Below are 72089 nucleotides of genomic sequence, written 5' to 3'. Positions count from 1 at the left end.
GGGGTAGGTTCCTCTGAATGGAATGAGATACCGCCAAATTCTTTGGGTTTAAAGACCTTAACTAATAGTACCCTGGTAAATATAATTAACATTTAAAATAATAGGGTATCTAATCCTAGTTTATTATTTAAATTTCACAGATTCCTAAAAAGGGCCACAAATAAATTTTAACATTTCACCTTACAAATTTATATTTCAACCCTAATAATATAAACAACTGTTTTAACCAATAATATTCACTTGTATCAATCGTATAACCGCGGCTGCTGGCACGAATTATGCCGATACTAAATCAATTGCTAAATCCAAAATCACTTGATAATTAAATCAAATTACTGCAAAAAGAACATTTAGTCTAACAAAACTTACATATAATACAAAGAAAAAGTGAATAAACAAGCAAGAATAAAACTTTTAAAAATAAAAAATAAGAAAATTTTAAATCTATTAATTCAGGAAAAAATAAAAGATTCAAATATTTAAAGAAAAAAAAAGAAAAAAACCACAAACATTAACAAAAAAAAAGAAACGCCCCTATGTATGACCACAACAACTTCTCTATTATATATAATTAAAGATTAATATGGAACATGTATAGCAATAAATGTATTATATTCTTTCTTATTTAATCTTTCTTTTCACTAATAAATAAAGAAAGATTAAATAAAATAATAAATATATTTTATACAATTATGTAATTTAATATAATATGTTATTAATATGAATTCTTTTTTTATATTAAGTTAACTTTCATATATATTAGTTAAATAATCTAATTATAGATAATTTACATAATTATATTATTATAATTAATATAATTATTTATATTAATTAGAATATTTTATATTTAAATTAATAATTTTATTTATTATATCCAATTATAATAATATTAAATATTAAATTACATATTATTATATATCTTATATTATAATAACCTATTTTAAGCTAAAAACATAAGTAGCTATAATCCTAGGTAAATAATTGCATTAAAATAATCAATTGATAATGGTAAGATGAACTTATAATACTTTAATTTCAATTAAATGTAATATATTAATATAAATTGTTTATTATATATATATATATATATATATATATATATATATATATATAAATAAAATGAGCAGGATAAATTAATCCTAATTAAACAAAATAATACATAAAAGAATTTCAAAAAAAAACTTTCGATTTATATATTAAATAAATGAAGTGCCTGATTAAAGGGTTACCTTGATAGGGTAAATAAAGTAAATAAAATTACCATCATTAAAATTACATAAGATGGAATTAAACTACCTCCTTTAGTATCAAAAACTAACGTGCATCATACACCTTAATGTAAAAAGGTAAGCTAAACAAGCTAATGGGTTCATACCCCATTTATAGAGGTATCAATCCTCTCCTTTTTAATGACCAACAACTCTACAAAACTTCTCTTCCTATCAACATTAATGATAGGAACGATCCTGTCCATTTCATCAAATTCCTGATTTGGGGTTTGAATAGGACTTGAGATCAACTTACTTTCATTTATTCCGCTCCTAACAAGAAATAAAAATATAATAATAAATGAATCATCAATTAAATATTTTATTGTCCAAGCAATAGCATCGACAATATTATTATTTTCAATTTTGCTGATTCAAATAAAATATCCCATGGGATGGGAAACAGAATTTATCCCATCAATAATAATTAGTTCTAGACTATTATTAAAGATTGGAGCTGCACCTTTCCATTTCTGATTTCCAGAAGTTATAGGAGCATCAAGATGAAATAATTGTTTAACATTAATAACATGACAAAAAATCGCCCCAATAATGGTCTTATCTTATTGTATTCAATTAAGAACTTTTATTTGAACAATTATTATCTTAAGAATTATTATTGGGGCAATAGGAGGTTTAAATCAAACATCCTTACGACAACTTTTAGCATATTCATCAATCAGACATCTAGGTTGAATAATTAGATCATTAACAGTCAGAGAAAACATCTGAGAACAATACTTCATTATTTACTCACTATTAAGATTAATTATAGTTTTATTATTTAAGCAAATAAATTTATTTTTCATAAATCAAATTTATTCAGCCAGAAATATAAAAACCGAAATTAAATTTATAATATTCTTATCTTTATTATCTTTAGGTGGACTACCACCATTCCTTGGATTCTTACCAAAATGAATTGTAATACAATCATTAATAGAAAACAATATAACAACTATTATAACTATTATACTTGTATTAACTACAATTACACTCTACTACTATATACGTATTAGATTCTCAGCTCTAATTATATCATACACAGAAAATTCGTGATCTATAAAGATAAAGTCCCAAAAATCAAGAATCATTCTTCCTATAACAGTAATAATTTCAACAATAGGATTGATTTCAACATCAACCTTAATTTCATTATATTAAGGACTTTAGACGTAGAATTTGACACTTATATAACACCAGAACAAGACCTAGAAAATGATGGATTCCGACTACTAGATGTAGATAACCGAACAATCCTACCAATAAATACAGAAGTACGAGTATTAACAAGAGCATCAGATGTTCTACACTCATGAGCAGTTCCTGCATTAGGGGTTAAAATTGATGCAACGCCAGGTCGGTTAAATCAAGGAACATTCACAATAAATCGACCTGGATTATTCTTTGGACAATGCTCAGAAATCTGTGGAGCAAACCACAGATTTATACCAATTGTAATTGAAAGAACTTCAGTAAATTTATTTATTAAGTGATTATCTAAGATAATTTAAGGAGTTAGTTAAAATAAATAACATTAGAGTGTCAATCTAAAGTAACTAAAAAAAATTAGTACACCTTGAAATTCATCAGATGACTGAAAGTAAGTAATGGTCTCTTAAACCAAATAATAGTAAATTAAAGACTACTTCTGATGGGGAAATTATATCCAAATCCCTCAAATATCCCCTCTTATATGATTCTCACTATTCATTACATTTTCAGCTACATTAACCTTGTTTAATCAAATAAACTTCTTCTCATTTAAACCTAACCTTATTAAAAGAGCAGAAAAAGGAACAATTGAAATAAAAAACTTAAATTGAAAATGATAACAAATCTATTCTCAACATTTGACCCATCAACTAACATCTTTAATTTATCATTAAATTGAACTAGAACATTTCTAGGACTATTATTAATCCCATCACTATTTTGACTTACACCATCACGAATTAACATTATCTGAAATAAACTAAATTTAACCTTACATAATGAATTTAAAACACTTCTTGGACCAAAATCATTTAATGGAACAACATTCATTTTCATCTCAATTTTTATTATAATATTATTTAACAATTTCATAGGATTATTCCCTTATATTTTTACTAGAACAAGACATTTAGCATTAACATTTGCAATTGCCCTACCTATATGGCTAAGATTTATATTATTTGGATGAATTAACCATACTAATCATATATTTACACACCTTGTACCACAAGGTACACCGCCTGCATTAATATCATTTATAGTACTAATTGAAACAATTAGTAATGTTATTCGACCAGGTACATTAGCAGTACGGTTGGCAGCAAATATAATTGCAGGACACTTATTATTAACCTTATTAGGAAACACAGGACCATCTATAGCAATAAACTTAATCTCATTACTAATTATTGGACAAATACTTCTATTAATTCTAGAATCAGCAGTAGCAATAATTCAAGCCTATGTTTTCTCAATTCTAAGAACTCTATATTCTAGAGAAGTATATTAAACCTATGTTAACAACTCACTCAAACCACCCATTCCACTTAGTAGACTATAGACCTTGACCATTAACAGGAGCAATTGGAGCAATAGTCCTAGTATCAGGACTAGCAAAATGATTCCACCTATTTAATATTAACTTATTCATAATTGGATTTGGAATTACCCTACTAACTATAATTCAATGATGACGAGATGTAGTACGAGAAGGAACATATCAAGGATTACATACAGGATTTGTATTTGTATCAATTGGATTACGATGAGGAATAATTTTATTTATTGCATCAGAGGTATTATTTTTCGTTTCTTTTTTTTGAGCATTCTTTAGAAGAAGATTAGCACCAACAATTGAACTAGGAATACTATGACCTCCAATAGGAATTCAACCCTTTAACCCTATACAAATTCCATTACTTAATACAGCTATTCTTTTAGCATCAGGAGTAACAGTAACATGAGCACATCATAGTTTAATGGAATCTAATCATACTCAAGCACTACAAGGATTATTCTTCACAGTGTTATTAGAACTATACTTTACAATACTTCAAGCATATGAATATTGAGAAGCACCTTTTACCATTGCAGATGCAGTTTATGGATCAACATTCTTTGTTGCAACAGGATTCCATGGTTTACACGTAATTATTGGAACAATCTTTTTATCAACATGTCTACTTCGACACTCAATAAATCAATTTTCACCAAGACATCACTTTGGATTTGAAGCAGCAGCATGATACTGACACTTCGTAGACGTAGTATGATTATTCTTATATATCTCTATTTATTGATGAGGTAGATAATTGTTTTTCTAGTATAGATAGTACATTTGACTTCCAATCAGAAAGCTTGATATAAATCAAGAAAAACAATTCTAATTCTATCAACAAGAGTTTTCATTAGATTTATTATTCCAATAATTGTTATAATCCTGGCAACAACACTATCAAAAAAATTAATTAATGATCGAGAAAAAAGATCACCATTTGAATGTGGGTTTGATCCAAAAAGATCAGCACGAATACCATTCTCAATACGATTCTTCCTAATCGCAGTAATCTTTTTAATTTTTGATGTAGAAATTGGACTAATTCTACCAATTGTAATTATTTTTAAAACTTCAGACATTATAATCTGAACAGTATCAACAATATTTTTTATTCTAGTTCTATTAGGAGGACTATACCATGAATGAAACCAAGGAGCATTACAATGAGCAGAATAAAGGGTTGTAGTTAAATATAACATTTGGGTTGCATTCAAAAAGTATTGATATTATCAATCAACCTTAAATAGAATAAGAAGCGAAATATTGCAGTCAGTTTCGACCTGGAAGATTGGTATGTACTACCCTTATTCTTATTAATTGAAGCCAAAAAGAGGCGTATTACTGCTAATAATATAATTGAACTATAATAGTTCCAATTAAGGAAATGTAAAGCCAATATGAAAGCTGCTAACTTTTTATATTAGCGGTTAAACTCCGTTAACATTTCTAAAATTTATATAGTTTAAATAAAACATTACATTTTCACTGTAAAAATAATATATCTATATTTATAAATACTTAAAAGTAAAAATACTTCCTTAACATCTTCAGTGTCACGCTCTAATTATAAGCTATTTAAGTAAACGAAAAACAATATTACCAAAATAAATATTCAAAAAATAAAAGTTAAAAGATAAATCTTGAAATTAGAATCATATCAACCTTGAATATAACCAATTAAATAAATAAATAATCTATATAAACCTTGACCACAAAGTAATTCACCTCAACCATAATCAAATGACTTAGATGAATAATAACCTATTTTTAAAGGAATATATCTAATAAACTTAGTTGAAAGAAAAGGTATAAATCATATAGAACCAACAAATCTAACAAAAGAAAGTATACTTAAAGAAAATAAATTATGAGAAAAATCAAAATTAGAAATAAGATAACCTAAATAAGCACCTAAAATAACAACTGTACTAGTTAAAAACTTTAATTAATAAGGTAAAGCAATCACATGAGGAATAGGAAAAATTAATCAAGATAAAAGACTACCACCAAAAACAGCAACAAACAATAGACCAATTATTCCAAATGAAATATAATAACCCTTATCATCAAAAGAAAATCTAGAATAAAAATTATTATCACCAGATATTGAATAATAAAACAAACGAAAAGAATAAGAAGCAGTTAAACCAGTAGAAAAAAAATAAAGAAAAAAAATTAAACAATTAATTCATCTTAAACAAACCATCTCAAGAATTAAATCCTTTGAATAAAATCCCGCTAAAAAAGGTATTCCACACAAAGATAAACTAGAAACATTAAAACAAACTGAAGTTAAAGGTATGAAATTAACAATTGATCCTATAAAACGAATATCCTGAGAATCCTTCAAATTATGAATTATTGAACCTGCACATATAAATAATAATGCCTTAAATAAAGCATGAGCCAATAAATGAAAAAATGCAAGCTTTGGATAACCTATAGCCAAAATTCTTATTATTAAACCAAGTTGTCTTAAAGTAGAAAGAGCAATAATCTTCTTTAAATCAAACTCAAAATTAGCGCCCAATCCAGCCATAAATATAGTTATACAACCAATTAAAAGTAAAAATCAACCACAATTATAAGTATCCAATATTGGTCTAAAACGAATTAATAAATAAACACCAGCAGTAACAAGAGTAGAAGAATGAACTAAAGCAGAAACAGGAGTAGGAGCTGCTATAGCAGCAGGAAGTCATGAAGAGAAAGGAATCTGAGCTCTCTTAGTTATAGCTGCTAAAACAATTAATATAGTAATGAGCTTTATTTCAAAAGAATTAGAAATAAAATCATAATAATAAATATAATTTCAACCACCAAAATTTAACATTCATGCAATAGAAATTAAAATAGCAACATCACCAATACGATTAGAAAGTGCAGTTAATATACCAGCACTATAAGATTTTACATTTTGATAATAAATAACTAAACAATAAGAAACTAAACCTAAACCATCTCAACCTAATAAAATTCTAATTAAGTTAGGACTAATAATTAAAAAACCTATAGAAAGAATAAATATTAAAACAATAATAATAAAACGATTTATATTCTTTTCACCAGATATATAATCCTCTCTATAATAAATAACCAAAGAAGAAATATATATAACAAAAGATATAAAAATAAGAGATATTCAATCCAAAATTAAAGTTATAACAACTATAGAACCATTTAAATTGAAAAGCTCTCACTCAACAAAAACTCTATAATCAATTATTAAATAATAAATACCTAAAATAAAAATTATAGTTCTCGAAATAAACAAAGAAAAAAAACTCAAAGAACAAATAGAAAATAAATTCACGGCCTAAGATGAAAAACTTCATATCATTGATTCCACAAAACAATATTTTTAATTAAAATACTTAAGCAAACTAAACAAAGAAATATTCACCCTTTAAACAGAGAATATTTAAAGGCAATCAATGTAAAAGTAAAAGATGATATTCACGAAAATAACCAAGAGAACAAGTATAAACACCAGAATAATAATTCCCATGCTGAGAATAAGAATATATATACAAAGTATAAACAGCTCTAAAAAAAGATAAAAAAAATCAAAGCAAAGAATCTAAAAGAAGATCAAGATATAATTCTTTTTAATAATCTAATTTCACCTTCCAAATTTAAAGAAGGAGGAGCAGCCATATTTGATGATCTTAAAAGAAATCATCATAAAGCCATTCTTGGCATCAAATTAATTATACCCTTGTTAATTAATAATCTTCGTCTACCTGAACGTTCATAAATAATATTAGATAAACAAAAGAAACCAGAAGAACATAAACCATGACCAACCATTAGAGAAAGAGAACCTACACAACCTCATCAATTCATAGTCATCAATCAACCAATAACCATTCTTATATGAGCAACAGAAGAATATGCAATTAAAGACTTTAAATCAACCTGACGAAAACAAATAAATCTTACAATAACACCCCCAGATAAACCTAAAGACAATCAAAAATAATTAAACTTTAAACCCAAATAAGAAATAACCTTTATAACACGAAAAATACCATAACCACCTAACTTTAATAAAACACCAGCAAGAATTATTCTACCTGAAATAGGGGCCTCTACATGAGCCTTAGGAAGTCATAAATGAACCAAAAACATAGGTATCTTAACTAAAAAAGCCAAAATTATAAATACATAAAACATAAAATAATAAGAACCAAAATCAACCAATAAAGGAAAATATAAAGTATTAGAAAAATCATAAACCTTAAATAAAACTAATAATAAAGGTAATCTAGCAACCAAAGTATAAAAAATTAAATAAACACCAGCCTGCAAACGCTGAGGTTGATAACCCCAACCCAAAATTAAAAGTAAAGTAGGAACTAATCTAGCCTCAAAAAAAATATAAAAAGAAAGAAGACTTAATCTAGCAAATGAACAATAAAGCATAATTATTAAAATCAAAACCATAAAAACAAAAAAATTAGAATGATATGAACTTAAATAAACTGAACCTCTAGCAGTGATTATTAAAGAACAAATCGAAAAACTAAGTAAAATTAAACTAAAAGAAAAATAATCAATACCAAAATAATATCTAATTATATTCAAATCAGCATATGAATAAACACAAATTATAAAAACAAAACCCGACAGAAACATTAAAGAATGAACCAACCATCAACAATTATTTAATAAACAAAGAGGGATCAAAAAAATAGTTATAAATAAATACTTTAACATAAAGATAAACCAAAAGAATTAAAAAAATCATTACCATGAGAACGAATTATTGAAACTAAAATAGAAAGACCTAAAGCACCCTCACAAACAGAAAAAACTAAAAAAATAACAGGAAAAAAATAATCATAATCAAACTCAATAAGAAAAACAATAACTAACATAAATAAAGAAAGAACAATATATTCTAATCTCAAAAGAACCATTAATAAATGTTTACGTTTAGAAGAAAAAACATAAACACCAGCAAAATAAATCAATAAAGAAGTAAAAATAGAGAATATAAACATTAGTTTTAATAGTTTAAAAAAAACGCCGGTCTTGTAAACCGGAAATAAGTCCAGCCCCCACTTTTAAAACTTCAGAGGTGGAAAAGCTTCCATCATCGGTCCCCAAAACCGGTATTTTAAATAAACTAACCCCTGAAATGATCAAAATAATAATTATATCATTATCAAATGTAATAAATATTAATTTTATTAAATTAAGACACCCAATATCAATAATGCTTTTTATTATCCTTCAAACCTTCCTAGTTGGATTAATAACAGGAACAATAATAGAAAGATATTGATTATCATATATTTTATTTTTAACATTTCTTGGTGGTATACTAGTATTATTTATTTACATTACAAGAATTGCATCAAACGAAATATTTCAGCCTAAATCAATCACTATAATTATTACATTAATAATGTGAGTATTTATCATATTAATATTAATTATTCTAGATATATCTATATTTATAGACTTTTTCAAAAACACCGAAACTATAAATATTGATAATTCTATCAATTATCAAGAAATAACAATATCTTTAGAAAAATTATATAATAGACCAACATTCATTATTACAATAATAATAATAATTTATTTATTTTTAGCACTACTAGCAGTTGTTAAAATCACCAATATTAATCAGGGACCTATTCGTAAAATAAGATAATTACTAATGAATAAACCCTTACGATTAAGACATCCTTCAATTAAAATTATTAATAACTCTTTAATTGACTTACCTGCCCCAACAAATATTTCATTTTGATGAAACTTTGGATCCCTATTAGGGTTATGTTTGGTAATTCAAATCGTAACTGGAATATTTTTAGCTATACATTATACATCAAATATTGAAATAGCATTCAGTAGTGTAGTACACATCTGAAGAGACGTAAATAATGGTTGAATTATAAGAACCTTACACGCAAATGGAGCATCTATATTTTTTATTTGTATTTACTTACATGTAGGACGGGGAATTTACTATGGATCTTATATATATATACATACCTGAATAATTGGTACAGTGATTTTATTTTTTGTTATAGCAACTGCATTTATAGGATATGTCTTACCCTGAGGCCAAATATCTTTTTGAGGTGCAACAGTAATTACAAATTTATTATCAGCAATCCCATACTTAGGAACAGATTTAGTCCAATGAGTATGAGGAGGATTCGCTGTTGATAATGCAACATTAAATCGATTCTTCACATTCCATTTTGTATTACCATTTATTATTGCTGCTATAGCAGCAATTCATTTATTTTTTCTTCACCAAACAGGATCTAATAATCCTCTTGGACTAAATGGAGATATTGAAAAAATTCCATTCCATCCATACTTTACCTTTAAGGATTCTATTACATTTGTAATAATAACATCATTATTAATTATACTATGTTTAATTAATCCTTACCTATTAGGAGATCCAGATAACTTTGTACCTGCCAACCCATTAGTAACACCAGTTCACATTCAACCAGAATGATATTTCCTATTTGCATATGCAATTCTACGATCTATCCCTAATAAGTTAGGAGGTGTTATTGCATTATTTTTATCAATTAGAATCTTAATAATTTTACCATTTTATAATAAAACACCATTCCGAGGCATTCAATTTTACCCTATTAATCAAATTTTATTCTGAATTATAGTAGTTGTTGTATGCTTACTAACGTGAATTGGTAAACGACCTGTTGAAGAACCTTATATTATAACAGGTCAAATCTTAACAATTATTTACTTCACATATTTCTTAATTAATGTCCATGTCGCAAACGCATGAGATAAATTAATTAAGGAATAAAGTTAATTAGCTTAGGAAAAGCATATGTTTTGAAAACATAAAATTAGAAGTTTAACTCTTCTATTAACTTTTCTCAAAAAATTTCACTAAACAAATGAGATAAATAAAATCTTTAAACCAACAAAGAAAATAAAAAAATTCAAAGATAAAGGTAAAAAACTTTTTCAAGCTAAGTACATTAATTTATCATAACGGAACCGTGGTAATATTCCACGAACCCAAATAAAACCAAAAGATATAATAGCAAGCTTAATAAAAAATATAAAAGAATAAAAATCACCGCCCAAAAAAATTAAAGCCAATAACATTCTTATGAAGACAATTCTAGTATATTCAGCTAAAAAAATTAAAGTAAAACCACCCGCACCATACTCAATATTAAATCCTGAAACTAACTCAGATTCCCCTTCAGCAAAATCAAAAGGAGTACGATTAGTTTCAGCTAAGCAAGAAGCAAAACAAGCTAAAGCTAAAGGAAAAGAAATAATAATAAATCAACAATAAAGCTGATAGTTTATAAAATCAAACATATTAAAACTACCAATTAAAATAATTAAAGACAATAAAATTAAAGCTAAACTAACTTCATAAGAAATTGTTTGAGCAACAGAACGAAGAGAACCTAATAATGAATAATTTGAATTAGAAGATCAACCAGCAATTATAACAGTATAAACACCTAATCTAGTACAACATAAAAAAAATAAAAATCCATAAGAAAAAGAACACATATAAGTTAAATAAGGAAAAATTACTCAAACGGCTAAAGAAATCATTAAATTAAAAACAGGGGAAAAATAATAAAGTAGGTAATTAGATATAATAGGAATTGGCTGCTCCTTACAAATTAACTTAATAGCATCTCTAAATGGCTGAGGAATTCCAACAAAACCTACCTTATTTGGACCCTTTCGAATCTGAATATAACCTAAAACCTTACGCTCTAATAAAGTTAAAAAGGCAACACTAATTAAAACACAAATAACCAATAAAAGAAAATTCAAAATAAATATAAATAAATCATAAAGTATCAATACTATTTGTAGAAAAAATCTACATAAATGAATTCTAAATTCAACACATTAATCTGTCAAAATAGTAAATAAATTAATATTAATCAATATAACAGAAAATAATTTAACCATATGGTCCTTTCGTACTAATATGGATTAACAATCTTAGGATAGAAACCGACCTGGCTCACGCCGGTCTGAACTCAGATCATGTAAGAATTAAAAGGTCGAACAGACCTAATCATTGGGCTCCTGCACCCAAAATTTTTCTTAATCCAACATCGAGGTCGCAATCTGCTTTGTCGATATGAGCTCTCAAAAACAATTACGCTGTTATCCCTAAGGTAACTTAATCTTATGATCATAAATTATGGATCAAAATAACAAACATAAATAAATGATATAATAATGAAGAGTTTATCTATTCTTCATGTCACCCCAACAAAACATCATCATTAAATATAGAAAGACAAACAAAAAACTATATAAAAGTAAAATGTCAAGCTCTATAGGGTCTTCTCGTCCTAAAGAAGAATTTAAGCCTTTTGACTCAAAAGTTAAATTCAAAAATTTATTAAGAGACAGTTGATTTCTCGTCAAGCCATTCATTCCAGCCACTAATTAAGAGACTAATGATTATGCTACCTTTGCACGGTCAAAATACCGCGGCTCTTTAAAAATACGCTCAGTACGATTAACATCTCATTTCTATAAATAATTTAATAATAATTATGATACATTAACTATAAATTATTTATAAATCAACCCAAATCGAGACAAGTAAAATAAATACCAAAATTTTGATAAACCCTGATACAAAAGGTACAATAAATAAAATCTACTTAAAAAAATTTAAAATAATATTTCATAAAACACTTACATTACCAATAAACTATAATTTAAAAAATCAATTCTATAAAATATACTAAGACAAAAATACAATAAAATTATTTATATTAAATAATTAAATAAAAAAAATAAATATAATAAAATAAATAATCAAGATATCCTGATTTGCACAGAAAAATTTTCAGTGTAAATGAAACACTTTACTAATAAGTTATATCTTGAAACTCTTCCTAGATACACTTTCCAGTACATCTACTATGTTACGACTTATCTCATCTAAATTGAAGCTACTTTAAAATAAAATAGAATAATCAATAATGAGAGCGACGGGCGATGTGTACACATCTCAGAGCCAATATCAGTTAAATTAAATAAATTAAATTACTATCAAATCCACCTTCATTAACAGTATTTCACTATCAAATCCGTTATAAACAAAAATCAATTGTAACCCACCTCCTCTTAACTATAAGCTGCACCTTGACCTGAAATATTTTATAATTATAAATCTTGAGAATTATAACTCTAAAAAGATTCTCTGATAACGGAGATATACAAACAAATAAATTAAGTAGAGTAAATCGTGTATTATCAATCATGGGGTAGGTTCCTCTGAATGGAATGAGATACCGCCAAATTCTTTGGGTTTAAAGACCTTAACTAATAGTACCCTGGTAAATATAATTAACATTTAAAATAATAGGGTATCTAATCCTAGTTTATTATTTAAATTTCACAGATTCATAAAAAGGGCCACAAATAAATTTTAACATTTCACCTTACAAATTTATATTTCAACCCTAATAATATAAACAACTGCTTTAACCAATAATATTCACTTGTATCAATCGTATAACCGTGGCTGCTGGCACGAATTATGCCGATACTAAATCAATTGCTAAATCCAAAATCACTTGATAATTAAATCAAATTACTGCAAAAAGAACATTTAGTCTAACAAAACTTACATATAATACAAAGAAAAAGTGAATAAACAAGCAAGAATAAAACTTTTAAAAATAAAAAATAAGAAAATTTTAAATCTATTAATTCAGGAAAAAATAAAAGATTCAAATATTTAAAGAAAAAAAAAGAAAAAAACCACAAACATTAACAAAAAAAAAGAAACGCCCCTATGTATGACCACAACAACTTCTCTATTATATATAATTAAAGATTAATATGGAACATGTATAGCAATAAATGTATTATATTCTTTGTTATTTAATCTTTCTTTTCACTAATAAATAAAGAAAGATTAAATAATATAATAAATATATTTTATACAATTATGTAATTTAATATAATATGTTATTAATATGAATTCTTTCTTTTATATTAAGTTAAATTTCATATATATTAGTTAAATAATCTAATTATAGATAATTTACATAATTATATTATTATAATTAATATAATTATTTATATTAATTATAATATTTTATATTTAAATTAATAATTTTATTTATTATATCAAATTATAATAATATTAAATATTACATTACATATTATTATATATATTATATTTTAATAACCTATTTTAAGCTAAAAACATAAGTAGCTATAATCCTAGGTAAATAATTGCATTAAAATAATCAATTGATAATGGTAAGAGGAACTTATAATACTTTAATTTCAATTAAATGTAATATATTAATATAAATTATTTATTATATATATATATATTAAAAAAAATAAAATGAGCAGGATAAATTAATCCTAATTAAACAAAATAATACATAAAAGAATTTCAAAAAAAAACTTTCGATTTATATATTAAATAAATGAAGTGCCTGATTAAAGGGTTACCTTGATAGGGTAAATAAAGTAAATAAAATTACCTTCATTAAAATTACATAAGTTAGAATTAAACTACCTCCTTTAGTATCAAAAACTAACGTGCATCATACACCTTAATGTAAAAAGGTAAGCTAAACAAGCTAATGGGTTCATACCCCATTTATAGAGGTATCAATCCTCTCCTTTTTAATGACCAACAACTCTACAAAACTTCTCTTCCTATCAACATTAATGATAGGAACGATCCTGTCCATTTCATCAAATTCCTGATTTGGGGTTTGAATAGGACTTGAGATCAACTTACTTTCATTTATTCCGCTCCTAACAAGAAATATAAATATAATAATAAATGAATCATCAATTAAATATTTTATTGTCCAAGCAATAGCATCGACAATATTATTATTTTCAATTTTGCTGATTCAAATAAAATATCCCATGGGATGGGAAACAGAATTTATCCCATCAATAATAATTAGATCTAGACTATTATTAAAGATTGGAGCTGCACCTTTCCATTTCTGATTTCCAGAAGTTATAGGAGCATCAAGCTGAAATAGTTGTTTAACATTAATAACATGACAAAAAATCGCCCCAGTAATGGTCTTATCTTATTGTATTCAATTAAGAACTTTTATTTGAACAATTATTATCTTAAGAATTATTATTGGGGCAATAGGAGGTTTAAATCAAACATCCTTACGACAAGTTTTAGCATATTCATCAATCAGACATCTAGGTTGAATAATTAGATCATTAACAATCAGAGAAAACATCTGAGAAATATACTTCATTATTTACTCACTATTAAGATTAATTATAGTTTTATTATTTAAGCAAATAAATTTATTTTTCATAAATCAAATTTATTCAGCCAGAAATATAAAAACCGAAATTAAATTCATAATATTCTTATCTTTATTATCTTTAGGTGGACTACCACCATTCCTTGGATTCTTACCAAAATGAATTGTAATACAATCATTAATAGAAAACAATATAACAACTATTATAACTATTATAGTTGTATTAACTGCAATTACACTCTACTACTATATACGTATTAGATTCTCAGCTCTAATTATATCATACACAGAAAATTCGTGATCTATAAAGATAAAGTCCCAAAAATCAAGAATCATTCTTCCTATAACAGTAATAATTTCAACAATAGGATTGATTTCAACATCAACCTTAATTTCATTATACTAAGGACTTAAGTTAATCAAACTAATAACCTTCAAAGTTATAATTAAAAGAATAATCTTTTAGGCCTTAGTAAAATTTTACACCTCTAGAATTGCAGTCTAGAATCATAATTGAATATAAGACCTAAATATGATAAGAGAGAAAACATCTCATAAGTAGATTTACAGTCTACCACCTAAAATTCAGCCATCTTACCGCAAAAATGATTATTCTCAACAAACCATAAGGACATTGGTACTTTATACTTCATATTTGGAGCATGAGCAGGAATAGTAGGAACATCAATAAGAATACTTATTCGTGCTGAACTTGGCCAACCCGGATCTCTAATTGGGGATGACCAGATTTATAATGTTATTATTACAGCTCACGCATTCGTAATAATTTTCTTTATAGTAATACTTATTATAATTGGTGGATTTGGTAATTGACTTGTTCCACTAATAATTGGTGCACCAGATATAGCATTTCCACGAATAAATATTATAAGTTTTTGATTACTACCACCTTCACTAACCCTTCTTCTTACATCTTCTATAGTAGATAATGGTGCTGGTACAGGATGAACAGTTTACCCTCCTCTAGAAGGAGCTATTGCACACGGGGGTGCATCTGTAGATCTAGCTTTTTTTTCACTGCACTTAGCAGGTGTATCATCTATTCTTGGTGCAGTGAATTTCATTACAACAGCAATTAATATACGATCAGAAAGTATAACTTTAGATCAAACACCTTTATTTGTATGATCTGTAGCTATTACAGCATTACTTCTCCTTCTTTAACTTCCAGTTTTAGCAGGAGCTATTACTATATTATTAACAGATCGAAATTTAAATACATCATTCTTTGACCCTGCATGAGGGGGTGACCCAATTCTATATCAACATCTATTTTGATTCTTTGGACACCCAGAAGTTTATATTTTAATTCTACCGGGGTTCGGAATTATTTCACATATTGTATGTCAAGAAAGAGGAAAAATTGAATCATTTGGAACATTAGGTATAATTTATGCTATACTATCAATTGGACTAATAGGATTTATTGTATGAGCACATCATATATTTACAGTAGGAATGGATGTTGACACACGAGCATATTTTACATCAGCAACAATAATTATTGCTGTACCTACAGGATTTAAGGTATTTAGATGATTAGCTACATTATATGGAACTAAATTCAAGTTCAATCCACCATTATTATGAGCTCTAGGATTTATTTTCCTATTTACAATTGGTGGATTAACAGGATTAGTATTAGCAAATTCATCACTTGATATTGTATTACATGATACATATTATGTAGTAGCCCACTTTCATTATGTATTATCTATAGGAGCAGTATTTGCAATTATAGGAGGTGTCATTCAATGATATCCACTATTTACAGGATAAACTATTAATAATACATGATTAAAAATCCAATTTACAATTATATTCATTGGAGTAAATTTAACATTCTTTCCTCAACACTTCCTAGGATTAGCAGGAATACCTCGACGATACTCTGACTACCCAGACGCATATACATCATGAAACGTAGTATCAAGAATTGGGTCTACAATTTCTATTGTAGGAATCATTATATTCATTGTAATTATATGAGAAAGAATGATTACAAACCGAGCAATTATATTTAGAGCTAACATAAGAAGATCAACAGAATGACTACAAAATAACCCTCCTGCAGAACATAGTTACTCAGAATTACCATTAATCTCTAGATTCTAATATGGCAGATTAGTGCAGTAGATTTAAGCTCTACAAATAAAGGTTTGACCTTTTATTAGAAAATATTTATTAATGGCAACATGATCAAATTTATCTCTTCAAGATGGAGCTTCACCATTAATGGAGCAATTATCATTCTTTCATGATCATACTATGGTCGTATTATTATTAATTACAGTAATTGTAGGTTATGCCCAAAGTTGTATATTATTTATTGCCTATACTAACCGTAATATACTTCATGGACATTTAATTGAAACAATCTGAACAGCTTTACCAGCAATTACATTAATTTTTATTGCCCTTCCATCATTACGACTATTATATTTACTTGATGATTCAGTAGATGCAATAATTACAATTAAAACCATTGGACGACAATGATATTGAAGATATGAATATTCAGACTTCATAGACGTAGAATTTGACACTTATATAACACCAGAACAAGACCTAGAAAATGATGGATTCCGACTACTAGATGTAGATAACCGAACAATCCTACCAATAAATACAGAAGTACGAGTATTAACAAGAGCATCAGATGTTCTACACTCATGAGCAGTTCCTGCATTAGGGGTTAAAATTGATGGAACGCCAGGTCGGTTAAATCAAGGAACATTCACAATAAATCGACCTGGATTATTCTTTGGACAATGCTCAGAAATCTGTGGAGCAAACCACAGATTTATACCAATTGTAATTGAAAGAACTTCAGTAAATTTATTTATTAAGTGATTATCTAAGATAATTTAAGGAGTTAGTTAAAATAAATAACATTAGAGTGTCAATCTAAAGTAACTAAAAAAAATTAGTACACCTTGAAATTCATCAGATGACTGAAAGTAAGTAATGGTCTCTTAAACCAAATAATAGTAAATTAACGACTACTTCTGATGGGGAAATTATATCCAAATCCCTCAAATATCCCCTCTTATATGATTCTCACTATTCATTATATTTTCAGCTACATTAATCTTGTTTAATCAAATAAACTTCTTCTCATTTAAACCTAACCTTATTAAAAGAGCAGAAAAAGGAACAATTGAAATAAAAAACTTAAATTGAAAATGATAACAAATCTATTCTCAACATTTGACCCATCAACTAACATCTTTAATTTATCATTAAATTGAACTAGAACATTTCTAGGACTATTATTAATCCCATCACTATTTTGACTTACACCATCACGAATTAACATTATCTGAAATAAACTAAATTTAACCTTACATAATGAATTTAAAACACTTCTTGGACCAAAATCATTTAATGGAACAACATTCATTTTCATCTCAATTTTTATTATAATATTATTTAACAATTTCATAAGATTATTCCCTTATATTTTTACTAGAACAAGACATTTAGCATTAACATTTGCAATTGCCCTACCTATATGGCTAAGATTTATATTATTTGGATGAATTAACCATACTAATCATATATTTACACACCTTGTACCACAAGGTACACCGCCTGCATTAATATCATTTATAGTACTAATTGAAACAATTAGTATTGTTATTCGACCAGGTACATTAGCAGTACGGTTGGGAGCAAATATAATTGCAGGACACTTATTATTAACCTTATTAGGAAACACAGGACCATCTATAGCAATAAACTTAATCTCATTACTAATTATTGGACAAATACTTCTATTAATTCTAGAATCAGCAGTAGCAATAATTCAAGCCTATGTTTTCTCAATTCTAAGAACTCTATATTCTAGAGAAGTATATTAAACCTATGTTAACAACTCACTCAAACCACCCATTCCACTTAGTAGACTATAGACCTTGACCATTAACAGGAGCAATTGGAGCAATAGTCCTAGTATCAGGACTAGCAAAATGATTCCACCTATTTAATATTAACTTATTCATAATTGGATTTGGAATTACCCTACTAACTATAATTCAATGATGACGAGATGTAGTACGAGAAGGAACATATCAAGGATTACATACAGGATTTGTATCAATTGGATTACGATGAGGAATAATTTTATTTATGGCATCAGAGGTATTATTTTTCGTTTCTTTTTTTTGAGCATTCTTTAGAAGAAGATTAGCACCAACAATTGAACTAGGAATACTATGACCTCCAATAGGAATTCAACCCTTTAACCCTATACAAATTCCATTACTTAATACAGCTATTCTTTTAGCATCAGGAGTAACAGTAACATGAGCACATCATAGTTTAATGGAATCTAATCATACTCAAGCACTACAAGGATTATTCTTCACAGTGTTATTAGGACTATACTTTACAATACTTCAAGCATATGAATATTGAGAAGCACCTTTTACCATTGCAGATGCAGTTTATGGATCAACATTCTTTGTTGCAACAGGATTCCATGGTTTACACGTAATTATTGGAACAATCTTTTTATCAACATGTCTACTTCGACACTCAATAAATCAATTTTCACCAAGACATCACTTTGGATTTGAAGCAGCATCATGATACTGACACTTCGTAGACGTAGTATGATTATTCTTATATATCTCTATTTATTGATGAGGTAGATAATTGTTTTTCTAGTATAAATAGTACATTTGACTTCCAATCAGAAAGCTTGATATAAATCAAGAAAAACAATTCTAATTCTATCAACAAGAGTTTTCATTAGATTTATTATTCCAATAATTGTTATAATCCTGGCAACAACACTATCAAAAAAATTAATTAATGATCGAGAAAAAAGATCACCATTTGAATGTGGGTTTGATCCAAAAAGATCAGCACGAATACCATTCTCAATACGATTCTTCCTAATCGCAGTAATCTTTTTAATTTTTGATGTAGAAATTGCACTAATTCTACCAATTGTAATTATTTTTAAAACTTCAGACATTATAATCTGAACAGTATCAACAATATTTTTTATTCTAGTTCTATTAGGAGGACTATACCATGAATGAAACCAAGGAGCATTACAATGAGCAGAATAAAGGGTTGTAGTTAAATATAACATTTGGGTTGCATTCAAAAAGTATTGATATTATCAATCAACCTTAAATAGAATAAGAAGCGAAATATTGCAGTCAGTTTCGACCTGGAAGATTGGTATGTACTACCCTTATTCTTATTAATTGAAGCCAAAAAGAGGCGTATTACTGTTAATAATATAATTGAACTATAATAGTTCCAATTAAGGAAATGTAAAGTCAATATGAAAGCTGCTAACTTTTTATATTAGCGGTTAAACTCCGTTAACATTTCTAAAATTTATATAGTTTAAATAAAACATTACATTTTCACTGTAAAAATAATATATCTATATTTATAAATACTTAAAAGTAAAAATACTTCCTTAACATCTTCAGTGTCACGCTCTAATTTTAAGCTATTTAAGTAAACGAAAAACAATATTACCAAAATAAATATTCAAAAAATAAAAGTTAAAAGATAAATCTTGAAATTAGAATCATATCAACCTTGAATATAACCAATTAAATAAATAAATAGTCTATATAAACCTTGACCACCAAGTAATTCACCTCAACCATAATCAAATGACTTAGATGAATAATAACCTATTTTTAAAGGAATATATCTAATAAACTTAGTTGAAAGAAAAGGTATAAATCATATAGAACCAGCAAATCTAACAAAAGAAAGTATACTTAAAGAAAATAAATTATGAGAAAAATCAAAATTAGAAATAAGATAACCTAAATAAGCACCTAAAATAACAACTGTAATAGTTAAAAACTTTAAATAATAAGGTAAAGCAATCACATGAGGAATAGGAAAAATTAATCAAGATAAAAGACTACCACCAAAAACAGCAACAAACAATAGACCAATTATTCCAAATGAAATATAATAACCCTTATCATCAAAAGAAAATCTAGAATAAAAATTATTATCACCAGATATTGAATAATAAAACAAACAAAAAGAATAAGAAGCAGTTAAACCAGTAGAAAAAAAATAAAGAAAAAAAATTAAACAATTAATTCATCTTAAACAAACCATCTCAAGAATTAAATCCTTTGAATAAAATCCCGCTAAAAAAGGTATTCCACACAAAGATAAACTAGAAACATTAAAACAAACTGAAGTTAAAGGTATGAAATTAACAATTGATCCTATAAAACGAATATCCTGAGAATCCTTCAAATTATGAATTATTGAACCTGCACATATAAATAATAATGTCTTAAATAAAGCATGAGCCAATAAATGAAAAAATGCAAGCTTTGGATAACCTATAGCCAAAATTCTTATTATTAAACCAAGTTGTCTTAAAGTAGAAAGAGCAATAATCTTCTTTAAATCAAACTCAAAATTAGCGCCCAATCCAGCCATAAATATAGTTATACAACCAATTAAAAGTAAAAATCAACCACAATTATAAGTATCCAATATTGGTCTAAAACGAATTAATAAATAAACACCAGCAGTAACAAGAGTAGAAGAATGAACTAAAGCAGAAACAGGAGTAGGAGCTGCTATAGCAGCAGGAAGTCATGAAGAGAAAGGAATCTGAGCTCTCTTAGTTATAGCTGCTAAAACAATTAATATAGTAATGAGCTTTATTTCAAAAGAATTAGAAATAAAATCATAATAATAAATATAATTTCAACCACCAAAATTTAACATTCATGCAATAGAAATTAAAATAGCAACATCACCAATACGATTAGAAAGTGCAGTTAATATACCAGCACTATAAGATTTTACATTTTGATAAAAAATAACTAAACAATAAGAAACTAAACCTAAACCATCTCAACCTAATAAAATTCTAATTAAATTAGGACTAATAATTAAAAAACCTATAGAAAGAATAAATATTAAAACAATAATAATAAAACGATTTATATTCTTTTCACCAGATATATAATCCTCTCTATAATAAATAACCAAAGAAGAAATATATATAACAAAAGATATAAAAATAAGAGATATTCAATCCAAAATTAAAGTTATAACAACTATAGAACCATTTAAATTGAAAAGCTCTCACTCAACAAAAACTCTATAATCAATTATTAAATAATAAATACCTAAAATAAAAATTATAGTTCTCGAAATAAACAAAGAAAAAAAACTCAAAGAACAAATAGAAAATAAATTCACGGCCTAAGATGAAAAACTTCATATCATTGATTCCACAAAACAATATTTTTAATTAAAATACTTAAGCAAACTAAACAAAGAAATATTCACCCTTTAAACAGAGAATATTTAAAGGCAATCAATGTAAAAGTAAAAGATGATATTCACGAAAATAACCAAGAGAACAAGTATAAACACCAGAATAATAATTCCCATGCTGAGAATAAGAATATATATACAAAGTATAAACAGCTCTAAAAAAAGATAAAAAAATCAAAGCAAAGAATCTAAAAGAAGATCAAGATATAATTCTATTTAATAATCTAATTTCACCTACCAAATTTAAAGAAGGAGGAGCAGCCATATTTGATGATCTTAAAAGAAATCATCATAAAGCCATTCTTGGCATTAAATTAATTATACCCTTGTTAATTAATAATCTTCGTCTACCTAAACGTTCATAAATAATATTAGATAAACAAAATAAACCAGAAGAACATAAACCATGACCAACCATTAGAGAAAGAGAACCTACACAACCTCATCAATTCATAGTCATCAATCCACCAATAACCATTCTTATATGAGCAACAGAAGAATATGCAATTAAAGACTTTAAATCAACCTGACGAAAACAAATAAATCTTACAATAACACCCCCAGATAAACCTAAAGACAATCAAAAATAATTAAACTTTAAACCCAAATAAGAAATAACCTTTATAACACGAAAAATACCATAACCACCTAACTTTAATAAAACACCAGCAAGAATTATTCTACCTGAAATAGGGGCCTCTACATGAGCCTTAGGAAGTCATAAATGAACCAAAAACATAGGTATCTTAACTAAAAAAGCCAAAATTATAAATACATAAAACATAAAATAATAAGAACCAAAATCAACCAATAAAGGAAAATATAAAGTATTAGAAAAATCATAAACCTTAAATAAAACTAATAATAAAGGTAATCTAGCAACCAAAGTATAAAAAATTAAATAAACACCAGCCTGCAAACGCTCAGGTTGATAACCCCAACCCAAAATTAAAAGTAAAGTAGGAACTAATCTAGCCTCAAAAAAAATATAAAAAGAAAGAAGACTTAATCTAGCAAATGAACAATAAAGCATAATCATTAAAATCAAAACCATAAAAACAAAAAAATTAGAATGATATGATCTTAAATAAACTGAACCTCTAGCAGTGATTATTAAAGAACAAATCTAAAAACTAAGTAAAATTAAACTAAAAGAAAAATAATCAATACCAAAATAATATCTAATTATATTCAAATCAGCATATGAATAAACACAAATTATAAAAACAAAACCCGACAGAAACATTAAAGAATGAACCAACCATCAACAATTATTTAATAAACAAAGAGGGATCAAAAAAATAGTTATAAATAAATACTTTAACATAAAGATAAACCAAAAGAATTAAAAAAATCATTACCATGAGAACGAATTATTGAAACTAAAATAGAAAGACCTAAAGCACCCTCACAAACAGAAAAAACTAAAAAAATAACAGGAAAAAAATAATCATAATCAAACTCAATAAGAAAAACAATAACTAACATAAATAAAGAAAGAACAATATATTCTAATCTCAAATGAACCATTAATAAATGTTTACGTTTAGAAGAAAAAACATAAACACCAGCAAAATAAATCAATAAAGAAGTAAAAATAGAGAATATAAACATTAGTTTTAATAGTTTAAAAAAAACGCCGGTCTTGTAAACCGGAAATAAGTCCAGCCCCCACTTTTAAAACTTCAGAGGTGGAAAAGCTTCCATCATCGGTCCCCAAAACCGGTATTTTAAATAAACTAACCCCTGAAATGATCAAAATAATAATTATAACATTATCAAATGTAATAAATATTAATTTTATTAAATTAAGACACCCAATATCAATAATGCTTTTTATTATCCTTCAAACCTTCCTAGTTGGATTAATAACAGGAACAATAATAGAAAGATATTGATTATCATATATTTTATTTTTAACATTTCTTGGTGGTATACTAGTATTATTTATTTACATTACAAGAATTGCATCAAACGAAATATTTCAGCCTAAATCAATCACTATAATTATTACATTAATAATGTGAGTATTTATCATATTAATATTAATTATTCTAGATATATCTATATTTATAGACTTTTTCAAAAACACCGAAACTATAAATATTGATAATTCTATCAATTATCAAGAAATAACAATATCTTTAGAAAAATTATATAATAGACCAACATTCATTATTACAATAATAATAATAATTTATTTATTTTTAGCACTACTAGCAGTTGTTAAAATCACCAATATTAATCAGGGACCTATTCGTAAAATAAGATAATTACTAATGAATAAACCCTTACGATTAAGACATCCTTTAATTAAAATTATTAATAACTCTTTAATTGACTTACCTGCCCCAACAAATATTTCATTTTGATGAAATTTTGGATCCCTATTAGGGTTATGTTTGGTAATTCAAATCGTAACTGGACTATTTTTAGCTATACATTATACATCAAATATTGAAATAGCATTCAGTAGTGTAGTACACATATGCCGAGACGTAAGTAATGGTTGAATTATCCGAACCTTACACGCAAATGGAGCACCTATATTTTTTATTTGTATTCACTTACATGTAGGATGGGGAATTTACTATGGATCTTATATATATATACATATCTGTATAATTGGTACAGTGATTTTATTTTTAGTTATAGCAACTGCATTTATAGGATATGTCTTACCCTGATGCCAAATATCTTTTTGAGGTGCAACAGTAATTACTAATTTATTATCAGCAATCCCATACTTAGGAACAGATTTTGTCCAATGAGTATGAGGAGGATTCGCTGTTGATAATGCAACATTAAATCGATTCTTCACATTCCATTTTGTATTACCATTTAATATTGCTGCTATAGCAGCAATTCATTTATTTTTTCTTCACCAAACAGGATCTAATAATCCTCTTGGACTAAATGGAGATATTGAATAAATTCCATTCCATCCATACTTTACCCTTAAGGATTCTATTACATTTGTAATAATAACATCATTATTAATTATACTATGTTTAATTAATCCTTACCTATTAGGAGATCCAGATAACTTTGTACCTGCCAACCCATTAGTAACACCAGTTCACATTCAACCAGAATGATATTTCCTATTTGCATATGCAATTCTACGATCTATCCCTAATAAGTTAGGAGGTGTTATTGCATTATTTTTATCAATTAGAATCTTAATAATTTTACCATTTTATAATAAAACACCATTCCGAGGCATTCAATTTTACCCTATTAATCAAATTTTATTCTGAATTATAGTAGTTGTTGTATGCTTACTAACGTGAATTGGTAAACGACCTGTTGAAGAATCTTATATTATAACAGGTCAAATCTTAACAATTATTTACTTCACATATTTCTTAATTAATGTCCATGTCGCAAACGCATGAGATAAATTAATTAAGGAATAAAGTTAATTAGCTTAGGAAAAGCATATGTTTTGAAAACATAAAATTAGAAGTTTAACTCTTCTATTAACTTTTCTCAAAAAATTTCACTAAACAAATGAGATAAATAAAATCTTTAAACCAACAAAGAAAATAAAAAATTCAAAGATAAAGGTAAAAAACTTTTTCAAGCTAAGTACATTAATTTATCATAACGGAACCGTGGTAATGTTCCACGAACCCAAATAAAACCAAAAGATATAATAGCAAGCTTAATAAAAAATATAAAACAATAAAAATCACCGCCCAAAAAAATTAAAGCCAATAACATTCTTATGAAGACAATTCTAGTATATTCAGCTAAAAAAATTAAAGTAAAACCACCCGCACCATACTCAATATTAAATCCTGAAACTAACTCAGATTGCCCTTCAGCAAAATCAAAAGGAGTACGATTAGTTTCAGCTAAGCAAGAAGCAAAACAAGCTAAAGCTAAAGGAAAAGAAATAATAATAAATCAACAATAAAGCTGATAGTTTATAAAATCAAACATATTAAAACTACCAATTAAAATAATTAAAGACAATAAAATTAAAGCTAAACTAACTTCATAAGAAATTGTTTGAGCAACAGAACGAAGAGAACCTAATAATGAATAATTTGAATTAGAAGATCAACCAGCAATTATAACAGTATAAACACCTAATCTAGTACAACATAAAAAAAATAAAAATCCATAAGAAAAAGAACACATATAAGTTAAATAAGGAAAAATTACTCAAACGGCTAAAGAAATCATTAAATTAAAAACAGGGGAAAAATAATAAAGTAGGTAATTAGATATAATAGGAATTGGCTGCTCCTTACAAATTAACTTAATAGCATCTCTAAATGGCTGAGGAATTCCAACAAAACCTACCTTATTTGGACCCTTTCGAATCTGAATATAACCTAAAACCTTACGCTCTAATAAAGTTAAAAAGGCAACACTAATTAAAACACAAATAACCAATAAAAGAAAATTCAAAATAAATATAAATAAATCATAAAGTATCAATACTATTTGTAGAAAAAATCTACATAAATGAATTCTAAATTCAACACATTAATCTGTCAAAATAGTAAATAAATTAATATTAATCAATATAACAAAAAATATTTTAACCATATGGTCCTTTCGTACTAATATGGATTAACAATCTTAGGATAGAAACCGACCTGGCTCACGCCGGTCTGAACTCAGATCATGTAAGAATTTAAAGGTCGAACAGACCTAATCATTGGGCTCCTGCACCCAAAATTTTTCTTAATCCAACATCGAGGTCGCAATCTGCTATGTCGATATGAGCTCTCAAAAACAATTACGCTGTTATCCCTAAGGTAACTTAATCTTATGATCATAAATTATGGATCAAAATAACAAACATAAATAAATGATATAATAATGAAGAGTTTATCTATTCTTCATGTCACCCCAACAAAACATCATCATTAAATATAGAAAGACAAACAAAAAACTATATAAAAGTAAAATGTCAAGCTCTATAGGGTCTTCTCGTCCTAAAGAAGAATTTAAGCCTTTTGACTCAAAAGTTAAATTCAAAAATTTATTAAGAGACAGTTGATTTCTCGTCAAGCCATTCATTCCAGCCACTAATTAAGAGACTAATGATTATGCTACCTTTGCACGGTCAAAATACCGCGGCTCTTTAAAAATACCCTCAGTGAGCAGGCCAGACCTCAAAATATAAACAAGAGGACATGTTTTTGATAAACAGGCGGAAATCAATTTTGCCTAGTTCCTTATAATAAGTTCACAAGGTAAAAATTTCATACAAATAAATATACTAATTCTATCATTATTACAAAAATTTTAAAATTAAATTAATAATCTTAATAAAAAACCTAAAATATTTATAAAATCAAAATAAAAAATAATGAACTAAAACGTAATCTTAAAGATAGCTGGTTTAAAGCTTACTATTATATTTCTATAAAATAAATTATAGGTTATTAACTTCAAAGCTTATCCCTTAAAGAATAAATAAGTTTATATTTTTACTTAAAAAATTAAATAAAAACAAATAACTTTAAAAAATTAAATTTTTTCTTAAGAAACTAGATATCTTGGGAAACGATTAACATCTCATTTCTATAAATAATTTAATAATAATTATGATACATTAACTATAAATTATTTATAAATCAACCCAAATCGAGACAAGTAAAATAAATACTAAAATTTTGATAAACCCTGATACAAAAGGTACAATAAATAAAATCTACTTAAAAAAATTTAAAATAATATTTCATAAAACACTTACATTACCAATAAACTATAATTTAAAAAATCAATTCTATAAAATATACTAAGACAAAAATACAATAAAATTATTTATATTAAATAATTAAATAAACAAAAAATAAATATAATAAAATAAATAATCAAGATATCCTGATTTGCACAGAAAAATTTTCAGTGTAAATGAAACACTTTACTAATAAGTTATATCTTGAAACTCTTCCTAGATACACTTTCCAGTACATCTACTATGTTACGACTTATCTCATCTAAATTGTAGCTACTTTAAAATAAAATAGAATAATCAATAATGAGAGCGACGGGCGATGTGTACACATCTCAGAGCCAATACCAGTTAAATTAAATAAATTAAATTACTATCAAATCCACCTTCATTAACAGTATTTCACTATCAAATCCGTTATAAACAAAAATCTATTGTAACCCACCTCCTCTTAACTATAAGCTGCACCTTGACCTGAAATATTTTATAATTATAAATCTTGAGAATTATAACTCTAAAAAGATTCTCTGATAACGGAGATATACAAACAAATAAATTAAGTAGAGTAAATCGTGTATTATCAATCATGGGGTAGGTTCCTCTGAATGGAATGAGATACCGCCAAATTCTTTGGGTTTAAAGACCTTAACTAATAGTACCCTGGTAAATATAATTAACATTTAAAATAATAGGCTATCTAATCCTAGTTTATTATTTAAATTTCACAGATTCATAAAAAGAGCCACAAATAAATTTTAACATTTCACCTTACAAATTTATATTTCATCCTTAATAATATGAACAACTGTTTTAACCAATAATATTCACTTGTATCAATCGTATAACCGCGGCTGCTGGCACGAATTATGCCGATACTAAATCAATTGCTAAATCCAAAATCACTTGATAATTAAATCAAATTACTGCAAAAAGAACATTTAGTCTAACAAAACTTACATATAATACAAAGAAAAAGTGAATAAACAAGCAAGAATAAAACTTTTAAAAATAAAAAATAAGAAAATTTTAAATCTATTAATTCAGGAAAAAATAAAAGATTCAAATATTTAAAGAAAAAAAAAGAAAAAAACCACAAACATTAACAAAAAAAAAGAAACGCCCCTATGTATGACCACAACAACTTCTCTATTATATATAATTAAAGATTAATATGGAACATGTATAGCAATAAATGTATTATATTCTTTCTTATTTAATCTTTCTTTTCACTAATAAATAAAGAGAGATTAAATAATATAATAAATATATTTTATACAATTATGTAATTTAATATAATATGTTAGTAATATGAATTCTTTTTTTTATATTAAGTTAACTTTCATATATATTAGTTAAATAATCTAATTATAGATAATTTACATAATTATATTATTATAATTAATATAATTATTTATATTAATTATAATATTTTATATTTAAATTAATAATTTTATTTATTATATCCAATTATAATAATATTAAATATTAAATTACATATTATTATATATATTATATTATAATAACCTATTTTAAGCTAAAAACATAAGTAGCTATAATCCTAGGTAAATAATTGCATTAAAATAATCAATTGATAATGGTAAGATGAACTTATAATACTTTAATTTCAATTAAATGTAATATATTAATATAAATTATTTATTATATATATATATATAAAAAAATTAAAATGAGCAGGATAAATTAATCCTAATTAAACAAAATAATACATAAAAGAATTTTAAAAAAAAACTTTCGATTTATATATTAAATAAATGAAGTGCCTGATTAAAGGGTTACCTTGATAGGGTAAATAAAGTAAATAAAATTACCTTCATTAAAATTACATAAGATAGAATTAAACTACCTCCTTTAGTATCAAAAACTAACGTGCATCATACACCTTAATGTAAAAAGGTAAGCTAAACAAGCTAATGGGTTCATACCCCATTTATAGAGGTATCAATCCTCTCCTTTTTAATGACCAACAACTCTACAAAACTTCTCTTCCTATCAACATTAATGATAGGAACGATCCTGTCCATTTCATCAAATTCCTGATTTGGGGTTTGAATAGGACTTGAGATCAACTTACTTTCATTTATTCCGCTCCTAACAAGAAATAAAAATATAATAATAAATGAATCATCAATTAAATATTTTATTGTCCAAGCAATAGCATCGACAATATTATTATTTTCAATTTTGCTGATTCAAATAAAATATCCCATGGGATGGGAAACAGAATTTATCCCATCAATAATAATTAGATCTAGACTATTATTAAAGATTGGAGCTGCACCTTTCCATTTCTGATTTCCAGAAGTTATAGGAGCATCAAGATGAAATAATTGTTTAACATTAATAACATGACAAAAAATCGCCCCAATAATGGTCTTATCTTATTGTATTCAATTAAGAACTTTTATTTGAACAATTATTATCTTAAGAATTATTATTGGGGCAATAGGAGGTTTAAATCAAACATCCTTACGACAACTTTTAGCATATTCATCAATCAGACATCTAGGTTGAATAATTAGTTCATTAACAGTCAGAGAAAACATCTGAGAACTATACTTCATTATTTACTCACTATTAAGATTAATTATAGTTTTATTATTTAAGCAAATAAATTTATTTTTCATAAATCAAATTTATTCAGCCAGAAATATAAAAACCGAAATTAAATTCATAATATTCTTATCTTTATTATCTTTAGGTGGACTACCACCATTCCTTGGATTCTTACCAAAATGAATTGTAATACAATCATTAATAGAAAACAATATAACAACTATTATAACTATTATAGTTGTATTAACTACAATTACACTCTACTACTATATACGTATTAGTAGTCCCAAAAATCAAGAATCATTCTTCCTATAACAGTAATAATTTCAACAATAGGATTGATTTCAACATCAACCTTAATTTCATTATACTAAGGACTTAAGTTAATCAAACTAATAACCTTCAAAGTTATAATTAAAAGAATAATCTTTTAGGCCTTAGTAAAATTTTACACCTCTAGAATTGCAGTCTAGAATCATAATTGAATATAAGACCTAAATATGATAAGAGAGAAAACATCTCATAAGTAGATTTACAGTCTACCACCTAAAATTCAGCCATCTTACCGCAAAAATGATTATTCTCAACAAACCATAAGGACATTGGTACTTTATACTTCATATTTGGAGCATGAGCAGGAATAGTAGGAACATCAATAAGAATACTTATTCGTGCTGAACTTGGCCAACCCGGATCTCTAATTGGGGATGACCAGATTTATAATGTTATTATTACAGCTAACGCATTCGTAATAATTTTCTTTATAGTAATACCTATTATAATTGGTGGATTTGGTAATTGACTTGTTCCACTAATAATTGGTGCACCAGATATAGCATTTCCACGAATAAATAATATAAGTTTTTGATTACTACCACCTTCACTAACCCTTCTTCTTACATCTTCTATAGTAGATAATGGTGCTGGTACAGGATGAACAGTTTACCCTCCTCTAGCAGGAGCTATTGCACACGGGGGTGCATCTGTAGATCTAGCTATTTTTTCACTGCACTTAGCAGGTGTATCATCTATTCTTGGTGCAGTGAATTTCATTACAACAGCAATTAATATACGATCAGAAAGTATAACTTTAGATCAAACACCTTTATTTGTATGATCTGTAGCTATTACAGCATTACTTCTCCTTCTTTCACTTCCAGTTTTAGCAGGAGCTATTACTATATTATTAACAGATCGAAATTTAAATACATCATTCTTTGACCCTGCAGGAGGGGGTGACCCAATTCTATATCAACATCTATTTTGATTCTTTGGACACCCAGAAGTTTATATTTTAATTCTACTGGGGTTCGGAATTATTTCACATATTGTATGTCAAGAAAGAGGAAAAATTGAATCATTTGGAACATTAGGTATAATTTATGCTATACTATCAATTGGACTAATAGGATTTATTGTATGAGCACATCATATATTTACAGTAGGAATGGATGTTGACACACGAGCATATTTTACATCAGCAACAATAATTATTGCTGTACCTACAGGAATTAAGGTATTTAGATGATTAGCTACATTATATGGAACTAAATTCATGTTCAATCCACCATTATTATGAGCTCTAGGATTTATTTTCCTATTTACAATTGGTGGATTAACAGGATTAGTATTAGCAAATTCATCACTTGATATTGTATTACATGATACATATTATGTAGTAGCCCACTTTCATTATGTATTATCTATAGGAGCAGTATTTGCAATTATAGGAGGTGTCATTCAATGATATCCACTATTTACAGGATTAACTATAAATAATACATGATTAAAAATCCAATTTACAATTATATTCATTGGAGTAAATTTAACATTCTTTCCTCAACACTTCCTAGGATTAGCAGGAATACCTCGACGATACTCTGACTACCCAGACGCATATACATCATGAAACGTAGTATCAAGAATTGGGTCTACAATTTCTATTGTAGGAATCATTATATTCATTGTAATTATATGAGAAAGAATGATTACAAACCGAGCAATTATATTTAGAGCTAACATAAGAAGATCAACAGAATGACTACAAAATAACCCTCCTGCAGAACATAGTTACTCAGAATTACCATTAATCTCTAGATTCTAATATGGCAGATTAGTGCAGTAGATTTAAGCTCTACAAATAAAGGTTTGACCTTTTATTAGAAAATATTTATTAATGGCAACATGATCAAATTTATCTCTTCAAGATGGAGCTTCACCATTAATGGAGCAATTATCATTCTTTCATGATCATACTATGGTCGTATTATTATTAATTACAGTAATTGTAGGTTATGCCCTAAGTTATATATTATTTATTGCCCATACTAACCGTAATATACTTCATGGACATTTAATTGAAACAATCTGAACATCTTTACCAGCAATTACATTAATTTTTATTGCCCTTCCATCATTACGACTATTATATTTACTTGATGATTCAGTAGATGCAATAATTACAATTAAAACCATTGGACGACAATGATATTGAAGATATGAATATTCAGACTTCATAGACGTAGAATTTGACACTTATATAACACCAGAACAAGACCTAGAAAATGATGGATTCCGACTACTAGATGTAGATAATCGAACAATCCTACCAATAAATACAGAAGTACGAGTATTAACAAGAGCATCAGATGTTCTACACTCATGAGCAGTTCCTGCATTAGGGGTTAAAATTGATGCAACGCCAGGTCGGTTAAATCAAGGAACATTCACAATAAATCGACCTGGATTATTCTTTGGACAATGCTCAGAAATCTGTGGAGCAAACCACAGATTTATACCAATTGTAATTGAAAGAACTTCAGTAAATTTATTTATTAAGTGATTATCTAAGATAATTTAAGGAGTTAGTTAAAATAAATAACATTAGAGTGTCAATCTAAAGTAACTAAAAAAAATTAGTACACCTTGAAATTCATCAGATGACTGAAAGTAAGTAATGGTCTCTTAAACCAAATAATAGTAAATTAACGACTACTTCTGATGGGGAAATTATATCCAAATCCCTCAAATATCCCCTCTTATATGATTCTCACTATTCATTATATTTTCAGCTACATTAATCTTGTTTAATCAAATAAACTTCTTCTCATTTAAACCTAACCTTATTAAAAGAGCAGAAAAAGGAACAATTGAAATAAAAAACTTAAATTGAAAATGATAACAAATCTATTCTCAACATTTGACCCATCAACTGACATCTTTAATTTATCATTAAATTGAACTAGAACATTTCTAGGACTATTATTAATCCCATCACTATTTTGACTTACACCATCACGAATTAACATTATCTGAAATAAACTAAATTTAACCTTACATAATGAATTTAAAACACTTCTTGGACCAAAATCATTTAATGGAACAACATTCATTTTCATCTCAATTTTTATTATAATATTATTTAACAATTTCATAGGATTATTCCCTTATATTTTTACTAGAACAAGACATTTAGCATTAACATTTGCAATTGCCCTACCTATATGGCTAAGATTTATATTATTTGGATGAATTAACCATACTAATCATATATTTACACACCTTGTACCACAAGGTACACCGCCTGCATTAATATCATTTATAGTACTAATTGAAACAATTACTAATGTTATTCGACCAGGTACATTAGCAGTACGGTTGGCAGCAAATATAATTGCAGGACACTTATTATTAACCTTATTAGGAAACACAGGACCATCTATAGCAATAAACTTAATCTCATTACTAATTATTGGACAAATACTTCTATTAATTCTAGAATCAGCAGTAGCAATAATTCAAGCCTATGTTTTCTCAATTCTAAGAACTCTATATTCTAGAGAAGTATATTAAACCTATGTTAACAACTCACTCAAACCACCCATTCCACTTAGTAGACTATAGACCTTGACCATTAACAGGAGCAATTGGAGCAATAGTCCTAGTATCAGGACTAGCAAAATGATTCCACCTATTTCATATTAACTTATTCATAATTGGATTTGGAATTACCCTACTAACTATAATTCAATGATGACGAGATGTAGTACGAGAAGGAACATATCAAGGATTACATACAGGATTTGTATCAATTGGATTACGATGAGGAATAATTTTATTTATTGCATCAGAGGTATTATTTTTCGTTTCTTTTTTTTGAGCATTCTTTAGAAGAAGATTAGCACCAACAATTGAACTAGGAATACTATGACCTCCAATAGGAATTCAACCCTTTAACCCTATACAAATTCCATTACTTAATACAGCTATTCTTTTAGCATCAGGAGTAACAGTAACATGAGCACATCATAGTTTAATGGAATCTAATCATACTCAAGCACTACAAGGATTATTCTTCACAGTGTTATTAGGACTATACTTTACAATACTTCAAGCATATGAATATTGAGAAGCACCTTTTACCATTGCAGATGCAGTTTATGGATCAACATTCTTTGTTGCAACAGGATTCCATGGTTTACACGTAATTATTGGAACAATCTTTTTATCAACATGTCTACTTCGACACTCAATAAATCAATTTTCACCAAGACACCACTTTGGATTTGAAGCAGCAGCATGATACTGACACTTCATAGACGTTGTATGATTATTCTTATATATCTCTATTTATTGATGAGGTAGATAATTGTTTTTCTAGTATAAATAGTACATTTGACTTCCAATCAGAAAGCTTGATATAAATCAAGAAAAACAATTCTAATTCTATCAACAAGAGTTTTCATTAGATTTATTATTCCAATAATTGTTATAATCCTGGCAACAACACTATCAAAAAAATTAATTAATGATCGAGAAAAAAGATCACCATTTGAATGTGGGTTTGATCCAAAAAGATCAGCACGAATACCATTCTCAATACGATTCTTCCTAATCGCAGTAATCTTTTTAATTTTTGATGTAGAAATTGCACTAATTCTACCAATTGTAATTATTTTTAAAACTTCAGACATTATAATCTCAACAGTATCAACAATATTTTTTATTCTAGTTCTATTAGGAGGACTATACCATGAATGAAACCAAGGAGCATTACAATGAGCAGAATAAAGGGTTGTAGTTAAATATAACATTTGGGTTGCATTCAAAAAGTATTGATATTATCAATCAACCTTAAATAGAATAAGAAGCGAAATATTGCAGTCAGTTTCGACCTGGAAGATTGGTATGTACTACCCTTATTCTTATTAATTGAAGCCAAAAAGAGGCGTATTACTGCTAATAATATAATTGAACTATAATAGTTCCAATTAAGGAAATGTAAAGCCAATATGAAAGCTGCTAACTTTTTATATTAGCGGTTAAACTCCGTTAACATTTCTAAAATTTATATAGTTTAAATAAAACATTACATTTTCACTGTAAAAATAATATATCTATATTTATAAATACTTAAAAGTAAAAATACTTCCTTAACATCTTCAGTGTCACGCTCTAATTATAAGCTATTTAAGTAAACGAAAAACAATATTACCAAAATAAATATTCAAAAAATAAAAGTTAAAAGATAAATCTTGAAATTAGAATCATATCAACCTTGAATATAACCAATTAAATAAATAAATAATCTATATAAACCTTGACCACCAAGTAATTCACCTCAACCATAATCAAATGACTTAGATGAATAATAACCTATTTTTAAAGGAATATATCTAATAAACTTAGTTGAAAGAAAAGGTATAAATCATATAGAACCAGCAAATCTAACAAAAGAAAGTATACTTAAAGAAAATAAATTATGAGAAAAATCAAAATTAGAAATAAGATAACCTAAATAAGCACCTAAAATAACAACTGTAATAGTTAAAAACTTTAAATAATAAGGTAAAGCAATCACATGAGGAATAGGAAAAATTAATCAAGATAAAAGACTACCACCAAAAACAGCAACAAACAATAGACCAATTATTCCAAATGAAATATAATAACCCTTATCATCAAAAGAAAATCTAGAATAAAAATTATTATCAGCAGATATTGAATAATAAAACAAACGAAAAGAATAAGAAGCAGTTAAACCAGTAGAAAAAAAATAAAGAAAAAAAATTAAACAATTAATTCATCTTAAACAAACCATCTCAAGAATTAAATCCTTTGAATAAAATCCCGCTAAAAAAGGTATTCCACACAAAGATAAACTAGAAACATTAAAACAAACTGAAGTTAAAGGTATGAAATTAACAATTGATCCTATAAAACGAATATCCTGAGAATCCTTCAAATTATGAATTATTGAACCTGCACATATAAATAATAATGCCTTAAATAAAGCATGAGCCAATAAATGAAAAAATGCAAGCTTTGGATAACCTATAGCCAAAATTGTTATTATTAAACCAAGTTGTCTTAAAGTAGAAAGAGCAATAATCTTCTTTAAATCAAACTCAAAATTAGCGCCCAATCCAGCCATAAATATAGTTATACAACCAATTAAAAGTAAAAATCAACCACAATTATAAGTATCCAATATTGGTCTAAAACGAATTAATAAATAAACACCAGCAGTAACAAGAGTAGAAGAATGAACTAAAGCAGAAACAGGAGTAGGAGCTGCTATAGCAGCAGGAAGTCATGAAGAGAAAGGAATCTGAGCTCTCTTAGTTATAGCTGCTAAAACAATTAATATAGTAATGAGCTTTATTTCAAAAGAATTAGAAATAAAATCATAATAATAAATATAATTTCAACCACCAAAATTTAACATTCATGCAATAGAAATTAAAATAGCAACATCACCAATACGATTAGAAAGTGCAGTTAATATACCAGCACTATAAGATTTTACATTTTGATAATAAATAACTAAACAATAAGAAACTAAACCTAAACCATCTCCACCTAATAAAATTCTAATTAAATTAGGACTAATAATTAAAAAACCTATAGAAAGAATAAATATTAAAACAATAATAATAAAACGATTTATATTCTTTTCACCAGATATATAATCCTCTCTATAATAAATAACCAAAGAAGAAATATATATAACAAAAGATATAAAAATAAGAGATATTCAATCCAAAATTAAAGTTATAACAACTATAGAACCATTTAAATTGAAAAGCTCTCACTCAACAAAAACTCTATAATCAATTATTAAATAATAAATACCTGAAATAAAAATTATAGTTCTCGAAATAAACAAAGAAAAAAACTCAAAGAACAAATAGAAAATAAATTCACGGCCTAAGATGAAAAACTTCATATCATTGATTCCACAAAACAATATTTTTAATTAAAATACTTAAGCAAACTAAACAAAGAAATATTCACCCTTTAAACAGAGAATATTTAAAGGCAATCAATGTAAAAGTAAAAGATGATATTCACGAAAATAACCAAGAGAACAAGTATAAACACCAGAATAATAATTCCCATGCTGAGAATAAGAATATATATACAAAGTATAAACAGCTCTAAAAAAAGATAAAAAAATCAAAGCAAAGAATCTAAAAGAAGATCAAGATATAATTCTATTTAATAATCTAATTTCACCTACCAAATTTAAAGAAGGAGGAGCAGCCATATTTGATGATCTTAAAAGAAATCATCATAAAGCCATTCTTGGCATCAAATTAATTATACCCTTGTTAATTAATAATCTTCATCTACCTAAACGTTCATAAATAATATTAGATAAACAAAATAAACCAGAAGAACATAAACCATGACCAACCATTAGAGAAAGAGAACCTACACAACCTCATCAATTCATAGTCATCAATCCACCAATAACCATTCTTATATGAGCAACAGAAGAATATGCAATTAAAGACTTTAAATCAACCTGACGAAAACAAATAAATCTTACAATAACACCCCCAGATAAACCTAAAGACAATCAAAAATAATTAAACTTTAAACCCAAATAAGAACTTTAATAAAACACCAGCAAGAATTATTCTACCTGAAATAGGGGCCTCTACATGAGCCTTAGGAAGTCATAAATGAACCAAAAACATAGGTATCTTAACTAAAAAAGCCAAAATTATAAATACATAAAACATAAAATAATAAGAACCAAAATCAACCAATAAAGGAAAATATAAAGTATTAGAAAAATCATAAACCTTAAATAAAACTAATAATAAAGGTAATCTAGCAACCAAAGTATAAAAAATTAAATAAACACCAGCCTGCAAACGCTCAGGTTGATAACCCCAACCCAAAATTAAAAGTAAAGTAGGAACTAATCTAGCCTCAAAAAAAATATAAAAAGAAAGAAGACTTAATCTAGCAAATGAACAATAAAGCATAATTATTAAAATCAAAACCATAAAAACAAAAAAATTAGAATGATATGAACTTAAATAAACTGAACCTCTAGCAGTGATTATTAAAGAACAAATCCAAAAACTAAGTAAAATTAAACTAAAAGAAAAATAATCAATACCAAAATAATATCTAATTATATTCAAATCAGCATATGAATAAACACAAATTATAAAAACAAAACCTGACAGAAACATTAAAGAATGAACCAACCATCAACAATTATTTAATAAACAAAGAGGGATCAAAAAAATAGTTATAAATAAATACTTTAACATAAAGATAAACCAAAAGAATTAAAAAAATCATTACCATGAGAACGAATTATTGAAACTAAAATAGAAAGACCTAAAGCACCCTCACAAACGGAAAAAACTAAAAAAATAACAGGAAAAAAATAATCATAATCAAACTCAATAAGAAAAACAATAACTAACATAAATAAAGAAAGAACAATATATTCTAATCTCAAAAGAACCATTAATAAATGTTTACGTTTAGAAGAAAAAACATAAACACCATCAAAATAAATCAATAAAGAAGTAAAAATAGAGAATATAAACATTAGTTTTAATAGTTAAAAAAAAACGCCGGTCTTGTAAACCGGAAATAAGTCCAGCCCCCACTTTTAAAACTTCAGAGGTGGAAAAGCTTCCATCATCGGTCCCCAAAACCGGTATTTTAAATAAACTAACCCCTGAAATGATCAAAATAATAATTATATCATTATCAAATGTAATAAATATTAATTTTATTAAATTAAGACACCCAATATCAATAATGCTTTTTATTATCCTTCAAACCTTCCTAGTTGGATTAATAACAGGAACAATAATAGAAAGATATTGATTATCATATATTTTATTTTTAACATTTCTTGGTGGTATACTAGTATTATTTATTTACATTACAAGAATTGCATCAAACGAAATATTTCAGCCTAAATCAATCACTATAATTATTACATTAATAATGTGAGTATTTATCATATTAATATTAATTATTCTAGATATATCTATATTTATAGACTTTTTCAAAAACACCGAAACTATAAATATTGATAATTCAATCAATTATCAAGAAATAACAATATCTTTAGAAAAATTATATAATAGACCAACATTCATTATTACAATAATAATAATAATTTATTTATTTTTAGCACTACTAGCAGTTGTTAAAATCACCAATATTAATCAGGGACCTATTCGTAAAATAAGATAATTACTAATGAATAAACCCTTACGATTAAGACATCCTTTAATTAAAATTATTAATAACTCTTTAATTGACTTACCTGCCCCAACAAATATTTCATTTTGATGAAATTTTGGATCCCTATTAGGGTTATGTTTGGTAATTCAAATCGTAACTGGACTATTTTTAGCTATACATTATACATCAAATATTGAAATAGCATTCAGTAGTGTAGTACACATCTGCCGAGACGTAAATAATGGTTGAATTATCCGAACCTTACACGCAAATGGAGCATCTATATTTTTTATTTGTATTTACTTACATGTAGGACGGGGAATTTACTATGGATCTTATATATATATACATACCTGAATAATTGGTACAGTGATTTTATTTTTAGTTATAGCAACTGCATTTATAGGATATGTCTTACCCTGAGGCCAAATATCTTTTTGAGGTGCAACAGTAATTACTAATTTATTATCAGCAATCCCATACTTAGGAACAGATTTAGTCCAATGAGTATGAGGAGGATTCGCTGTTTATAATGCAACATTAAATCGATTCTTCACATTCCATTTTGTATTACCATTTATTATTGCTGCTATAGCAGCAATTCATTTATTTTTTCTTCACCAAACAGGATCTAATAATCCTCTTGGACTAAATGGAGATATTGAAAAAATTCCATTCCATCCATACTTTACCTTTAAGGATTCTATTACATTTGTAATAATAACATCATTATTAATTATACTATGTTTAATTAATCCTTACCTATTAGGAGATCCAGATAACTTTGTACCTGCCAACCCATTAGTAACACCAGTTCACATTCAACCAGAATGATATTTCCTATTTGCATATGCAATTCGACGATCTATCCCTAATAAGTTAGGAGGTGTTATTGCATTATTTTTATCAATTAGAATCTTAATAATTTTACCATTTTATAATAAAACACCATTCCGAGGCATTCAATTTTACCCTATTAATCAAATTTTATTCTGAATTATAGTAGTTGTTGTATGCTTACTAACGTGAATTGGTAAACGACCTGTTGAAGAACCTTATATTATAACAGGTCAAATCTTAACAATTATTTACTTCACATATTTCTTAAGTAATGTCCATGTCAAATAACTTTAAAAAATTAAATTTTTTCTTAAGAAACTAGATATCTTGGGAAACGATTAACATCTCATTTCTATAAATAATTTAATAATAATTATGATACATTAACTATAAATTATTTATAAATCAACCCAAATCGAGACAAGTAAAAAAATACTAAAATTTTGATAAACCCTGATACAAAAGGTACAATAAATAAAATCTACTTAAAAAAATTTAAAATAATATTTCATAAAACACTTACATTACCAATAAACTATAATTTAAAAAATCAATTCTATAAAATATACTAAGACAAAAATACAATAAAATTATTTATATTAAATAATTAAATATACAAAAAATAAATATAATAAAATAAATAATCAAGATATCCTGATTTGCACAGAAAAATTTTCAGTGTAAATGAAACACTTTACTAATAAGTTATATCTTGAAACTCTTCCTAGATACACTTTCCAGTACATCTACTATGTTACGACTTATCTCATCTAAATTGAAGCTACTTTAAAATAAAATAGAATAATCAATAATGAGAGCGACGGGCGATGTGTACACATCCCAGAGCCAATATCAGTTAAATTAAATAAATTAAATTACTATCAAATCCACCTTCATTAACAGTATTTCACTATCAAATCCGTTATAAACAAAAATCTATTGTAACCCACCTCCTCTTAACTATAAGCTGCACCTTGACCTGAAATATTTTATAATTATAAATCTTGAGAATTATAACTCTAAAAAGATTCTCTGATAACGGAGATATACAAACAAATAAATTAAGTAGAGTAAATCGTGTATTATCAATCATGGGGTAGGTTCCTCTGAATGGAATGATATACCACCAAATTCTTTGGGTTTAAAGACATTAACTAATAGTACCCTGGTAAATATAATTAACATTTAAAATAATAGGGTATAATATAAAATATTATAATTAATATAAATAATTATATTAATTATAATAATATAATTATGTAAATTATCTATAATTAGATTATTTAACTAATATATATGAAAGTTAACTTAATATAAAAAAAAGAATTCATATTAATAACATATTATATTAAATTACATAATTGTATAAAATATATTTATTATATTATTTAATCTTTCTTTATTTATTAGTGAAAAGAAAGATTAAATAAGAAAGAATATAATACATATATTGCTATACATGTTCCATATTAATCTTTAATTATATAAAATAGAGAAGTTGTTGTGGTCATACATAGGGGCGTTTCTTTTTTTTTTTGTTAATGTTTGTGGTTTTTTTCTTTTTTTTTCTTTAAATATTTGAATCTTTTATTTTTTCCTGAATTAATAGATTTAAAATTTTCTTATTTTTTATTTTTAAAAGTTTTATTCTTGCTTGTTTATTCACTTTTTCTTTGTATTATATTTAAGTTTTGTTAGACTAAATGTTCTTTTTGCAGTAATTTGATTTAATTATCAAGTGATTTTGGATTTAGCAATTGATTTAGTATCGGCATAATTCGTGCCAGCAGCCGCGGTTATACGATTGATACAAGTGAATATTATTGGTTAAAACAGTTGTTTATATTATTTGGGTTGAAATATAAATTTGTAAGGTGAAATGTTAAAATTTATTTGTGGCCCTTTTTATGAATCTGTGAAATTTAAATAATAAACTAGGATTAGATACCCTATTATTTTAAATGTTAATTATATTTACCAGGGTACTATTAGTTAAGGTCTTTAAACCCAAAGAATTTGGCGGTATCTCATTCCATTCAGAGGAACCTACCCCATGATTGATAATACACGATTTACTCTACTTAATTTATTTGTTTGTATATCTCCGTTATCAGAGAATCTTTTTAGAGTTATAATTCTCAAGATTTATAATTATAAAATATTTCAGGTCAAGGTGCAGCTTATAGTTAAGAGGAGGTGGGTTACAATAGATTTTTGTTTATAACGGATTTGATAGTGAAATACTGTTAATGAAGGTGGATTTGATAGTAATTTAATTTATTTAATTTAACTGATATTGGCTCTGAGATGTGTACACATCGCCCGTCGCTCTCATTATTGATTATTCTATTTTATTTTAAAGTAGCTTCAATTTAGATGAGATAAGTCGTAACATAGTAGATGTACTGGAAAGTGTATCTAGGCAGAGTTTCAAGATATAACTTATTAGTAAAGTGTTTCATTTACACTGAAAATTTTTCTGTGCAAATCAGGATATCTTGATTATTTATTTTATTATATTTATTTTTTGTATATTTAATTATTTAATATAAATAATTTTATTGTATTTTTGTCTTAGTATATTTTATAGAATTGATTTTTTAAATTATAGTTTATTGGTAATGTAAGTGTTTTATGAAATATTATTTTAAATTTTTTTAAGTAGATTTTATTTATTGTACCTTTTGTATCAGGGTTTATCAAAATTTTAGTATTTATTTTACTTGTCTCGATTTGGGTTGATTTATAAATAATTTATAGTTAATGTATCATAATTATTATTAAATTATTTATAGAAATGAGATGTTAATCGTTTCCCAAGATATCTAGTTTCTTAAGAAAAAATTTAATTTTTTAAAGTTATTTGTTTTTATTTAATTTTTTAAGTAAAAATATTAACTTATTTATTCTTTAAGGGATAAGCTTTGAAGTTAATAACCTATAATTTATTTTATAAAAATATAATAGTAAGCTTTAAACCAGCTATCTTTAAGATTACGTTTTAGTTCATTATTTTTTATTTTGATTTTATAAATATTTTATGTTTTTTATTAAGATTATTAATTTAATTTTAAAATTTTTGTAATAATGATAGAATTAGTATATTTATTTGTATGAAATTTTTACCTTGTGAACTTATTATAAGGAACTAGGCAAAATTGATTTCCGCCTGTTTATCAAAAACATGTCCTCTTGTTTATATTTTGAGGTCTGGCCTGCTCACTGAGCGTATTTTTAAAGAGCCGCGGTATTTTGACCGTGCAAAGGTAGCATAATCATTAGTCTCTTAATTAGTGGCTGGAATGAATGGCTTGACGAGAAATCAACTGTCTCTTAATAAATTTTTGAATTTAACTTTTGAGTCAAAAGGCTTAAATTCTTCTTTAGGACGAGAAGACCCTATAGAGCTTCACATTTTACTTTTATATAGTTTTTTGTTTGTCTTTCTATATTTAATGATGATGTTTTGTTGGGGTGACATGAAGAATAGATAAACTCTTCATTATTATATCATTTATTTATGTTTGTTATTTTGATCCATAATTTATGATCATAAGATTAAGTTACCTTAGGGATAACAGCGTAATTGATTTTGAGAGCTCATATCGACAAAGCAGATTGCGACCTCGATGTTGGATTAAGAAAAATTTTGGGTGCAGGAGCCCAATGATTAGGTCTGTTCGACCTTTAAATTCTTACATGATCTGAGTTCAGACCGGCGTGAGCCAGGTCGGTTTCTATCCTAAGATTGTTAATCCATATTAGTACGAAAGGACCATATGGTTAAAATATTTTTTGTTATATTGATTAATATTAATTTATTTACTATTTTGACAGATAAATGTGTTGAATTTAGAATTCATTTATGTAGATTTTTTCTACAAATAGTATTGATACTTTATGATTTATTTATATTTATTTTGAATTTTCTTTTATTGGTTATTTGTGTTTTAATTAGTGTTGCCTTTTTAACTTTATTAGAGCGTAAGGTTTTAGGTTATATTCAGATTCAAAAGGGTCCAAATAAGGTAGGTTTTGTTGGAATTCCTCAGCCATTTAGAGATGCTATTAAGTTAATTTGTAAGGAGCAGCCAATTCCTATTATATCTAATTACCTACTTTATTATTTTTCCCCTGTTTTTAATTTAATGATTTCTTTAGCCGTTTGAGTAATTTTTCCTTATTTAACTTATATGTGTTCTTTTTCTTATGGATTTTTATTTTTTTTATGTTGTACTAGATTAGGTGTTTATACTGTTATAATTGCTGGTTGATCTTCAAATTCAAATTATTCATTATTAGGTTCTCTTCGTTCTGTTGCTCAAACAATTTCTTATGAAGTTAGTTTAGCTTTAATTTTATTGTCTTTAATTATTTTAATTGGTAGTTTTAATATGTTTGATTTTATAAACTATCAGCTTTATTGTTGATTTATTATTATTTCTTTTCCTTTAGCTTTAGCTTGTTTTGCTTCTTGCTTAGCTGAAACTAATCGTACTCCTTTTGATTTTGCTGAAGGGGAATCTGAGTTAGTTTCAGGATTTAATATTGAGTATGGTGCGGGTGGTTTTACTTTAATTTTTTTAGCTGAATATACTAGAATTGTCTTCATAAGAATGTTATTGGCTTTAATTTTTTTGGGCGGTGATTTTTATTCTTTTATATTTTTTATTAAGCTTGCTATTATATCTTTTGGTTTTATTTGGGTTCGTGGAACATTACCACGGTTCCGTTATGATAAATTAATGTACTTAGCTTGAAAAAGTTTTTTACCTTTATCTTTGAATTTTTTTATTTTCTTTGTTGGTTTAAAGATTTTATTTATCTCATTTGTTTAGTGAAATTTTTTGAGAAAAGTTAATAGAAGAGTTAAACTTCTAATTTTATGTTTTCAAAACATATGCTTTTCCTAAGCTAATTAACTTTATTCCTTAATTAATTTATCTCATGCGTTTGCGACATGGACATTAATTAAGAAATATGTGAAGTAAATAATTGTTAAGATTTGACCTGTTATAATATAAGGTTCTTCAACAGGTCGTTTACCAATTCACGTTAGTAAGCATACAACAACTACTATAATTCAGAATAAAATTTGATTAATAGGGTAAAATTGAATGCCTCAGAATGGTGTTTTATTATAAAATGGTAAAATTATTAAGATTCTAATTGATAAAAATAATGCAATAACACCTCCTAACTTATTAGGGATAGATCGTAGAATTGCATATGCAAATAGGAAATATCATTCTGGTTGAATGTGAACTGGTGTTACTAATGGGTTGGCAGGTACAAAGTTATCTGGATCTCCTAATAGGTAAGGATTAATTAAACATAGTATAATTAATAATGATGTTATTATTACAAACGTAATAGAATCCTTAAAGGTAAAGTATGGATGGAATGGAATTTTTTCAATATCTCCATTTAGTCCAAGAGGATTATTAGATCCAGTTTGGTGAAGAAAAAATAAATGAATTGCTGCTATAGCAGCAATAATAAATGGTAATACAAAATGGAATGTGAAGAATCGATTTAATGTTGCATTATCAACAGCGAATCCTCCTCATACTCATTGGACTAAATCTGTTCCTAAGTATGGGATTGCTGATAATAAATTAGTAATTACTGTTGCACCTCAAAAATATATTTGGCCTCAGGGTAAGACATATCCTATAAATGCAGTTGCTATAACTAAAAATAAAATCACTGTACCAATTATTCAGGTATGTATATATATATAAGATCCATAGTAAATTCCCCGTCCTACATGTAAGTAAATACAAATAAAAAATATAGATGCTCCATTTGCGTGTAAGGTTCGGATAATTCAACCATTATTTACGTCTCGGCAGATGTGTACTACACTACTGAATGCTATTTCAATATTTGATGTATAATGTATAGCTAAAAATAGTCCAGTTACGATTTGAATTACCAAACATAACCCTAATAGGGATCCAAAATTTCATCAAAATGAAATATTTGTTGGGGCAGGTAAGTCAATTAAAGAGTTATTAATAATTTTAATTAAAGGATGTCTTAATCGTAAGGGTTTATTCATTAGTAATTATCTTATTTTACGAATAGGTCCCTGATTAATATTGGTGATTTTAACAACTGCTAGTAGTGCTAAAAATAAATAAATTATTATTATTATTGTAATAATGAATGTTGGTCTATTATATAATTTTTCTAAAGATATTGTTATTTCTTGATAATTGATTGAATTATCAATATTTATAGTTTCGGTGTTTTTGAAAAAGTCTATAAATATAGATATATCTAGAATAATTAATATTAATATGATAAATACTAACATTATTAATGTAATAATTATAGTGATTGATTTAGGCTGAAATATTTCGTTTGATGCAATTCTTGTAATGTAAATAAATAATACTAGTATACCACCAAGAAATGTTAAAAATAAAATATATGATAATCAATATCTTTCTATTATTGTTCCTGTTATTAATCCAACTAGGAAGGTTTGAAGGATAATAAAAAGCATTATTGATATTGGGTGTCTTAATTTAATAAAATTAATATTTATTACATTTGATAATGTTATAATTATTATTTTGATCATTTCAGGGGTTAGTTTATTTAAAATACCGGTTTTGGGGACCGATGATGGAAGCTTTTCCACCTCTGAAGTTTTAAAAGTGGGGGCTGGACTTATTTCCGGTTTACAAGACCGGCGTTTTTTTTAAACTATTAAAACTAATGTTTATATTCTCTATTTTTACTTCTTTATTGATTTATTTTGCTGGTGTTTATGTTTTTTCTGCTAAACGTAAACATTTATTAATGGTTCTTTTGAGATTAGAATATATTGTTCTTTCTTTATTTATGTTAGTTATTGTTTTTCTTATTGAGTTTGATTATGATTATTTTTTTCCTGTTATTTTTTTAGTTTTTTCTGTTTGTGAGGGTGCTTTAGGTCTTTCTATTTTAGTTTCAATAATTCGTTCTCATGGTAATGATTTTTTTAATTCTTTTGGTTTATCTTTATGTTAAAGTATTTATTTATAACTATTTTTTTGATCCCTCTTTGTTTATTAAATAATTGTTGATGGTTGGTTCATTCTTTAATGTTTCTGTCGGGTTTTGTTTTTATAATTTGTGTTTATTCATATGCTGATTTGAATATAATTAGATATTATTTTGGTATTGATTATTTTTCTTTTAGTTTAATTTTACTTAGTTTTTGGATTTGTTCTTTAATAATCACTGCTAGAGGTTCAGTTTATTTAAGTTCATATCATTCTAATTTTTTTGTTTTTATGGTTTTGATTTTAATAATTATGCTTTATTGTTCATTTGCTAGATTAAGTCTTCTTTCTTTTTATATTTTTTTTGAGGCTAGATTAGTTCCTACTTTACTTTTAATTTTGGGTTGGGGTTATCAACCTGAGCGTTTGCAGGCTGGTGTTTATTTAATTTTTTATACTTTGGTTGCTAGATTACCTTTATTATTAGTTTTATTTAAGGTTTATGATTTTTCTAATACTTTATATTTTCCTTTATTGGTTGATTTTGGTTCTTATTATTTTATGTTTTATGTATTTATAATTTTGGCTTTTTTAGTTAAGATACCTATGTTTTGGTTCATTTATGACTTCCTAAGGCTCATGTAGAGGCCCCTTTTTCAGGTAGAATAATTCTTGCTGGTGTTTTATTAAAGTTAGGTGGTTATGGTATTTTTCGTGTTATAAAGGTTATTTCTTATTTGGGTTTAAAGTTTAATTATTTTTGATTGTCTTTCGGTTTATCTGGGGGTGTTATTGTAAGATTTATTTGTTTTCGTCAGGTTGATTTAAAGTCTTTAATTGCATATTCTTCTGTTGCTCATATAAGAATGGTTATTGGTTGATTGATGACTATGAATTGATGAGGTTGTGTAGGTTCTCTTTCTCTAATGGTTGGTCATGGTTTATGTTCTTCTGGTTTATTTTGTTTATCTAATATTATTTATGAACGTTTAGGTAGACGAAGATTATTAATTAACAAGGGTATAATTAATTTGATGCCAAGAATGACTTTATGATGATTTCTTTTAAGATCATCAAATATGGCTGCTCCTCCTTCTTTAAATTTGGTAGGTGAAATTAGATTATTAAATAGAATTATATCTTGATCTTCTTTTAGATTCTTTGCTTTGATTTTTTTATCTTTTTTTAGAGCTGTTTATACTTTGTATATATATTCTTATTCTCAGCATGGGAATTATTATTCTGGTGTTTATACTTGTTCTCTTGGATATTTTCGTGAATATCATCTTTTACTTTTACATTGATTGCCTTTAAATATTCTCTGTTTAAAGGGTGAATATTTCTTTGTTTAGTTTGCTTAAGTATTTTAATTAAAAATATTGTTTTGTGGAATCAATGATATGAAGTTTTTCATCTTAGGCCGTGAATTTATTTTCTATTTGTTCTTTGAGTTTTTTTCTTTGTTTATTTCGAGAACTATAATTTTTATTTTAGGTATTTATTATTTAATAATTGATTATAGAGTTTTTGTTGAGTGAGAGCTTTTCAATTTAAATGGTTCTATAGTTGTTATAACTTTAATTTTGGATTGAATATCTCTTATTTTTATATCTTTTGTTATATATATTTCTTCTTTGGTTATTTATTATAGAGAGGATTATATATCAGATGAAAAGAATATAAATCGTTTTATTATTATTGTTTTAATATTTATTCTTTCTATAGGTTTTTTAATTATTAGTCCTACTTTAATTAGAATTTTATTAGGTTGAGATGGTTTAGGTTTAGTTTCTTATTGTTTAGTTATTTATTATCAAAATGTAAAATCTTATAGCTCTGGTATATTAACTGCACTTTCTAATCGTATTGGTGATGTTGCTATTTTAATTTCTATTGCATGAATGTTAAATTTTGGTGGTTGAAATTATATTTATTATTATGATTTTATTTCTAATTCTTTTGAAATAAAGCTCATTACTATATTAATTGTTTTAGCAGCTATAACTAAGAGAGCTCAGATTCCTTTCTCTTCATGACTTCCTGCTGCTATAGCAGCTCCTACTCCTGTTTCTGCTTTAGTTCATTCTTCTACTCTTGTTACTGCTGGTGTTTATTTATTAATTCGTTTTAGACCAATATTGGATACTTATAATTGTGGTTGATTTTTACTTTCAATTGGTTGTATAACTATATTTATGGCTGGATTGGGCGCTAATTTTGAGTTTGATTTAAAGAAGATTATTGCTCTTTCTACTTTAAGACAACTTGGTTTAACAATAACAATTTTGGCTATAGGTTATCCAAAGCTTGCATTTTTTCATTTATTGGCTCATGCTTTATTTAAGGCATTATTATTTATATGTGCAGGTTCAATAATTCATAATTTGAAGGATTCTCAGGATACTCGTTTTATAGGATCAATTGTTAATTTCATACCTTTAACTTCAGTTTGTTTTAATGTTTCTAGTTGATCTTTGTGTGGAATACCTTTTTTAGCGGGATTTTATTCAAGGGATTTAATTCTTGAGATGGTTTGTTTAAGATGAATTAATTGTTTAATTTTTTTTCTTTATTTTTTTTCTACTGGTTTAACTGCTTCTTATTCTTTTCGTTTGTTTTATTATTCAATATCTGGTGATAATAATTTTTATTCTAGATTTTCTTTTGATGATAAGGGTTATTATATTTCATTTGGAATAATTGGTCTATTGTTTGTTGCTGTTTTTGGTGGTAGTCTTTTATCTTGATTAATTTTTCCTATTCCTCATGTGATTGCTTTACCTTATTATTTAAAGTTTTTAACTATTACAGTTGCTATTTTAGGTGCTTATTTAGGTTATCTTATTTCTAATTTTGATTTTTCTCATAATTTATTTTCTTTAAGTATACTTTCTTTTGTTAGATTTGCTGGTTCTATATGATTTATACCTTTTCTTTCAACTAAGTTTATTAGATATATTCCTTTAAAAATAGGTTATTATTCATCTAAGTCATTTGATTATGGTTGAGGTGAATTACTTGGTGGTCAAGGTTTATATAGATTATTTATTTATTTAATTGGTTATATTCAAGGTTGATATGATTCTAATTTCAAGATTTATCTTTTAACTTTTATTTTTTGAATATTTATTTTGGTAATATTGTTTTTCGTTTACTTAAATAGCTTATAATTAGAGCGTGACACTGAAGATGTTAAGGAAGTATTTTTACTTTTAAGTATTTATAAATATAGATATATTATTTTTACAGTGAAAATGTAATGTTTTATTTAAACTATATAAATTTTAGAAATGTTAACGGAGTTTAACCGCTAATATAAAAAGTTAGCAGCTTTCATATTGGCTTTACATTTCCTTAATTGGAACTATTATAGTTCAATTATATTATTAACAGTAATACGCCTCTTTTTGGCTTCAATTAATAAGAATAAGGGTAGTACATACCAATCTTCCAGGTCGAAACTGACTGCAATATTTCGCTTCTTATTCTATTTAAGGTTGATTGATAATATCAATACTTTTTGAATGCAACCCAAATGTTATATTTAACTACAACCCTTTATTCTGCTCATTGTAATGCTCCTTGGTTTCATTCATGGTATAGTCCTCCTAATAGAACTAGAATAAAAAATATTGTTGATACTGTTCAGATTATAATGTCTGAAGTTTTAAAAATAATTACAATTGGTAGAATTAGTGCAATTTCTACATCAAAAATTAAAAAGATTACTGCGATTAGGAAGAATCGTATTGAGAATGGTATTCGTGCTGATCTTTTTGGATCAAACCCACATTCAAATGGTGATCTTTTTTCTCGATCATTAATTAATTTTTTTGATAGTGTTGTTGCCAGGATTATAACAATTATTGGAATAATAAATCTAATGAAAACTCTTGTTGATAGAATTAGAATTGTTTTTCTTGATTTATATCAAGCTTTCTGATTGAAAGTCAAATGTACTATTTATACTAGAAAAACAATTATCTACCTCATCAATAAATAGAGATATATAAGAATAATCATACTACGTCTACGAAGTGTCAGTATCATGCTGCTGCTTCAAATCCAAAGTGATGTCTTGGTGAAAATTGATTTATTGAGTGTCGAAGTAGACATGTTGATAAAAAGATTGTTCCAATAATTACGTGTAAACCATGGAATCCTGTTGCAACAAAGAATGTTGATCCATAAACTGCATCTGCAATGGTAAAAGGTGCTTCTCAATATTCATATGCTTGAAGTATTGTAAAGTATAGTCCTAATAACACTGTGAAGAATAATCCTTGTAGTGCTTGAGTATGATTAGATTCCATTAAACTATGATGTGCTCATGTTACTGTTACTCCTGATGCTAAAAGAATAGCTGTATTAAGTAATGGAATTTGTATAGGGTTAAAGGGTTGAATTCCTATTGGAGGTCATAGTATTCCTAGTTCAATTGTTGGTGCTAATCTTCTTCTAAAGAATGCTCAAAAAAAAGAAACGAAAAATAATACCTCTGATGCAATAAATAAAATTATTCCTCATCGTAATCCAATTGATACAAATCCTGTATGTAATCCTTGATATGTTCCTTCTCGTACTACATCTCGTCATCATTGAATTATAGTTAGTAGGGTAATTCCAAATCCAATTATGAATAAGTTAATATTAAATAGGTGGAATCATTTTGCTAGTCCTGATACTAGGACTATTGCCCAATTGCTCCTGTTAATGGTCAAGGTCTATAGTCTACTAAGTGGAATGGGTGGTTTGAGTGAGTTGTTAACATAGGTTTAATATACTTCTCTAGAATATAGAGTTCTTAGAATTGAGAAAACATAGGCTTGAATTATTGCTACTGCTGATTCTAGAATTAATAGAAGTATTTGTCCAATAATTAGTAATGAGATTAAGTTTATTGCTATAGATGGTCCCGTGTTTCCTAATAAGGTTAATAATAAGTGTCCTGCAATTATGTTTGCTGCCAACCGTACTGCTAATGTACCTGGTCGAATAACATTACTAATTGTTTCAATTAGTACTATAAATGATATTAATGCAGGCGGTGTACCTTGTGGTACAAGGTGTGTAAATATATGATTAGTATGGTTAATTCATCCAAATAATATAAATCTTAGCCATATAGGTAGGGCAATTGCAAATGTTAATGCTAAATGTCTTGTTCTAGTAAAAATATAAGGGAATAATCCTATGAAATTGTTAAATAATATTATAATAAAAATTGAGATGAAAATGAATGTTGTTCCATTAAATGATTTTGGTCCAAGAAGTGTTTTAAATTCATTATGTAAGGTTAAATTTAGTTTATTTCAGATAATGTTAATTCGTGATGGTGTAAGTCAAAATAGTGATGGGATTAATAATAGTCCTAGAAATGTTCTAGTTCAATTTAATGATAAATTAAAGATGTTAGTTGATGGGTCAAATGTTGAGAATAGATTTGTTATCATTTTCAATTTAATTTTTTTATTTCAATTGTTCCTTTTTCTGCTCTTTTAATAAGGTTAGGTTTAAATGAGAAGAAGTTTATTTGATTAAACAAGATTAATGTAGCTGAAAATATAATGAATAGTGAGAATCATATAAGAGGGGATATTTGAGGGATTTGGATATAATTTCCCCATCAGAAGTAGTCGTTAATTTACTATTATTTGGTTTAAGAGACCATTACTTACTTTCAGTCATCTGATGAATTTCAAGGTGTACTAATTTTTTTTAGTTACTTTAGATTGACACTCTAATGTTATTTATTTTAACTAACTCCTTAAATTATCTTAGATAATCACTTAATAAATAAATTTACTGAAGTTCTTTCAATTACAATTGGTATAAATCTGTGGTTTGCTCCACAGATTTCTGAGCATTGTCCAAAGAATAATCCAGGTCGATTTATTGTGAATGTTCCTTGATTTAACCGACCTGGCGTTGCATCAATTTTAACCCCTAATGCAGGAACTGCTCATGAGTGTAGAACATCTGATGCTCTTGTTAATACTCGTACTTCTGTATTTATTGGTAGGATTGTTCGGTTATCTACATCTAGTAGTCGGAATCCATCATTTTCTAGGTCTTGTTCTGGTGTTATATAAGTGTCAAATTCTACGTCTATGAAGTCTGAATATTCATATCTTCAATATCATTGTCGTCCAATGGTTTTAATTGTAATTATTGCATCTACTGAATCATCAAGTAAATATAATAGTCGTAATGATGGAAGGGCAATAAAAATTAATGTAATTGCTGGTAAAGCTGTTCAGATTGTTTCAATTAAATGTCCATGAAGTATATTACGGTTAGTATAGGCAATATATAATATATAACTTAGGGCATAACCTACTATTACTGTAATTAATAATAATACGACCATAGTATGATCATGAAAGAATGATAATTGCTCCATTAATGGTGAAGCTCCATCTTGAAGAGATAAATTTGATCATGTTGCCATTAATAAATATTTTCTAATAAAAGGTCAAACCTTTATTTGTAGAGCTTAAATCTACTGCACTAATCTGCCATATTAGAATCTAGAGATTAATGGTAATTCTGAGTAACTATGTTCTGCAGGAGGGTTATTTTGTAGTCATTCTGTTGATCTTCTTATGTTAGCTCTAAATATAATTGCTCGGTTTGTAATCATTCTTTCTCATATAATTACAATGAATATAATGATTCCTACAATAGAAATTGTAGACCCAATTCTTGATACTACGTTTCATGATGTATATGCGTCTGGGTAGTCAGAGTATCGTCGAGGTATTCCTGCTAATCCTAGGAAGTGTTGAGGAAAGAATGTTAAATTTACTCCAATGAATATAATTGTAAATTGGATTTTTAATCATGTATTATTTATAGTTAATCCTGTAAATAGTGGATATCATTGAATGACACCTCCTATAATTGCAAATACTGCTCCTATAGATAATACATAATGAAAGTGGGCTACTACATAATATGTATCATGTAATACAATATCAAGTGAAGAATTTGCTAATACTAATCCTGTTAATCCACCAATTGTAAATAGGAAAATAAATCCTAGAGCTCATAATAATGGTGGATTGAACTTGAATTTAGTTCCATATAATGTAGCTAATCATCTAAATACCTTAATTCCTGTAGGTACAGCAATAATTATTGTTGCTGATGTAAAATATGCTCGTGTGTCAACATCCATTCCTACTGTAAATATATGATGTGCTCATACAATAAATCCTATTAGTCCAATTGATAGTATAGCATAAATTATACCTAATGTTCCAAATGATTCAATTTCTCCTCTTTCTGGACATACAATATGTGAAATAATTCCGAACCCCGGTAGAATTAAAATATAAACTTCTGGGTGTCCAAAGAATCAAAATAGATGTTGATATAGAATTGGGTCACCCCCTCCTGAAGGGTCAAAGAATGATGTATTTAAATTTCGATCTGTTAATAATATAGTAATAGCTCCTGCTAAAACTGGAAGTGAAAGAAGGAGAAGTAATGCTGTAATAGCTACAGATCATACAAATAAAGGTGTTTGATCTAAAGTTATACTTTCTGATCGTATATTAATTGCTGTTGTAATGAAATTCACTGCACCAAGAATAGATGATACACCTGCTAAGTGCAGTGAAAAAATAGCTAGATCTACAGATGCACCCCCGTGTGCAATAGCTCCTGCTAGAGGAGGGTAAACTGTTCATCCTGTACCAGCACCATTATCTACTATAGAAGATGTAAGAAGAAGGGTTAGTGAAGGTGGTAGTAATCAAAAACTTATATTATTTATTCGTGGAAATGCTATATCTGGTGCACCAATTATTAGTGGAACAAGTCAATTACCAAATCCACCAATTATAATAGGTATTACTATAAAGAAAATTATTACGAATGCGTGAGCTGTAATAATAACATTATAAATCTGGTCATCCCCAATTAGAGATCCAGGTTGGCCAAGTTCAGCACGAATAAGTATTCTTATTGATGTTCCTACTATTCCTGCTCATGCTCCAAATATGAAGTATAAAGTACCAATGTCCTTATGGTTTGTTGAGAATAATCATTTTTGCGGTAAGATGGCTGAATTTTAGGTGGTAGACTGTAAATCTACTTATGAGATGTGTTCTCTCTTATCATATTTAGGTCTTATATTCAATTATGATTCTAGACTGCAATTCTAGAGGTGTAAAATTTTACTAAGGCCTAAAAGATTATTCTTTTAATTATAACTTTGAAGGTTATTAGTTTGATTAACTTAAGTCCTTAGTATAATGAAATTAAGGTTGATGTTGAAATCAATCCTATTGTTGAAATTATTACTGTTATAGGAAGAATGATTCTTGATTTTTGGGACTTTATCTTTATAGATCACGAATTTTCTGTGTATGATATAATTAGAGCTGAGAATCTAATACGTATATAGTAGTAGAGTGTAATTGTAGTTAATACAACTATAATAGTTATAATAGTTGTTATATTGTTTTCTATTAATGATTGTATTACAATTCATTTTGGTAAGAATCCAAGGAATGGTGGTAGTCCACCTAAAGATAATAAAGATAAGAATATTATGAATTTAATTTCGGTTTTTATATTTCTGGCTGAATAAATTTGATTTATGAAAAATAAATTTATTTGCTTAAATAATAAAACTATAATTAATCTTAATAGTGAGTAAATAATGAAGTATAGTTCTCAGATGTTTTCTCTGACTGTTAATGAACTAATTATTCAACCTAGATGTCTGATTGATGAATATGCTAAAAGTTGTCGTAAGGATGTTTGATTTAAACCTCCTATTGCCCCAATAATAATTCTTAAGATAATAATTGTTCAAATAAAAGTTCTTAATTGAATACAATAAGATAAGACCATTATTGGAGCGATTTTTTGTCATGTTATTAATGTTAAACAATTATTTCATCTTGATGCTCCTATAACTTCTGGAAATCAGAAATGGAAAGGTGCAGCTCCAATCTTTAATAATAGTCTAGATCTAATTATTATTGATGGGATAAATTCTGTTTCCCATCCCATGGGATATTTTATTTGAATCAGCAAAATTGAAAATAAAAATATTGTCGATGCTATTGCTTGGACAATAAAATATTTAATTGATGATTCATTTATTATTATATTTTTATTTCTTGTTAGGAGCGGAATAAATGAAAGTAAGTTGATCTCAAGTCCTATTCAAACCCCAAATCAGGAATTTGATGAAATGGACAGGATCGTTCCTATCATTAATGTTGATAGGAAGAGAAGTTTTGTAGAGTTGTTGGTCATTAAAAAGGAGAGGATTGATACCTCTATAAATGGGGTATGAACCCATTAGCTTGTTTAGCTTACCTTTTTACATTAAGGTCTATGATGCACGTTAGTTTTTGATACTAAAGGAGGTAGTTTAATTCTATCTTATGTAATTTTAATGAAGGTAATTTTATTTACTTTATTTACCCTATCAAGGTAACCCTTTAATCAGGCACTTCATTTATTTAATATATAAATCGAAAGTTTTTTTTTAAATTCTTTTATGTATTATTTTGTTTAATTAGGATTAATTTATCCTGCTCATTTTATTTTTTTTATATATATATATATAATAAATAATTTATATTAATATATTAGATTTAATTGAAATTAAAGTATTATAAGTTCATCTTACCATTATCAATTGATTATTTTAATGCAATTATTTACCTAGGATTATAGCTACTTATGTTTTTAGCTTAAAATAGGTTATTATAATATAATATATATAATAATATGTAATTTAGTATTTAATATTATTATAATTGGATTTAATAAATAAAATTATTAATTTAAATATAAAATATTATAATTAATATAAATAATTATATTAATTATAATAATATAATTATGTAATTTATCTATAATTAGATTATTTAACTAATATATATGAAAGTTAACTTAATATAAAAAAAGAATTCATATTAATAACATATTATATTAAATTACATAATTGTGTTAAAATATATTTATTATATTATTTAATCTTTCTTTATTTATTAGTGAAAAGAAATCTTTCTTTATTTATTAGTGAAAAGAAAGATTAAATAAGAAAGAATATAATACATTTATTGCTATACATGTTCCATATTAATCTTTAATTATATATAATAAAGAAGTTGTTGTGGTCATACATAGGGGCGTTTTTTTTTTTGTTAATGTTTGTGGTTTTTTTCTTCTTTTTTCTTTAAATATTTGAATCTTTTATTTTTTCCTGAATTAATAGATTTAAAATTTTCTTAATTTTTATTTTTAAAAGTTTTATTCTTGTTTGTTTATTCACTTTTTCTTTGTATTATATGTAAGTTTTGTTAGACTAAATGTTCTTTTTGCAGTAATTTGATTTAATTATCAAGTGATTTTGGATTTAGCAATTGATTTAGTATCGGCATAATTCGTGCCAGCAGCCGCGGTTATACGATTGATACAAGTGAATATTATTGGTTAAAACAGTTGTTTATATTATTAGGGTTGAAATATAAATTTGTAAGGTGAAATGTTAAAATTTATTTGTGGCCCTTTTTATGAATCTGTGAAATTTAAATAATAAACTAGGATTAGATACCCTATTATTTTAAATGTTAATTATATTTACCAGGGTACTATTAGTTAAGGTCTTTAAACCCAAAGAATTTGGCGGTATCTCATTCCATTCAGAGGAACCTACCCCATGATTGATAATACACGATTTACTCTACTTAATTTATTTGTTTGTATATTTCCGTTATCAGAGAATCTTTTTAGAGTTATAATTCTCAAGATTTATAATTATAAAATATTTCAGGTCAAGGTGCAGCTTATAGTTAAGAGGAGGTGGGTTACAATAGATTTTTGTTTATAACGGATTTGATAGTGAAATACTGTTAATGAAGGTGGATTTGATAGTAATTTAATTTATTTAATTTAACTGATATTGGCTCTGAGATGTGTACACATCGCCCGTCGCTCTCATTATTGATTATTCTATTTTATTTTAAAGTAGCTTCAATTTAGATGAGATAAGTCATAACATAGTAGATGTACTGGAAAGTGTATCTAGGAAGAGTTTCAAGATATAACTTATTAGTAAAGTGTTTCATTTACACTGAAAATTTTTCTGTGCAAATCAGGATATCTTGATTATTTATTTTATTATATTTATTTTTTGTTTATTTAATTATTTAATATAAATAATTTTATTGTATTTTTGTCTTAGTATATTTTATAGAATTGATTTTTAAATTATAGTTTATTGGTAATGTAAGTGTTTTATGAAATATTATTTTAAATTTTTTTAAGTAGATTTTATTTATTGTACCTTTTGTATCAGGGTTTATCAAAATTTTAGTATTTATTTTACTTGTCTCGATTTGGGTTGATTTATAAATAATTTATAGTTAATGTATCATAATTATTATTAAATTATTTATAGAAATGAGATGTTAATCGTTTCCCAAGATATCTAGTTTCTTAAGAAAAAATTTAATTTTTTAAAGTTATTTGTTTTTATTTAATTTTTTAAGTAAAAATATTAACTTATTTATTCTTTAAGGGATAAGCTTTGAAGTTAATAACCTATAATTTATTTTATAGAAATATAATAGTAAGCTTTAAACCAGCTATCTTTAAGATTACGTTTTAGTTCATTATTTTTTATTTTGATTTTATAAATATTTTAGGTTTTTCATTAAGATTATTAATTTAATTTTAAAATTTTTGTAATAATGATAGAATTAGTATATTTATTTGTATGAAATTTTTACCTTGTGAACTTATTATAAGGAACTAGGCAAAATTGATTTCCGCCTGTTTATCAAAAACATGTCGTCTTGTTTATATTTTGAGGTCTGGCCTGCTCACTGAGCGTATTTTTAAAGAGCCGCGGTATTTTGACCGTGCAAAGGTAGCATAATCATTAGTCTCTTAATTAGTGGCTGGAATGAATGGCTTGACGAGAAATCAACTGTCTCTTAATAAATTTTTGAATTTAACTTTTGAGTCAAAAGGCTTAAATTCTTCTTTAGGACGAGAAGACCCTATAGAGCTTGACATTTTACTTTTATATAGTTTTTTGTTTGTCTTTCTATATTTAATGATGATGTTTTGTTGGGGTGACATGAAGAATAGATAAACTCTTCATTATTATATCATTTATTTTGATCCATAATTTATGATCATAAGATTAAGTTACCTTAGGGATAACAGCGTAATTGTTTTTGAGAGCTCATATCGACAAAGCAGATTGCGACCTCGATGTTGGATTAAGAAAAATTTTGGGTGCAGGAGCCCAATGATTAGGTCTGTTCGACCTTTAAATTCTTACATGATCTGAGTTCAGACCGGCGTGAGCCAGGTCGGTTTCTATCCTAAGATTGTTAATCCATATTAGTACGAAAGGACCATATGGTTAAAATATTTTTTGTTATATTGATTAATATTAATTTATTTACTATTTTGACAGATTAATGTGTTGAATTTAGAATTCATTTATGTAGATTTTTTCTACAAATAGTATTGATACTTTATGATTTATTTATATTTATTTTGAATTTTCTTTTATTGGTTATTTGTGTTTTAATTAGTGTTGCCTTTTTAACTTTATTAGAGCGTAAGGTTTTAGGTTATATTCAGATTCGAAAGGGTCCAAATAAGGTAGGTTTTGTTGGAATTCCTCAGCCATTTAGAGATGCTATTAAGTTAATTTGTAAGGAGCAGCCAATTCCTATTATATCTAATTACCTACTTTATTATTTTTCCCCTGTTTTTAATTTAATGATTTCTTTAGCTGTTTGAGTAATTTTTCCTTATTTAACTTATATGTGTTCTTTTTCTTATGGATTTTTATTTTTTTTATGTTGTACTAGATTAGGTGTTTATACTGTTATAATTGCTGGTTGATCTCCTAATTCAAATTATTCATTATTAGGTTCTCTTCGTTCTGTTGCTCAAACAATTTCTTATGAAGTTAGTTTAGCTGTAATTTTATTGTCTTTAATTATTTTAATTGGTAGTTTTAATATGTTTGATTTTATAAACTATCAGCTTTATTGTTGATTTATTATTATTTCTTTTCCTTTAGCTTTAGCTTGTTTTGCTTCTTGCTTAGCTGAAACTAATCGTACTCCTTTTGATTTTGCTGAAGGGGAATCTGAGTTAGTTTCAGGATTTAATATTGAGTATGGTGCGGGTGGTTTTACTTTAATTTTTTTAGCTGAATATACTAGAATTGTCTTCATAAGAATGTTATTGGCTTTAATTTTTTTGGGCGGTGATTTTTATTCTTTTATATTTTTTATTAAGCTTGCTATTATATCTTTTGGTTTTATTTGGGTTCGTGGAACATTACCACGGTTCCGTTATGATAAATTAATGTACTTAGCTTGAAAAAGTTTTTTACCTTTATCTTTGAATTTTTTTATTTTCTTTGTTGGTTTAAAGATTTTATTTATCTCATTTGTTTAGTGAAATTTTTTGAGAAAAGTTAATAGAAGAGTTAAACTTGTAATTTTATGTTTTCAAAACATATGCTTTTCCTAAGCTAATTAACTTTATTCCTTAATTAATTTATCTCATGCGTTTGCGACATGGACATTAATTAAGAAATATGTGAAGTAAGTAATTGTTAAGATTTGACCTGTTATAATATAAGGTTCTTCAACAGGTCGTTTACCAATTCACGTTAGTAAGCATACAACAACTACTATAATTCAGAATAAAATTTGATTAATAGGGTAAAATTGAATGCCTCGGAATGGTGTTTTATTACAAAATGGTAAAATTATTAAGATTCTAATTGATAAAAATAATGCAATAACACCTCCTAACTTATTAGGGATAGATCGTAGAATTGCATATGCAAATAGGAAATATCATTCTGGTTGAATGTGAACTGGTGTTACTAATGGGTTGGCAGGTACAAAGTTATCTGGATCTCCTAATAGGTAAGGATTAATTAAACATAGTATAATTAATAATGATGTTATTATTACAAATGTAATAGAATCCTTAAAGGTAAAGTATGGATGGAATGAAATTTTTTCAATATCTCCATTTAGTCCAAGAGGATTATTAGATCCTGTTTGGTGAAGAAAAAATAAATGAATTGCTGCTATAGCAGCAATAATAAATGGTAATACAAAATGGAATGTGAAGAATCGATTTAATGTTGCATTATCAACAGCGAATCCTCCTCATACTCATTGGACTAAATCTGTTCCTAAGTATGGGATTGCTGATAATAAATTAGTAATTACTGTTGCACCTCAAAAAGATATTTGGCCTCAGGGTAAGACATATCCTATAAATGCAGTTGCTATAACTAAAAATAAAATCACTGTACCAATTATTCAGGTATGTATATATATATAAGATCCATAGTAAATTCCCCATCCTACATGTAAGTAAATACAAATAAAAAATATAGATGCTCCATTTGCGTGTAAGGTTCGGATAATTCAACCATTATTTACGTCTCGGCAGATGTGTACTACACTACTGAATGCTATTTCAATATTTGATGTATAATGTATAGCTAAAAATAGTCCAGTTACGATTTGAATTACCAAACATAACCCTAATAGGGATCCAAAATTTCATCAAAATGAAATATTTGTTGGGGCAGGTAAGTCAATTAAAGAGTTATTAATAATTTTAATTAAAGGATGTCTTAATCGTAGGGTTTATTCATTAGTAATTATCTTATTTTACGAATAGGTCCCTGATTAATATTGGTGATTTTAACAACTGCTAGTAGTGCTAAAAATAAATATATTATTATTATTATTGTAATAATGAATGTTGGTCTATTATATAATTTTTCTAAAGATATTGTTATTTCTTGATAATTGATTGAATTATCAATATTTATAGTTTCGGTGTTTTTGAAAAAGTCTATAAATATAGATATATCTAGAATAATTAATATTAATATGATAAATACTCACATTATTAATGTAATAATTATAGTGATTGATTTAGGCTGAAATATTTCGTTTGATGCAATTCTTGTAATGTAAATAAATAATACTAGTATACCACCAAGAAATGTTAAAAATAAAATATATGATAATCAATATCTTTCTATTATTGTTCCTGTTATTAATCCAACTAGGAAGGTTTGAAAGATAATAAAAAGCATTATGATATTGGGTGTCTTAATTTAGTAAAATTAATATTTATTACATTTGATAATGATATAATTATTATTTTGATCATTTCAGGGGTTAGTTTATTTAAAATACCGGTTTTGGGGACCGATGATGGAAGCTTTTCCACCTCTGAAGTTTTAAAAGTGGGGGCTGGACTTATTTCCGGTTTACAAGACCGGCGTTTTTTTTAAACTATTAAAACTAATGTTTATATTCTCTATTTTTACTTCTTTATTGATTTATTTTGCTGGTGTTTATGTTTTTTCTTCTAAACGTAAACATTTATTAATGGTTCTTTTGAGATTAGAATATATTGTTCTTTCTTTATTTATGTTAGTTATTGTTTTTCTTATTGAGTTTGATTATGATTATTTTTTTCCTGTTATTTTTTTAGTTTTTTCTGTTTGTGAGGGTGCTTTAGGTCTTTCTATTTTAGTTTCAATAATTCGTTCTCATGGTAATGATTTTTTTAATTCTTTTGGTTTATCTTTATGTTAAAGTATTTATTTATAACTATTTTTTTGATCCCTCTTTGTTTATTAAATAATTGTTGATGGTTGGTTCATTCTTTAATGTTTCTGTCGGGTTTTGTTTTTATAATTTGTGTTTATTCATATGCTGAATTGAATATAATTAGATATTATTTTGGTATTGATTATTTTTCTTTTAGTTTAATTTTACTTAGTTTTTGGATTTGTTCTTTAATAATCACTGCTAGAGGTTCAGTTTATTTAAGTTCATATCATTCTAATTTTTTTGTTTTTATGGTTTTGATTTTAATAATTATGCTTTATTGTTCATTTGCTAGATTAAGTCTTCTTTCTTTTTATATTTTTTTTGAGGCTAGATTAGTTCCTACTTTACTTTTAATTTTGGGTTGGGGTTATCAACCTGAGCGTTTGCAGGCTGGTGTTTATTTAATTTTTTATACTTTGGTTGCTGGATTACCTTTATTATTAGTTTTATTTAAGGTTTATGATTTTTCTAATACTTTATATTTTCCTTTATTGGTTGATTTTGGTTCTTATTATTTTATGTTTTATGTATTTATAATTTTGGCTTTTTTAGTTAAGATACCTATGTTTTTGGTTCATTTATGACTTCCTAAGGCTCATGTAGAGGCCCCTATTTCAGGTAGAATAATTTAATTCTTGAGATGGTTTGTTTAAGATGAATTAATTGTTTAATTTTTTTTCTTTATTTTTTTTCTACTGGTTTAACTGCTTCTTATTCTTTTCGTTTGTTTTATTATTCAATATCTGGTGATAATAATTTTTATTCTAGATTTTCTTTTGATGATAAGGGTTATTATATTTCATTTGGAATAATTGGTCTATTGTTTGTTGCTGTTTTTGGTGGTAGTCTTTTATCTTGATTAATTTTTCCTATTCCTCATGTGATTGCTTTACCTTATTATTTAAAGTTTTTAACTATTACAGTTGTTATTTTAGGTGTTTATTTAGGTTATCTTATTTCTAATTTTGATTTTTCTCATAATTTATTTTCTTTAAGTATACTTTCTTTTGTTAGATTTGCTGGTTCTATATGATTTATACCTTTTCTTTCAACTAAGTTGATTAGATATATTCCTTTAAAAATAGGTTATTATTCATCTAAGTCATTTGATTATGGTTGAGGTGAATTACTTGGTGGTCAAGGTTTATATAGATTATTTATTTATTTAATTGGTTATATTCAAGGTTGATATGATTCTAATTTCAAGATTTATCTTTTAACTTTTATTTTTTGAATATTTATTTTGGTAATATTGTTTTTCGTTTACTTAAATAGCTTATAATTAGAGCGTGACACTGAAGATGTTAAGGAAGTATTTTTACTTTTAAGTATTTATAAATATAGATATGTTATTTTTACAGTGAAAATGTAATGTTTTATTTAAACTATATAAATTTTAGAAATGTTAACGGAGTTTAACCGCTAATATAAAAAGTTAGCAGCTTTCATATTGACTCTACATTTCCTTAATTGGAACTATTATAGTTCAATTATATTATTAACAGTAATACGCCTCTTTTTGGCTTCAATTAATAAGAATAAGGGTAGTACATACCAATCTTCCAGGTCGAAACTGACTGCAATATTTCGCTTCTTATTCTATTTAAGGTTGATTGATAATATCTATACTTTTTGAATGCAACCCAAATGTTATATTTAACTACAACCCTTTATTCTGCTCATTGTAATGCTCCTTGGTTTCATTCATGGTATAGTCCTCCTAATAGAACTAGAATAAAAAATATTGTTGATACTGTTCAGATTATAATGTCTGAAGTTTTAAAAATAATTACAATTGGTAGAATTAGTGCAATTTCTACATCAAAAATTAAAAAGATTACTGCGATTAGGAAGAATCGTATTGAGAATGGTATTCGTGCTGATCTTTTTGGATCAAACCCACATTCAAATGGTGATCTTTTTTCTCGATCATTAATTAATTTTTTTGATAGTGTTGTTGCCAGTATTATAACAATTATTGGAATAATAAATCTAATGAAAACTCTTGTTGATAGAATTAGAATTGTTTTTCTTGATTTATATCACGCTTTCTGATTGGAAGTCAAATGTACTATTTATACTAGAAAAACAATTACCTACCTCATCAATAAATAGAGATATATAAGAATAATCATACTACGTCTACGAAGTGTCAGTATCATGCTGCTGCTTCAAATCCAAAGTGATGTCTTGGTGAAAATTGATTTATTGAGTGTCGAAGTAGACATGTTGATAAAAAGATTGTTCCAATAATTACGTGTAAACCATGGAATCCTGTTGCAACAAAGAATGTTGATCCATAAACTGCATCTGCAATGGTAAAAGGTGCTTCTCAATATTCATATGCTTGAAGTATTGTAAAGTATAGTCCTAATAACACTGTGAAGAATAATCCTTGTAGTGCTTGAGTATGATTAGATTCCATTAAACTATGATGTGCTCATGTTACTGTTACTCCTGATGCTAAAAGAATAGCTGTATTAAGTAATGGAATTTGTATAGGGTTAAAGGGTTGAATTCCTATTGGAGGTCATAGTATTCCTAGTTCAATTGTTGGTGCTAATCTTCTTCTAAAGAATGCTAAAAAAAAGAAACGAAAAATAATACCTCTGATGCAATAAATAAAATTATTCCTCATCGTAATCCAATTGATACAAATCCTGTATGTAATCCTTGATATGTTCCTTCTCGTACTACATCTCGGCATCATTGAATTATAGTTAGTAGGGTAATTCCAAATCCAATTATGAATAAGTTAATATTAAATAGGTGGAATCATTTTGCTAGTCCTGATACTAGGACTATTGCTCCAATTGCTCCTGTTAATGGTCAAGGTCTATAGTCTACTAAGTGGAATGGGTGGTTTGAGTGAGTTGTTAACATAGGTTTAATATACTTCTCTAGAATATAGAGTTCTTAGAATTGAGAAAACATAGGCCTGAATTATTGCTACTGCTGATTCTAGAATTAATAGAAGTATTTGTCCAATAATTAGTAATGAGATTAAGTTTATTGCTATAGATGGTCCTGTGTTTCCTAATAAGGTTAATAATAAGTGTCCTGCAATTATATTTGCTGCCAACCGTACTGCTAATGTACCTGGTCGAATAACATTACTAATTGTTTCAATTAGTACTATAAATGATATTAATGCAGGCGGTGTACCTTGTGGTACAAGGTGTGTAAATATATGATTAGTATGGTTAATTCATCCAAATAATATAAATCTTAGCCATATAGGTAGGGCAATTGCAAATGTTAATGCTAAATGTCTCGTTCTAGTAAAAATATAAGGGAATAATCCTATGAAATTGTTAAATAATATTATAATAAAAATTGAGATGAAAATGAATGTTGTTCCATTAAATGATTTTGGTCCAAGAAGTGTTTTAAATTCATTATGTAAGGTTAAATTTAGTTTATTTCAGATAATGTTAATTCGTGATGGTGTAAGTCAAAATAGTGATGGGATTAATAATAGTCCTAGAAATGTTCTAGTTCAATTTAATGATAAATTAAAGATGTTAGTTGATGGGTCAAATGTTGAGAATAGATTTGTTATCATTTTCAATTTAAGTTTTTTATTTCAATTGTTCCTTTTTCTGCTCTTTTAATAAGGTTAGGTTTAAATGAGAAGAAGTTTATTTGATTAAACAAGATTAATGTAGCTGAAAATATAATGAATAGTGAGAATCATATAAGAGGGGATATTTGAGGGATTTGGATATAATTTCCCCATCAGAAGTAGTCGTTAATTTACTATTATTTGGTTTAAGAGACCATTACTTACTTTCAGTCATCTGATGAATTTCAAGGTGTACTAATTTTTTTTAGTTACTTTAGATTGACACTCTAATGTTATTTATTTTAACTAACTCCTTAAATTATCTTAGATAATCACTTAATAAATAAATTTACTGAAGTTCTTTCAATTACAATTGGTATAAAACTGTGGTTTGCTCCACAGATTTCTGAGCATTGTCCAAAGAATAATCCAGGTCGATTTATTGTGAATGTTCCTTGATTTAACCGACCTGGCGTTGCATCAATTTTAACCCCTAATGCAGGAACTGCTCATGAGTGTAGAACATCTGATGCTCTTGTTAATACTCGTACTTCTGTATTTATTGGTAGGATTGTTCGGTTATCTACATCTAGTAGTCGGAATCCATCATTTTCTAGGTCTTGTTCTGGTGTTATATAAGTGTCAAATTCTACGTCTATGAAGTCTGAATATTCATATCTTCAATATCATTGTCGTCCAATGGTTTTAATTGTAATTATTGCATCTACTGAATCATCAAGTAAATATAATAGTCGTAATGATGGAAGGGCAATAAAAATTAATGTAATTGCTGGTAAAGCTGTTCAGATTGTTTCAATTAAATGTCCATGAAGTATATTACGGTTAGTATAGGCAATAAATAATATATAACTTAGGGCATAACCTACAATTACTGTAATTAATAATAATACGACCATAGTATGATCATGAAAGAATGATAATTGCTCCATTAATGGTGAAGCTCCATCTTGAAGAGATAAATTTGATCATGTTGCCATTAATAAATATTTTCTAATAAAAGGTCAAACCTTTATTTGTAGAGCTTAAATCTACTGCACTAATCTGCCATATTAGAATCTAGAGATTAATGGTAATTCTGAGTAACTATGTTCTGCAGGAGGGTTATTTTGTAGTCATTCTGTTGATCTTCTTATGTTAGCTCTAAATATAATTGCTCGGTTTGTAATCATTCTTTCTCATATAATTACATTGAATATAATGATTCCTACAATAGAAATTGTAGACCCAATTCTTGATACTACGTTTCATGATGTATATGCGTCTGGGTAGTCAGAGTATCGTCGAGGTATTCCTGCTAATCCTAGGAAGTGTTGAGGAAAGAATGTTAAATTTACTCCAATGAATATAATTGTAAATTGGATTTTTAATCATGTATTATTTATAGTTAATCCTGTAAATAGTGGATATCATTGAATGACACCTCCTATAATTGCAAATACTGCTCCTATAGATAATACATAATGAAAGTGGGCTACTACATAATATGTATCATGTAATACAATATCAAGTGATGAATTTGCTAATACTAATCCTGTTAATCCACCAATTGTAAATAGGAAAATAAATCCTAGAGCTCATAATAATGGTGGATTGAACTTGAATTTAGTTCCATATAATGTAGCTAATCATCTAAATACCTTAATTCCTGTAGGTACAGCAATAATTATTGTTGCTGATGTAAAATATGCTCGTGTGTCAACATCCATTCCTACTGTAAATATATGATGTGCTCATACAATAAATCCTATTAGTCCAATTGATAGTATAGCATAAATTATACCTAATGTTCCAAATGATTCAATTTTTCCTCTTTCTTGACATACAATATGTGAAATAATTCCGAACCCCGGTAGAATTAAAATATAAACTTCTGGGTGTCCAAAGAATCAAAATAGATGTTGATTTAGAATTGGGTCACCCCCTCCTGCAGGGTCAAAGAATGATGTATTTAAATTTCGATCTGTTAATAATATAGTAATAGCTCCTGCTAAAACTGGAAGTGAAAGAAGGAGAAGTAATGCTGTAATAGCTACAGATCATACAAATAAAGGTGTTTGTTCTAAAGTTATACTTTCTGATCGTATATTAATTGCTGTTGTAATGAAATTCACTGCACCAAGAATAGATGATACACCTGCTAAATGCAGTGAAAAAATAGCTAGATCTACAGATGCACCCCCGTGTGCAATAGCTCCTGCTAGAGGAGGGTAAACTGTTCATCCTGTACCAGCACCATTATCTACTAAAGAAGATGTAAGAAGAAGGGTTAGTGAAGGTGGTAGTAATCAAAAACTTATATTATTTATTCGTGGAAATGCTATATCTGGTGCACCAATTATTAGTGGAACAAGTCAATTACCAAATCCACCAATTATAATAGGTATTACTATAAAGAAAATTATTACGAATGCGTGAGCTGTAATAATAACATTATAAATCTGGTCATCCCCAATTAGAGATCCGGGTTGGCCAAGTTCAGCACGAATAAGTATTCTTATTGATGTTCCTACTATTCCTGCTCATGCTCCAAATATGAAGTATAAAGTACCAATGTCCTTATGGTTTGTTGAGAATAATCATTTTTGCGGTAAGATGGCTGAATTTTAGGTGGTAGACTGTAAATCTACTTATGAGATGTGTTCTCTCTTATCATATTTAGGTCTTATATTCAATTATGATTCTAGACTGCAATTCTAGAGGTGTAAAATTTTACTAAGGCCTAAAAGATTATTCTTTTAATTATAACTTTGAAGGTTATTAGTTTGATTAACTTAAGTCCTTAGTATAATGAAATTAAGGTTGATGTTGAAATCAATCCTATTGTTGAAATTATTACTGTTATAGGAAGAATGATTCTTGATTTTTGGGACTTTATCTTTATAGATCACGAATTTTCTGTGTATGATATAATTAGAGCTGAGAATCTAATACGTATATAGTAGTAGAGTGTAATTGTAGTTAATACAACTATAATAGTTATAATAGTTGTTATATTGTTTTCTATTAATGATTGTATTACAATTCATTTTGGTAAGAATCCAAGGAATGGTGGTAGTCCACCTAAAGATAATAAAGATAAGAATATTATGAATTTAATTTCGGTTTTTATATTTCTGGCTGAATAAATTTGATTTATGAAAAATAAATTTATTTGCTTAAATAATAAAACTATAATTAATCCTAATAGTGAGTAAATAAGGAAGTATAGTTCTCAGATGTTTTCTCTGACTGTTAATGATCTAATTATTCAACCTAGATGTCTGATTGATGAATATGCTAAAAGTTGTCGTAAGGATGTTTGATTTAAACCTCCTATTGCCCCAATAATAATTCTTAAGATAATAATTGTTCAAATAAAAGTTCTTAATTGAATACAATAAGATAAGACCATTATTGGGGCGATTTTTTGTCATGTTATTAATGTTAAACAATTATTTCATCTTGATGCTCCTATAACTTCTGGAAATCAGAAATGGAAAGGTGCAGCTCCAATCTTTAATAATAGCCTAGATCTAATTATTGTTGATGGGATAAATTCTGTTTCCCATCCCATGGGATATTTTATTTGAATCAGCAAAATTGAAAATAATAATATTGTCGATTCTATTGCTTGGACAATAAAATATTTAATTGATGATTCATTTATTATTCTATTTTTATTTCTTGTTAGGAGCGGAATAAATGAAAGTAAGTTGATCTCATGTCCTATTCAAACCCCAAATCAGGAATTTGATGAAATGGACAGGATCGTTCCTATCATTAATGTTGATAGGAAGAGAAGTTTTGTAGAGTTGTTGGTCATTAAAAAGGAGAGGATTGATACCTCTATAAATGGGGTATGAACCCATTAGCTTGTTTAGCTTACCTTTTTACATTAAGGTGTATGATGCACGTTAGTTTGCATTATGTAATTTTAATGAAGGTAATTTTATTTACTTTATTTACCCTATCAAGGTAACCCTTTAATCAGGCACTTCATTTATTTAATATATAAATCGAAAGTTTTTTTTTGAAATTCTTTTATGTATTATTTTGTTTAATTAGGATTAATTTATCCTGCTCATTTTATTTTTTTTATATATATATATAATAAATAATTTATATTAATATATTACATTTAATTGATATTAAAGTATTATAAGTTCATCTTACCATTATCAATTGATTATTTTAATGCAATTATTTACCTAGGATTATAGCTACTTATGTTTTTAGCTTAAAATAGGTTATTATAATATAATATATGTAATAATATGTAATTTAATATTTAATATTATTATAATTGGATATAATAAATAAAATTATTAATTTAAATATAAAATATTATAATTAATATAAATAATTATATTAATTATAATAATATAATTATGTAAATTATCTATAATTAGATTATTTAACCAATATATATGAAAGTTAACTTAATATAAAAAAAAGAATTCATATTAATAACATATTATATTAAATTACATAATTGTATAAAATATATTTATTATATTATTTAATCTTTCTTTATTTATTAGTGAAAAGAAAGATTAAATAAGAAAGAATATAATACATTTATTGCTATACATGTTCCATATTAATCTTTAATTATATATAATAGAGAAGTTGTTGTGGTCATACATAGGGGCGTTTCTTTTTTTTTTTTGTTAATGTTTGTGGTTTTTTTCTTCTTTTTTCTTTAAATATTTGAATCTTTTATTTTTTCCTGAATTAATAGATTTAAAATTTTCTTATTTTTTATTTTTAAAAGTTTTATTCTTGCTTGTTTATTCACTTTTTCTTTGTATTATATGTAAG

At 26.6% G+C, this 72089-nt stretch overlaps 1 long non-coding RNA gene across 1 annotated transcript; it reads left to right on the top strand.

The window, feature by feature from the left end:
• Positions 1–18158: 18158 nt before the first annotated feature.
• On the top strand, positions 18159–34550 carry LOC126298702 (uncharacterized). Its single transcript, XR_007552652.1, has 2 exons — positions 18159–18773; positions 34334–34550. It is a non-coding gene; the product is annotated as an uncharacterized LOC126298702 (long non-coding RNA).
• Positions 34551–72089: the final 37539 nt, after the last annotated feature.

Source organism: Schistocerca gregaria, chromosome X (assembly GCF_023897955.1).
Source record: "Schistocerca gregaria isolate iqSchGreg1 chromosome X, iqSchGreg1.2, whole genome shotgun sequence".
Taxonomy (NCBI): domain Eukaryota; kingdom Metazoa; phylum Arthropoda; class Insecta; order Orthoptera; family Acrididae; genus Schistocerca; species Schistocerca gregaria.
Note: the sequence above shows the minus strand (reverse complement) of the source record. Positions and strands in the feature narration are given on the sequence as shown.